General features: G+C 42.8%; 1 protein-coding gene across 1 annotated transcript; it reads left to right on the top strand.

Moving 5' to 3' along the window:
- The first annotated feature begins 33,390 nt into the window (after positions 1–33,390).
- On the top strand, positions 33,391–64,118 carry TNFSF10 (TNF superfamily member 10). The gene is made up of 5 exons (XM_075861622.1): positions 33,391–33,539; positions 48,419–48,568; positions 48,663–48,708; positions 55,005–55,118; positions 60,643–64,118. Exons 1-5 carry the CDS (start codon positions 33,420–33,422, stop codon positions 61,050–61,052), a joined length of 840 nt encoding a protein of 279 aa, XP_075717737.1. The 5' UTR covers positions 33,391–33,419; the 3' UTR covers positions 61,053–64,118.
- The last annotated feature ends 7,971 nt before the right edge of the window (positions 64,119–72,089 follow it).

The following is a 72,089-nucleotide window of genomic DNA, read 5'->3' as shown; positions in this document are numbered from 1 at the left end:
CGTTTTCTCTGACGTATGGGGTGAATGGAACCCATGAACGGAATCTGAATGCTAATGTATTCAGACCCTTAGATAACTAAAGGTGAAAGTCAACAAATTCAGAATTTGTTATTGTTAGGCCAGATTCACACGAGAGTTGCGAACCTCGGACGTGAAAAACTGCAATTTTTCACATTTGAGGTGCATCCGTGCTTTTCCCTGCGGGACGCGTTATCACGCATCCCCCATAGACTAGAGTCTATGGAGGGATGCGTGAAGTGCCAAAAAAAAAGGACATGTCCTATTTTTTAACGGACCCTTCACACGGTCTGTTGAAACAACGGCCGTGTGAACGGCCCCATTGAATGACATAGGTCCATGTGGCGGCCATTGTTTTAACGTCCGTCACACGGACGTAATCAACGTTCTGGTGAATAATGCCTTAAGAACATTTCTTTTCATGGGATTTAGTGTGATATTGCCTTAAAAAACATAATACATTTGCATACTAGAAGCTAATTTGTCCTTGTCGTGTAAGGTAAGTCTTTAAAGGGATATTCCCATCATATAAAGTTATGGCATATTGGTTGGTTATGCCATAACATTCAGATCGTTGGGTGTCTTGCTTCTCGGACCTGCGCCAATCCTGAGAACAAAGGGGAAGTTTGACCGAGGGAAAAAACCTTCAAATGTATGATACAAAATAGCATAACAATCTGCATTTTAGGGAAATCATTTGGTCCATCCCTGATAAATAATGCTCTTCTGAAAAGGCCTACTATCCTGAACTGGTTCTTTCCTGTCATCCCATCTATTCCTCCCAAAATCTAACTAGTTACCACTGCCAGGTCATCCTATTAGGTCCATTTGCCCACAAAGCGGATTTTATTGGCTACAGAGTGGCCTGAAATCTCTTGCAAAATCCGTATTTTGCCACAGATTTCAATACGAAAAAATTTGGGACAGATAGGACATGCTGTGGATTTAGGTGTGGATTTTCAGTACACAAGAAATACAGAACTAATCCATAGATAATTCGCTGCCTAGGCACACACCCGAACACTCATCCTTATGAAATTGGTCTTCATGTTTGCAGCATCAATAAATGCTCATGAATAATGTACACAGAAAATTGTTTTCATTTTTCCACAATCCTATCTGAACACCCTCCAAGATGCAAACTTCACTATATGTTTTATTTCATGTTTTGTTGATTTTTCTTTTGTCACATTTTCCCAATGAACAAAATGCATCTACAAGAATTTTTATATCTGAATCAAAATGCAGGACATCATAGAAAGTTGCAGCCTGTCCTGAATTCAACCTCCAGGCACCATTTTGCCTCATATGGAGTCATTCCAGACTGTATTTTCCATACTGTAATCAAAATATTACTTCCTGCTGTCTAACACATATTGATCAAAAAAAAATTCTAGTTACAGCAAATATATACTGTTGTTATATCTACAGCACTGGTAGCAGATAAACTTTATATTTTACTCTGGTCATGGCAAGATTTTTGCAGCTGTAGATTTGCTGTAATTTGGCTAATACTACAAAATTGTCTTTGGCGACCTCAAAATGCACAGATTGAATTGTAACTGTTTCAGTAGGAACGTGGCTTATGGCTTGTAGCCACATGTGATTCCTGCACTTTTCAAAGCTCATGAATTGCTACTATAATAAGGAAATGAAACCATCGAAAACTGTCTAGATAAAATTTAGATGCGGTAGTGATCCATACAAGTTATATTCACTGGTGTTCGACTTTACACCTGCTTACAATATCTAGAGAGTTAACCTTTGGTAGGTGATAGCTGATTTCTTTTTCCAGGAACACGATCAGCTAGTAACTTTCATTTCACTCTTTGACTTCTGGAATCTCTACATATTATCAGAGTTTCATTTTCTTGTAAGTCAATAAACAGAAAAACACAGGCCGAATGCCAGGAAAACGTGCCAGAATTTATTCCTGCTTGTTATTTATTTACATTGTAGGTAACACACAACTAGTGCATTCTAAAACAATTTAAAGGGTTGTCCTGTAAAATGTACTAATAGAACATATTGAGGTAATAAATCAGATCCCTTCTATCAGCCACGCGTGGCTCTCTACTCTGGAGAACTGTTGATATCGTGATCAGTGGATTGGCACAGTGTAATGCTTCATTTTCAATGGAGAATAAGCATACTGACTGAGCATACCATAAATAATCATGCAAACATTATTATATAGCGCAAAAAAATGGGGTATGAGTCATTCTTTATTTTATTCAAACTGTACAGTTGGGTGACTCGAATAATTGTGGCACCATATACCCTGGCTCGAGGCATGCCTGTCAATTGCCCACAGAATGAGCCAGTGGTGCTTTCTCTCCAAAAAAGTTGGTCTACAGTAAAGAACAAGCTTTACGGGCACCAGTAAATTACATTGATTGCACTAAGCATAATAGTATTTATAATAATATTGCTCTAATGTTAGTTAGTTAGTTAGTTAGTTAGTTAGTTAGTTAGTTAGCTAGAGCTTGATCACTGTTTGACAGCTATAATACTGTCATATCTTTTTTGTTCGAGTATTTGTCAGTTTACTCAGACCATATTGATCTTGTAATACCGATGCTGTGTACCTTTGTGAAGAGGTGGCATACTATTGGAGGGTTTTCAGAACATGGATAAAGTGCACATACATTTCAGGGTTGAGCTGACATAAGAGTTATTAAAAAAAAAAACAACTGTATTTCACATTGTTGCCTGTGGTCCCTAGAAAAGGTAATCAAGTGATTTTTTTTTTGGTCACATGTGCCCATGTAATGTCCGTGGCTGCGGGCCGTCAGCTCCAATCCTCCCCTGACAGTCGCAGCCACGAGTCGGAAAGCGCTGGCCCCAGCCTCCTCCTCAGGAGACGCCAGCACTCGCTTCCACTCACCTCAGCCGGATCCCGTAGGGTGCGCGCGCACGCACGCTTGTGCCCGCTCTTAAAGGGGCAGCGCGCGTACCGGACTTTTGATGAACTTCGACCCGTGAGTACCCTGGACTATAAGAGGGGTCCAGCCCCCTGTTTCTATGCCTGAGCGTTGTTGATGTTTCTTAAGTTTGTCTATGTGATGGCCTCCTAGTGTTTCCTGTTCCTGTTCCTGCTTTCCATACTATCCTGGTCGAGCACTGTGCTGTGCCAATGTTGTGTCGTGCTGTATCCACGTCTGACCTGCTTCACCTCGCCTGACGTCTACCTGCTGCCTAGTCCTAGCCACGCCTGCCTTGCTGCTGTCCGAGCTGACACAGGTACCCTGCGCCCTGTTCGCCAGCTGCCTTGCCGCCAAGGCGGTACGGCACAGTCGGTCCACAGACTCTTCGTGACAGCCCAATTTACTTTGAAGTTGGATTTGGAGGTAGAACCCTATAGTCAATCATGTCTTCAGAAGGTTCAAAGCAGCAAAAGAGGAGTGTGCTAAAGTTGTGTCAGACATGGATCTGTCCTTTTTATGTCAGGGTATGTGAAGGGTTGTATGTGGCTTGTATGCATTTTTAGCTCTTGAGACTGGCATCAGAAATGCCAGTACAGGAATATATGCATAGCAACTGCTACAGGGCCCAGTGACTGACTAAAGTACAGGAAAGTTGTAACTTTTTTAGGAAAAAATTTCTGGCTTTCTGCTATCTAGCTCCTCTATGTTTATTCTCAGGGGCGTAACTAGGAAAGACTGGGCCCCTACGCAAACTCTTGACCGGGCCCCCCAGGTGCCACAAGCAGCCCCCCTTATAGATAGTGCCCCCTGTATAATGTGCCATACAGCCCCCCTGTAGACAGTGCTATATAGCCCCGCCTATAGACAGTGTCACACCCCATTTGTAGATAGCACCCCCACCTCCCTCTTGTATATAGTGCCATACAGCCCCCTGTAGATATCGCCATAAAGCCCCCCTGTATATAGCGCTATACTGCTCCCACTATATATAGTGCCACACAACCCCCCTTAGTAGATGGTGCAGCACAGCCCCCCCCCCTTTGTAGATGGTGCCGCACACAGACCCCTTATAGATTGCGCCACACTCAGCCCCCTGTAGATAGAGCCCCAGCCCTCCCCTTGGAAATAGTGCTACACAGCTCCCCCTTGTGTATAGTGCCACACAGCTCCCCCTTGTGTATAGTGCCACACAGCCCCCCCTTGAGTATAGTGCCACACATCTCCCCCTTGCTTATAGTGCCACACAGCCCCCCCCTTGTGTATAGTGCCACAAGGCAATGGCGCATCCGAGAAAGTTGTATCAGCCAGGGAGATGCCAATCAAACATGGAAAGGTGGGTTTGGAGGCAGGACTATGTGACTCTTCAGGATAGCGGCACCGCCCCATGACCCTTTAATGAGTAATTAGCATACAGTGTGCGCCGTTTTAAAAGTGGATTTTAAAGCTTTTGCTGCATCTGAAAAAAACATACAAGGGAATGTTTCGGAAATATTGTCAGGTCATATATTACCGCATATATAAAAAAATTGGATAGCACTCCTGGTAGAGATGTTGAGGTGCTGTGAGGGTTCGGGTTTGGCAAACTCACAATAGTCATTCAGCAAATAACCCAAGCACTCAAACGTATGAATGAATAAGATTCGTACAAGAATTAAACTAATCTTATTCATTCATACGTTTGAGTGCTTGGGTAATTTGCTGAATGTATTACCGCATGGTGGCAGTTCAAGCGGTTAAAACTACCAGAGAGGTTCCCATGAAATATACAATGAATTAAGAACAATTCCATCTGCCCTGCAAGTTTGTTATTATAAATATATTCTATATAATTACAGCTCCAGAACCCAGCTCTAACATATATATACTGTACCACAACCAAGCTCAGTACATAATTCCAGCTCCAGAACCAAGCTCATACATACAGCACCACAACCAAGCTCAGTACATATATACAGCACCAGAACAAAGCTCAGTACATAAATACAGCACTAGAACCAAGCTCAGTACATAAATACAGTGCTAGAACCAAGCCCATACATATATACAGCACCAGAACAAACCTCAGTTCATAAATACAGCACCAGAACAAACCTCAGTACATAATTACAGTACCAGGACCAACCTCAGTACATAAATACAGCACTAGAACCAAGCTCAGTACATATATACAATACCAGAACCAAGCCCAGTACATATATACATCCCCAGAACCAAGCTCATTAAATATATACATCACCAATACCAATCTCATACGTATATACAGCACCAGAACAAGCTCAGTACTTAAGTACAGCATCAGAACCAAGCTAAGCACATATATACAACACCAGAACAAATACAGCTCAATTTAGTGCAACCCCTGCCGTATAGGTTTGTACGGTGTAAAACTACAGCTCCCAGCATGGCCTGAACAATAATAAGGATATGCTGGGAGATGCTGTTTCACAAAAAAAAAATCATACCACCCATCATCTCGCTGCAGATCATACAGTGACTACAGTGCTGATTAGAGGCAGAATAAACATTTACATTAAGTGACTCACCGGTGACGTCTCAGATTCTAGTTCTTTTCTTCTCCCTCTGGTCCAGACCTCTATAATGGGTTTCTCCTGGCCGTGACCCATTTCTGAAATTTTCCACTCAGATGTCTTAACCTTTCACTTTTAAAACATTTCTGCACCTATAAACGAAGCTAAACTTCTCAACACCGCTAAATATAATAAAGCGCCATACACTGCACCTCTAATTATAATAGCGCCATACTCTGTGTCCCTGATTATAATAGTACCATACACTATGTCCCACACACACACACACACACACACACACACACACACACCGTGCCCCCTGTAGATAGTGCCCCCATAGCCCCCTGTAGATAGTGACCCCATAGAGCCTCTGTAGATAGTGCTCTACATAGAAGCCCCTGTAGATAGTGTCCCACATACAGCCCTCTGTAGATAGTGCCCACATATGGACTGCAAGGCAATAGTGCTAACCACTGAGCCACCGTGCTGCTCTACATATAGCTTCCCCTATAGATAGTGCTCCACGTATAGCCCACCTCGGTAGATAGTGTCTCACATATAGCTCCCCCTGTATATAGTGTCCCACATATAGCCCACCCCTGTAGACCGTGCCCTAAATATTGCCCCCCTGTAGCTAGTGCCCCACAGGTAACCCACCCCTGTATATAGTGTCCCACATATAGCCCACCCCTATAGAAAGTGTCCTAAAAATAGCTCCCCTATAGATAGTGCTCTACATATAGCCCACCCCTGTATATAGTGTCTAACAATAGCTCCCCCTGTATATAGTGCCCCACATATAGACCCCCCTGTATATAGTATCCCACATCCCCACATATTAACCCCCTGTAGATAGTGGCCCACATATAAACCCCACCCCCCCCCCCCCGGATATAGTGCCCACATCCCCACATATAGACACCCCTGTAGATAGTGGCCCACATATAGACCCCCCTGTATATAGTGGCCCACATCCCCACATATTAACCCCCTGTAGATAGTGGCCCACATATAAACCCCACCACCCCCCCCCCCCCGGATATAGTGCCCACATCCCCACATATAGACACCCCTGTAGATAGTGGCCCACATATAGACCCCCCTGTATATAGTGGCCCACATCCCCACATATAGACCCCCCTGTATACAGTGGCCCACATCCCCACATTTAAACTTGACATACTCACATGATCCCGTTCCCGCGCCGTCTCATGGCAATGCAGATCTGCTCTTTTCTGAGCAGGTCTGCTGGAGCTGAACGACGTGTCGTTCAAAGGCACTGATTGGCAGGGCAGAATGACTTGCCCCGTCAATCAGCACCATGAAAGCCACTGATTGGCAGGGGTAAGTAATTTTGCCCCGCCAATCAGCGTCATTGTAAGGCAGGAACATGCCCGGTCATTCAGCGCTATTGCATGTATTTGTACCTGCGTGCTATAGACGCAGGCACAATTACTGCAAGACGGGGTGGCTATCGCTAGCACCGGGGCCCCCTCCGGTGCTAGCGACGCCTACGGGCATGAGAGGGCCTTTGTCGCCTGGCCCATACATGTTAGTCATGGCGGTGCGGGCCCCGTAGTAGCCATAATGGCTGCCAGCGGCGCCACCGGGCATATGGGGGGGGGTGTCGGCTGGCGGCACGGGCCACCTCAAGCCACGGGCCCCGTAGCATCCGCCACGGCTGCTACCGCGGTAGTTACGCCACGGCTGCTACCGCGGTAGTTACGCCACTGTTTATTCTCATTTGTTGAGAATACCCCATTTACCAAGGTGGTGAGTCTGACTATGGGGTCCAATGAATTCTAGTTACACCCCTGGTGCTGTGCCATGCATGAATCATTGTAGATGCATCACTCACTCTTTTTATACATTCACCACCTAATGCGCTCATTACCTTATTATCACTTTCCATGTGCTAACTAGTCCTGAATGCATTATATGTACATACTAGGAAATAAATGTTATGCATCCAGGAGTGTTACTTACCCTTAGAACATGTGCCATGCAAATAAGTAAATCCTGTGTTGTGCCACAAAATGCATTTCTATATAAATGTGCCTTTCATGGCAGCATCACCGCTGAGGAGAGTGATTGGCAGCAGCAGCAGCAGCACATGAATAGTGATGTACACGTAACCACTGCAGGACCTTTCGGGAAAAGAGAGGCAGAGAATGGGATCTCAGCGCTAGAGTGAGTGGGCACTTAAGGGGGTGAGAATCTGCTAGTTTATGTTCTGCTACCAATTTTAAAAAGATTTTTTTTAAAATGTGCATCACCTGAAGGGCGGATTTACACGAGCGTGTGCATTTTGCGCGTGCAAAAAACGCGGCGTTTTTTTGCGCGCAAAAGGCACTTAACAGCTGTGTGTGTCAGCTGCGTATGATGCGTGGCTGCGTGCTTTTCGCGCAGCCTCCATCATTATGACACTGTTTGTATGTTTGTAAACAGAAAAGCATGTGGTGCTTTTCTGTTTACATTCATAGTTGTACTGCTGTTGCGCGAATCACGCGCGTCCCACGGAAGTGCTTCCATGTGGTGCGCGTGATTTTCACGCACCCATTGACTTCAATGGGTGTGTGATGCGCGAAAAACGCAGAAATATAGGACATGTCATGAGTTTTACGCAGCGGACTCACGCTGCGCAAAACTCAGGTACTGTCTGCACTGCCCCATAGACTAACGTGAAAAGCACGCGCGTTGCACGGACGTATTACATGTTCGTGTAAATTCGCCCTAAGTATTATTCTCCTGACCTTAAGGGTATGTTCATACTTGGCGGATTAGCTGCCGATTCTCCGCAATAGATTTCCTTGCAGATAATCCGTAGAACTATTACAGTAGCAGTAAAGTAGATGAGATTTGAACAAATCTCATCCACACACTGCAGAAAAAATCAGCTGAGAAAACGTTCATAAATTGACCTGCGGTAAATTTTTTAAATGTGCAGCATCTCAATTTATGCTGCGAAATCGCTGCACTTTTGTTGCGGGTTTTACCCATTAAATTCAATGGGAGGTAAAACCTGCAACAAATAGCAAATGTTGCAATTTTATGACGGAAAAGCTGGGACACCACCACAAAAATCGCAAATCAGAAAAAAAAACCAACCTTTTTTGTTTAAATGTAATTTAAAAAAAGTTTATGCTATCCCCTCTGGTGTTGTCATAGCAACAGCTCTTTGTACCCCTGGCTGTTATTCATGACGCCCGTCCTACTGGGATGACGTTTCATCTTATGTGAATGCTGCAGCCAATCACAGGTTGTAGTGATCACACAGGCTGCAGTATCATCACAGGAGGCTGGGCTGCACGGAGAACACAGGAACGCGTCACTATGGGAATGCCAGTGAAGGTAAGTATTGCCTTTTTTTCAAACTATGTTTTCCGCAGCGGAGTTCCCGCAAGAAAATCTGCACCACAATTTGATGCGGTTTTTCGACTTAATTTCCCAGCGGGTTCTAGGTCGGATACACTGCATACTTTTACGCAGCGTATCTGACCTGTTTGAATATCCTCTTATTAGTAAGCAGAGTTTCTACTTAACTGGTTGCCGACACAGGACGAAAATACTCGTCCTGAGCGGCGGGTACTTGGTGCATTAGGACGAGTATTCTCGTCCTGTGTGACAGCCAGAGTCCGTGCGCCACGATGAGCGGGGCAACGGCTGTAATACACAGCCGCAGCCCTGCTCTAACGGCGGAGAGAAGAGAAACCTCTGCTCTCCGCCATTAACCCCTTGAATACCACGATCAAAGCTGATCACGGCATTCAAAGCTAACTTGAGAAGGGGGTCTCCTCTTTGATCGCGTCACAGGAAATCCCTGTGACGCGATCATTGGCTATATCTGGTATGGGCAGACAGCCTAGGGTCCATTGAAGGACCCCAGGGCTGTCTGACCATATTCCCTGTTGTTAGGGCATACTGAGGTGTGGTTAGTTGTTAGGTATGCCCTAACCACTGCCTGTGTACTATCAGTACACAGGCTAATGTACTGGCATATAGATATATGGCAGTACATTTAAGTTCAAAAATAAAAATAAAAAATCCCTCTATGTGATTAAAAAAAAGTTACATTAATAATAAAAAAAAGTGATGTTAAATTAAAAAAACTATTGTAAAAAAATTACACAGAAATACACATTTTTTACAATAAATAAACTTTTCCAAATATAAGTTCCAAAACATGAAATAATATACACATATTTGGTATCGCCACGTCCATAACTTCCTGGAAAATAAATGTATAATGTTATTTATGATGATTGGTGTATGGTATTAAAAAAAAAAAAAAAAAGACAACTGCAGCGGAACTGCTTTTATTTCTACATTTTGCCCAAATAAATGTTTTTATAAATTAAACGATAATGTGAATGTACCAAAACAACATAAAGTACAACTCGTCCCGCAAAAAACAAAGTCTCAAACAGCTACGTCGAGCAAAAAATTACAAAGTTATGAGCGCCGGGATGCAAAGAGGGAAATATAAAAAAAATTGTTCCGTCCTCAAGGCCCAAATTGGCCGTGTCCTTAAGACGTTAAAGTGCTGGAACTTCCTCATTGGTATGTATTCCTTCTTCAGTCATTATTTTCTTATGAAGTAAAACAGTAGTTGTTCTTCTTATTCCATGTGTCATAGCCTTGATAATGTAGATTTGTTCTGTGGTTTCTATTGCAATGTACAGAAAACAGCCCCACACAAAATCAGTGGCACAAATAAAGACATGTAAGCTGTGAGGACAGGAGAATAACTGCATCTAGTGAGTAAAGCAGTATTGTTTAATTGGGTAATATTGTCAACTTTAAAATCTTTACCACATTTTTTCCAAATGATTAATGCCCAGAAAACCCCTCCTTCAGACACCCAAAATTTCATTTGAATCGCACCAAAAAAAATTGTCATTTTATACACGTTTTTGTCTTTTATGACGTTTCTGAAGTCCTATAGAGAAGCCTATGGGGAAAACACCTGAAAAAAACGCTATACCGAGAGCAAGCTGCATTTGGAAAAAAAATGCCACTAACCACAAAATTGCCTCAAAAACACTACAAATCAAAACACAGTTGTATATAGTGCATTTCATATTTTACTATAGACTATAATGCAACATCTGGCTGCACAAAGAAATGCAGCAAAAAAAACTGCACGAAAAATGCAGAAAAACTCTGTGTGTGAATCTAGCCTAGGAGCTTCAAAAATCTGAATAAGCCAATAGAAAAACAAATTTGTGACATAGAAGTGGATTTAAAACAGAGGAGAGATATCAGTATATCCTTTTCTTCCATTTTGGATCGACTTCTACTGTATGTTTGGCTACAAAAAAACTGCCTCAAAACCTGCATGTGTAATTCCAGCCTTAAAAAAATACTACATAAAATCCTTCAGGAGACAATCATGTTCTTTTTTTTGGTCTACAATTTTGAAGACTACAGTATGTATTTATTTATTAAAAATTATATTTCTTTTTGATTCTCTACAAAAATATCCAAAAAGCATAGCTTCCCTTTAAACCCTTTCAATGGGTTATCCAGGATTTTTAAATATCTTTACTAGGGCATGGAGTTCTGTAAAATTGTAAACTATCAGGTACTCACCCCTGAAATGTCCCCCGCTCCAGCTCACAACTAACTGAAATGCTCCGCCGCACTGGTTCCAAAAACTCCTGCAGGTGTCGTGCCGTTCATTGGTCACGTGACGATGCAACCAATCACTGGGCTCAGAAGTGATGCTGTCTTGTACGGCACTTGATAGCTGAGGCCTGTGATAGGCAACAGTGGCACGTGACTGATGAATGGCATGTGAGCGCAGCAAAATATTCTAACACCAGAGTGTTAAAAAATAGAATACACCGTGTTCCAAATTATTATGTACATTGGATTTAAGTGTCATAAACATTTAATTATTAGTTTTTCAATTAAACTCATGGATAGTATTGTGTCTTAGGGATCTTTGGATCATTGTAATCAATCTCAGTCACCTGTGATAATTAGTTTGCCAGGTGTGCCCAATCAAAGGAAAACTACTTAAGAAAGACGTTCCACATTATTAAGCAGGCCACAGGTTTCAAGCAATATGGGAAAGAAAAAGGATCTCTCTGCTGCCGAAAAGCATGAAATAATGCAATACCTTGGACAAGGTATGAAAACATTGGATATTTCAAGAAAACTTACGCGTGATCATCGTACTGTGAAAAGATTTGTGGCTGATTCAGAGCACAGACGGGTTCGTTCAGATAAAGGCATAATGAGGAAGGTTTCTGCCAGACAAATTAATAGGATTAGGAGAGCAGCTGCTAAAATGCCATTGCAAAGCAGCAAACAGGTATTTGAAGCCGCTGGTGCCTCTAGAGTCCCGCGAACCTCAAGGTGTAGGATCCTCCAGATGTTTGCAAGTGTACATAAAGCTATTATTCGACCACCCCTAAACAATGCTCACAAGCAGAAACGGTTGCAGTGGGCTCAGAAATACATGAAGACTAATTTTCAAACCGTGTTATTTACTGATGAGTGCCGTGCAACCCTGGATGGTCCAGATGGATGGAGTAGTGGATGGTTGGTAAATGGTCACCATGTCCCAACAAGGCTGCGACGTCATGTTTTGGGCTGGAATCATGGGGAGAGAGCTGGTAGTCCCTTTTAGGGTCACTGACGGTGTGAAAATGACCTCTGCAAGGTACGTAGAGTTTATGACTGACCACTTTCTTCCGTGGTACAAAAAGAAGAACCGTGCCTTCTGTAGCAAAATTATCTTCATGCATGACAATGCACCATCTCATGCTGCAAAGAATACCTCTGTGTCATTGGCTGCTATGGGCATAAAAGGAGAGAAACTCATGGTGTGGCCCCCATGTTCCCCTGACCTCAACCCTATTGAGAACCTTTGGAGCATCCTCAAGCAAAATATCTATGAGGCTGGGAGGCAGTTCACATCAAAACAGAAGCTCTGGGAGGCTATTCTGACATCCTGCAAAGTTATTCAAGCAGAAACTGTCCAAATACTCACAAATTCAATGGATGCAAGAATTGTGAAGGTGATATCAAAGAAGGGGTCCTATGTTGACATGTAAATTGGCCTGTTAAGTTTTTTTTTTATTAAAAGAGCTTTTGATTTCTGTAAATATGACCTCCTGATGCTGCAAATTCAACAAATTATCATTTTAGTTCTCTTTACAACCTTTAAAATGTTTTGATCTCTGTTGTGCATAATAATTTGAAACAGTGCATTTTGAGTTTTTTACTTCTAAAAAAAAATCTGTTATCATTAGGAGATTTGTTCAATAAAATTTGCATTATACTCCAACGGTTGATGGCTTGAAGATTATACTGACTGTCATTTGCATAGACTATTTAGGAAAATCAGCGAAAAATAATATTTGCATAATAATTTGGAATGCGGTGTAGAATGTAGGCTTCTGTGAAGCCTACATTCACAGAAGATCTGTGGTTAGTTCTCCAAGATGTTTGGAACAACCTCCCTGCCGAGGTCCTTCAAAAACGGTGTGCAAGTGTACCTAGAGAAATTGATGCTGTTTTAAAGGCAAAGGGTGGTCACACCAAATATTGATTTGATTTAGATTTCTCTTCTTGTAATTCACTTTGTATTTTGTTAATTGATAAAACAATCTATTAACACTTCTATTTTTGAAAGCATTCTTACTTTGCAGCATGTTTCCGCAACTTACTAAAAGTTTTGCAGTAGTGTACATGGTAAAAATATTCTATAATTTCGTGGTTTGTAATTGGCAGTGAGGGATAAGATTGGAAAAATGGAGGGAAAATATATCTTATCAGAAAAACTGTAGAAAAAGGTGATAACAAAAGGGTTTCTTTTTACTGTAACAAGAATAAAAATCTGAGTCCTTCTTTTCTGCTCACACCCTTTACTGTCCAACCTGTATATCTTTGTAACTGTAAAGATAAAGGTTGCCCTATTGGTTGCTTTGACGGGTGTGGGGGGGTGTTTGTGTAGTGCACTCTGATTGATATGGCCAACTGGCTAGGTCGTGTGCAACAGGTTTTTAATCAAAACTTCATAATGTGAGGGACACCGCATTTATCTATCCAATATGTGTTTACAGTAAAAGAGTTGGTTTAAGGTAGTCCACTTGCGGTGTGGAACTGACCCGCAAGATATATCCTATACTCTATATCGTTCTGCTCTTACCTTGCTTTTTCTTGGCAGCATGGGCGATGTGTCCGTGGCTTCCACTGCGCCTGCGTATTCGTTCTGATGCGGTCGATGATGGTTCCGGGCTGTCAGCTGACGGCCGGGAGTCACATGGACAGGCGTCACGAATTCAGGGGGCGCTGTGATTGGTTAGTTCGGACAGCGCCGCCAAGTACGAGGGGTGGAGTTTGGTGCTTATAGCAACTCAGTGCCCGAAATGAAGTATGCCGCTGACATCGACGCGAGCATCCTTCCGTGATGCACAGCAGAATACCTGCTGCTGAATATTTATCGCTGGTAATTAGGCCAGAGTGACCAAGATACAGACCCCTGAGGATGAGTATTTGAAACGCGTAGGGTCGTTTTTGTATGTGGGATTGTTGCATAGGGGACAGTAGCATTGTAGTGGACCCAGCACTAGGAGACTCCGGTGTTTGATCACAGACCCTGGTGTGTTCTTGGGGCTCGTACTATTGTTGTGCCCAGTTTAAATGCTGATTCCGGTGAATATTTATACAAACACTGAGATATACTTATCTAAATTACTCAGTGTTTATTGTTTAATACATTTTTTAATATACACGGTGGGGCTTTTTTCACAGTGGTGTGTTACCCCTGTTTTTAGCGAGTTACTATAATAAAAGGTATATTTTACTCAATTGTCACTTAAATAATTTTCTATATTGTGGAAGCACAATTATATACATAATTTAATACAGTGAATTTAACTGTAAAGATAAAGACAAGGAAAAATTACACACCTAAAACTCACAAGCAGAACTTGGAGTTTAAACAAACTTAGACTATATTTGACATGAAAGTTTGATACAATAAATGTAAGTAAATGCAGCTTAACCTACAAAAATATTTTATAAAGCCAGGTAAAAATCTAATCCGACGACTTTTTACACCCTTAAAAAAATGTCAAAAGTGTGGGGTCGTCTTATATGCCGGATATTGTCTACATTAGGGATGCACGTTGCAGCCGCACAGCTCAGTATAGTAACACATGAATGTATGGGAGCGCGGCTGCGGCTGTGTAATTCAGCCACAGCCCCGCTCCTGAGTCATGATAAGTTCGCGGGGTCAGGATGATGCAATGCGGCCAGCGCTGCACTAATGAGCGGCGGCACTGGAGACAGAACATGGCGGGCGCGCTACAAAACACCCCCATGTTCTGTCTTCAGTGCCTGAACTGCCGCTCATTAGTGCAGCGCCGGCCGCATTACCTCATGCTGATCCCGCGCGCACTTCCTGTCAGGAGCGGGGCAATGGCTGTATTACACAGCCGCAGCCCCGCTCTATAACGGCGGAGATCAGAGAAACCGCTCATCTCCGCCGTTATTCCCCTGAATGCTGCGATCACAGCTGACTGCAGCATTCAGGGGAAAGTGAGAAGGGGGGATGCCCCTGGATCGCGTCACAGGGAATTCCTGTGACGCGATCGAGGGCCATACCATATATGGGCAGACAGCCCAGGGTCTATTGACGGACCCCAGGGCTGTCTTACCATATTTCATGTTGTTAGGACATACCCAAGTATGTCCTAACAACTGCCTGTGTATTATCCGTCCACAGGTTAATGTACTGGCACATATCTGATATATGTCAGTACATTAAAGTTTAAAAATAAAGTAAAAACAAAGTATTGTTAAATTAAAATACACCTTCACCTTTTTTACAATAAACATTAAAATAAGTCTCAATACATAAAATACACACATTCAGTAATGGCGCGGACAACAATGTTTTTGCATAATTTATGATGTGTACGCTGTAAAAAAATGAAATAAACACGGCTTTCATTCACTTATTAATGTGAGGCGCGAGGTGCGATGAATTTACCCTCCATGTTCCTCACATTAATAGTAATTAACCTCATCATGTACCTCGCACATTAACCCAATATGACTGAGAAACATGATGGGATTAATTACTATTAATGTGAGGCGCGTTCAAAATTCATCACACGTCGCGCCTCACATCAGAAAACGGAAGAATTTTTTTTTTATTACTGTTGGCAAAAGTATCGAAATTGGTATCGAAATCGCAATACTAAACGAAGTATCGGTATCGAAGTCCAAATTCTGGTATCGTGACATCCCTAGTCTACATATTGTCTACACACAGGTTGTGTGTTACCTTGTGAGCCTGCAGTCCGGTACACAGGCTCCCGGGATGCACGGAATCCGCCACGGATCTGAGGGAAGCCGGTATTAGCCGCCAGGGAACATCTCTGTAAGATCCTCTGGCCCGCCCTTTCCTCTCATTCCCTGCCTCTCAGATCTCGCGCGATGAAGCAGCCTATCTGCGCATGCGCGAGTTCAAAGAGACAGAGAGTCCTGGGTCCTGCCGCCGATGGCCATAGTGAAGCACTTCTGCACGAAATGGTGAGTATATCTTAAATTCTATATTTTAAGGGTAAAAGTTGGGGGTCGTCTTATACGCCCAGTCGTCTTATACGCCGACATATACGGTAGTATAATAATGTGTTTATTAGGTTTATTGTTATTGTGAAAGATGGCTGCCACCAAAGGATAAGTCTGCCCTTACACACTAGATTAATGTTGCCAGATCCCGCTGACAATCTAATGCGGCTTTCAAACTGTACCCTGGCAGTAAACATCAGGGAATCGAGGGTCATTTTTGTTGGATTTCAACATGCTCGATTCTTTGTTCTGCTCGGAGATAATGCCTCCAGTTTTTCTCTTCACTAGTTTTTATATGAGCGAGCCATTTATGTTATTAGTTATTAATTATGTAAATTTGTTAATTTCCTAATTTTAATAATCATTTTTAGGGAATCGCAAAAAAGAGCTTTGTGCACCTCAGAACATTTTCAGTACATAAACCTCGATTTTAAATTACTGGCCATACCCCATAACGACAACCAAAGTGCTCACGCTCAATTGTCTTCTCCACCTCAGCTCCCCTCTTGGTATATTTGGACAAATACAAGTCTATTCAGGAAATTTAAAATTTCTCTCTCAGCTGTCACGACTGTGGGGTATGTGGACACACTAGGCCGCTCCGCCATTGCGGAGTAACAGTTGACCAAACTACAGTCAATGATAGTCTGTGGCACAAAAGTACCTGTATGAATGTTCTGACGGACACGAGATGTAGCAGATGCTTTGGCACTAATGATACATGGCACAGATGACACTTGGCGTGGCAGATGAGGCTTGGAGTGGCAGAGAGGATGAAAACGACTCCAACACTAGACTTCGCTCAGGAACGAACACAGTTACTGGATACAGGATAAGGGAAAACTGGGAAAATGAAACAACTAAGGGTCCTTTGCTAAATGAACATGGGAAAACACAAAAATGCTCGGGCACAAGAAGAAGGGCAGGATAGACTTAAATAGGTCAGTAAGAACAGGGATAGATTAGGGAAGAATATAGCAGTGTGCACGCTAGCCCTTTAAGAGGCCACCAGAGCACGCGCTCGCATCCTACGGGAGAAAGGCACAGAGGAAAGCTGTACATGCCGGCGTCCCCGGGAAGGAGGAGCGGGACGCCGGCAAGAAGGTAATCGATGCTGGCAGCCGCTAGAGAAAGCCAGATAGCGGTGAACGACTGCCGCCAGTGCTACATTAGCTCTTATTCGGAGAGGCTCATCTTCATTCTTGGCCCTCCATAACGCTTCATAAGAGTTTTGTTTTGGGCTAAAAATTCAACACAAAAGTTAATGCTTAGTTTTAGCTGATTTTTCAAGATAAATGGACCCCGAGACAGGGCATTAACCACATCAATTTACTGCAGCAATACATACATCCAGAACATACAACATCCAAATATTTTTTAGGGAAGTTCCAGAATAAAGCCATCCTAAAACTGTCCTGGGAATCAGGTTGTCAAGGTGGTATGTGGGAAATAACCAATAGATCAAGATCTACTGGTAGATCAGTGGCAGGTCCTGAGTAGATCTGTAATGATGGGGGTAAGGAAACAGACAAGTGAGCCCTAATCTACCCGCCACTCAGCCCGTGCCTACTTGCACCGACCTGCCCTAGGCGACGGGGTACAACTGGGCGACGGTCCCTACGCTCAATAAGTGCACGACAGACAAACAGACAAGGGTACACAGAAGCAAGGGAAAAGGGGCAGTTGCCCACGGCAACACCGTGAGCAACAAGAGTGGTGAACGAGCCGAGTCAAACCAGGAGTGTACGAGGTACCAAACACAGAGCAGGAGAGTAGTGAACAAGCCGAGTCAAACCAGGAGTGTACGAGGTACCAAATGCAGAGCAGGGGAGTAGTCAGTAAGCCAGGGTCAATATGAAGCAGGGTCAAATGGAACAAGAAGCTGCAGCAGGGCCAGGAAACAAAACGAGAAGAATCACAAGCAAGGAGGAACAGGAAAGGCAGGTATAAATAGACAGAGGGCGGGAGCTAGCTCCGTCTGGCCAGGCTGTGATAGGCTCTCCCACTCCTAAGCCTGCCATCCTGAGTGGTGGAAGATGGAGTCAGTCTCACAGACATAGAAGCAGGTGCAGACTGATTACCTATGGGTGTGGATACAGAAGCTGTGCCTGGCAGATCCTTAACAGTACCCCCCCTTTTATGAGGGGCCACCGGACCCTTTCTAGATGGACCTGGTTTATTGGGGAAACGAAGGTGGAACCTCCTGACCAATACCCCAGCGTGAACATCCCTGGCGGGTACCCAAGTCCTCTCCTCAGGCCCGTATCCTCTCCAATGGACCAGGTACTGGAGGGAGCCTTGGACCATCTTGCTGTCCACAATCTTGGCCACCTCGAATTCTACCCCCTCAGGGGTGAGAACGGGGACAGGAGGTTTCCTCGAGGGAGCCAAGGACGGGGAGCAGCGTTTAAGGAGGGAGGCATGAAACACGTCGTGTACTCGAAAAGATGGGGGCAACTCCAGTCGGAAGGAGACAGGATTGAGGACTTCAATGACCTTGTACGGCCCTATAAACTGGGGAGCAAACTTCTTGGACGGGACTTTAAGGCGCAAGTTCTTTGACGATAGCCACACCAGATCCCCGACCATAAACAAGGGGTTAGCAGAACGTCTTCTATCTGCCTGAGTTTTTTGTATGCTCTGGGATGCCTCTAGGTTCTTCAGAACCTGGGCCCAGACTGTGCACAGTTCCCGATGAACGACCTCTACCTCGGGATTGTTGGAACTACCAGGTGAAACGGAGGAGGACCGTGGATTAAACCCAAAATTACAGAAAAAGGGGGAGACCCCTGACGAGTTACTGACCCGGTTATTAAGGGAAAATTCGGCGAGGGGAATGAATGAGACCCAATCATATTGACAGTCAGAGATAAAACACCTTAAATATTGTTCTAGAGACTGATTAGTCCTCTCCGTTTGGCCATTAGTTTCAGGATGGAAGGCAGAGGAGAAGGACAGATCAATCTCCAACTTTTTACAGAAGGCTCTCCAAAACAAAGAAACAAATTGTACCCCTCTGTCAGAAACTATATTGACAGGGACCCCATGGAGACGCAGGATGTGTTTAACAAACAAGGTAGCTAACGTCTTAGCATTGGGTAGTTTTTTGAGGGGCACAAAGTGGTACATCTTACTGAAGCGGTCTACTACAACCCACACCACCGACTTGCCTTGAGATGGAGGCAAATCGGTGATAAAATCCATGGAGATATGGGTCCAAGGTCTCTGGGGAATGGGCAAAGAACGTAGTAAGCCCGCTGGTCGGGACCTGGGAGTCTTGGACCTAGCACAAACCTCACAAGCGGCGACGTAGGCCTTAACGTCTTTAGGCAACCCAGGCCACCAATAGTTTCTGGCAATGAGGTGCTTGGTACCCAGGATGCCTGGATGACCAGATAGTGCGGAGTCATGATTTTCCCTAAGTACCCTTAGCCGGAATTGCAGGGGAACAAACAGCTTGTTCTCAGGAAGGTTCCCGGGAGCTGAACCTTGATCAGCCGCCATTTCGTAGACTAAATCAGAATCAATAGAGGAAATGATTATACCTGAAGGCAAAATACAAGCAGGATCTTCCTCCGAAGGAGGGCTGGCCATGAAGCTACGCGACAGTGCGTCAGCCTTAATATTTTTAGACCCAGCCCTATAGGTGACCAAAAAGTTGAATCTGGTAAAAAATAACGCCCATCGAGCTTGTCTCGGGTTAAGCCTCCGGGCAGACTCTAGGAAAACCAGATTCTTGTGGTCGGTAAGGACCGTTACCTGGTGCCCAGCCCCCTCCAGGAAGTGGCGCCACTCTTCAAATGCCCATTTAATGTCTAAGAGTTCGCGGTTGCCAATATCATAGTTACTCTCAGTGGGCGAAAACTTCCTGGAGAAGTAGGCACAGGGACGGAGATGGGTGAGGGACCTGGTACCCTGGGACAAGACAGCCCCCACTCCCACCTCGGACACGTCAACCTCCACGATAAATGGCTCCATTTGGTTGGGCTGAACCAACACCGGGGCCGAGATAAAGCACTTCTTAAGGACCTCAAAAGCCTGGACAGCCTCAGGAGGCCAGCGGAGGAGATCAGCACCCTTGCGAGTGAGGTCCGTAAGAGGCTTAGCGATGACCGAGAAGTTAGCAATAAATCTCCTGTAATAATTAGCGAACCTCAAGAAGCACTGTAACGCCTTCAGGGAGGCAGGTTGGACCCATTCCGCCACAGCCTGGACCTTAGCCGGGTCCATGCGGAATTCATGAGGAGTGAGGATTTGACCCAAAAATGGTATCTCCTGCACCCCAAACACACATTTTTCGGTCTTCGCAAACAGTTTGTTTTCCCGAAGGACCTGGAGCACCTTCCTGACATGCTCAATGTGGGAGGACCAGTCCTTGGAAAACACAAGTATGTCATCAAGGTACACTACAAGAAATACCCCCAGGTAATCTCTTAAAATCTCATTTATGAAATTCTGGAAGACCGCGGGAGCATTACACAACCCAAAGGGCATGACGAGGTATTCGAAATGACCTTCGGGCATGTTAAACGCAGTCTTCCACTCATCCCCCTCTTTGATGCGGATAAGGTTATACGCCCCCCGTAGATCAAACTTAGAGAACCATTGGGCCCCCTGAACCTGATTAAAGAGATCAGGAATCAAAGGAAGGGGATACTGGTTCCTTACAGTGACCTTATTCAAGTTACGGTAGTCAATGCATGGCCTAAGACCACCATCCTTCTTCCCTACGAAGAAGAAGCCAGCACCTACCGGAGAAGTAGAGGGGCGAATGTAACCCTTGGCCAGGCATTCCTGTATATACTCTCTCATGGCTTTACGTTCGGGACAAGAGAGATTAAATATCCTACCCTTAGGGAGCTTAGCTCCTGGTACCAAATCAATAGCGCAATCGTATTCTCTATGAGGAGGTAACACTTCGGAGGCTTCCTTAGAGAAAACATCAGCGAAGTCCTGAACAAACTCAGGTAGCGTGTTCACCTCCTCAGGGGAAAAATAGAATTAACAGAAAAACATGACGTCAAGCATTCATTACCCCATTTGGTAAGATCCCCAGTATTCCAGTCAAACGTGGGATTATGCAACTGCAACCAGGGAAGGCCTAAAACCAAATCGGACGATAATCCCTGCATCAACAGTACAGAGCACTGCTCCAAATGCATGGAGCCAACAAGGAGTTCAAAAACAGGGGTATGCAGTGTAAAATAACCATTAGCAAGAGGAGTGGAGTCGATACCCACTACCGGGACAGGTTTAGGCAAATCAATCAAAGGCCTAGCTAGAGACATAGCAAATTCCACAGACATGATATTAGCAGACGACCCTGAATCCACGAAGGCACTGCCGGTAGCAGACCTACCACCAAAAGAGACCTGAAAGGGAAGCAAGATTTTATTACGTTTCATATTTACGAGAAATACCTGTGCGCCCAAGTAACCTCCCCGATGATCACTTAGGCGCGGAAGTTTTCCGGCTGCTTATTCTTACGCCTAGGACAGGTGTCCACTTGATGCTTGTCATCCCCACAATAGAAGCAGAGACCATTCTTCCTGCGGAACTCTCTACGTTGTTGGGGGGACACGGAGGCCCCGAGTTGCATAGGTACCTCCGAGTCTTCCGTGGAAGAATGAAGCAACGGAACCTCGGGAGGCATCATGGGGGAGTCAGAGGAGAAAACACAAAAACTTTCATGTTGTCGTTCCCTGAGACGTCGGTCAAGTCGTACCGCTAAAGCCATAACCTGGTCTAGGGAGTCAGAAGAGGGATAGCTAACTAGCAGGTCTTTCAGGGCGTTCGACAGACCCAACCTAAACTGGCACCTTAAGGCAGGGTCATTCCACCGAGAAGCTATGCACCACTTCCTAAAGTCAGAGCAATACTCCTCAACAGGTCTCTTACCCGATGTAAGGTCACCAGCTGACTCTCGGCAAAGGCAGTCCTGTCAGTCTCGTCATAAATGAGTCCGAGAGCAGAAAAGAAAAGGTCAACGGAGGAAAGTTCAGGGGCGTCAGGAGCCAAGGAGAAGGCCCATTCTTGGGGCCCTTCCTGGAGCCGGGACATAATTATACCCACCCGCTGGCTCTCAGAACCTGAGGAGTGGGGCTTTAAACAAAAATAGAGCCTACAACTCTCCCGAAAGGAGAGAAAAGTCTTCCGGTCCCCTGAGAACTGGTCAGGCAACTTGAGGTGGGGTTCAAGAGGTGAGGTGAAGGGCACTACCATGGTGGCATCAGGCTGGTTGACCCTCTGAGCCAGGCCTGGACCTGTAGGGAGAGACCCTGCATTTGCTGAACCAGGGTCTCAAGGGGGTCCATAGTAGTGTGAGGGACCAGGGTAGAGTAGGTATATAGGCTTGTGATTATGTAATGATGGGGGTAAGGAAACAGAAAAGTGAGCCTTAATCTACCCGCCTCTCAGTCCCTGCCTACTTGCAACGACCCGCCCTAGGCGACGGGGTACAACTGGGCGACGGTCCCTACGCTCAATAAGTGCACGACAGACAAACAGACAAGGGTACACAGAAGCAAGGGAAAAGGGGCAGTTGCCCACGGCAACACCGTGAGCAACAAGAGTGGTGAACGAGCCGAGTCAAACCAGGAGTGTACAAGGTACCAAACGCAGAGCAGGAGAGTAGTGAACAAGCCGAGTCAAACCAGGAGTGTACGAGGTACCAAACACAGAGCAGGAGAGTAGTCAGTAAGCCAGGGTCAATATGAAGCAGGGTCAAATGGTACAAGAAGCTGCAGCAGGGCCAAGATAAAACAAAACGAGAAGAATCACAAGCAAGGAGGAACAGGAAAGGCAGGTATAAATAGACAGAGGGCGGGAGCTAGCTCCGTCTGGCCAGGCTGTGATAGGCTCTCCCACTCCTAAGCCTGCCATCCTGAGTGGTGGAAGATGGAGTCAGTCTCACAGACATAGAAGCAGGTGCAGACTGATTACCTATGGGCGTGGATACAGAAGCTGTGCCTGGCAGATCCTTAACAAGATCACTGATGTTTCAGTCCATATTCCTAAACTCAAAAGGTCATCACAGCGGAGTGCAGCATGGAGTTTTGAACTAAAGCACAGGTATTGTTTATTACCAATAGTTCACTGAGGGAGTGATAAAATATATAGAAATTGTTCTTATTCCACCCCTTGCTGACACATCCTTCCCTCCTCTGCTCTGATGGAATATATCCTAAAACAAGACTATGCTGCAAATATACTTTTCTACAGTTTGTAGGAAACAATTGCAAGCAAAGGATGAGGCCACAGGTATCTGGATTTGATGCACTGATGTATCTACTTTTTTGGGGGGATTATTTGGTATTGCCTATATTGTCTGTTGTCTTGGTAACTATAGTCCGCCATTTTTCCAACCTCCCCTACCTCAATTGTGTATTTACTAACTGAAGCAAAATTCTCATTTGTGTCACATGTAGATTTTGTTGTGGATTTCCCCCTTTGCATTGAAAAGGTTAAATCTGTAGTGAAAATCGGCACCAAAAATTCACAAAATTCACAGTATGTCCTGAATTCTGGGCAGCTTTTTTCTGCTACATCTGGATGGGGTTTTGAAAATTCCATCCACATGCATTGTACTGTAAGCTGGCACAGATTTTTGGTGCGGAATCCTCACCGAAAACCTGTGATGTCTGAACATACCCTTGCAATGTCAGATTGGAGTATACAGTACATGATAAATTATATATATATATATATATATATATATATATATATATATATATATATATATACATACAGTATATATATATTGATCAATTAAAATCTTCACCAAGTTTGCAGTCCACTATAACGCAATTTAGTTGTTTTTTAAAAATGTGTTGCATAACTTGTGAAAACCACAGATTCTCTCGTGTGATGTGCATAAAATGCTTGGCTATGGAAAGAAAAAAGAAAATCCAGCCGATTTAGCAGTTTTAAATTTCACTTCCTCCTTATAATACTAAACAAGATGCCCAGACCATAACTTCCAAACTTTGGAAATTCAGCATACTATACACTCTCATTCTATATTAGTCTTTGCCCACCGGAAACTTCCAAAACCTGAGCTGATTATGCATAGATACATTTGTACAACCATTGAGACAATAATGGAATACATAAAATAACAAGACAACACTTAGATATAACAAAACAACACAGATTTTGTTCTTCTCTGCTTTGCCCTGAATGTCTATTTAGGGCTGCCATTGTACTTGTAATAGCAGGTAAATCTATTAAAATTTACCTATAGTTGCAGAAAACTTTTGACATGCCTTAATCACGTCAGAGGTTTTGATTGGTGGAATGTGGGTCAAAGACCCCACCAATCGCTAAAACAAAGGAGCAGAAGCGCTCACCTGAGAGCTTTAGCTTTGATTGGCTTTACTTGGAGAGAAGTTATAGACAAGAGTATATGAGCCCATACACCACTCTTCTTGCAGACAAAGCACTTCTGCACCTTATTTTCAGTGATCAATGGGGGTCTCAGGAACCAGACCCTACCAATCAAAACTTCTGACAATTCACTATGACGCATTTTCAAATGACCGCTACCCTTTAAATGCTAGTAAATCTTATCTTTGCATGATGCAGTCACTAGAGACCCATACTGAATGTTGGAAAGCGCTGTGCCGCTTCGTATCTGATCTGGTTTCCTCAACTTTCTTCAGAGCAGTGTTCTATAGAAAGGCTATGAGTCTGTAAACTGCTTGCTCGGCTTTCTGAAGAGCCGATAGGAAACGAAGTGGCACAGCACTCACCCAACCTGCACTACCCCACAGTTACTTGTGGGGTAGTGCAGGGGTCAATATTGGACTACTAAGCTATAATTTTCAATATATTTATTAATGACATTGTACTTTTTTTGTATCCTGCATACATAGAAGCTGTATCGTTCTCTCTCAGCCGACGTCAGTTCAGCTCAACTAACGGCTCAGCTGAGAGCAGGTCCTACTTGTCTCTGACACACAGGATCCAGCTAGTATCGATCAAATCTAAGTTCATAACTTAGAGACACACAGTACACCCTCTCAGCCGAGCCGTCAATTTAGCTAAACTGACAGAATCGGCTGAGAGAGAATGATACATGCTTCTATGCACATTGATTTAATTAAAAAAATATATATATATTTTCAAAGATGTACATAGCCTTTAACGTATTCCTTTTTTAGAGCAAACAATAGAGTAAAATCTTATTTTGTTGCCTATGCTAAAATATTAGGGTATGTTCACACGCTGAGCCAAAAACGTCTGAAAATACGGAGCTGTTTTCAAGGGAAAACAGCACCTGATTTTCAGACGTTTTTTGAGCAACTCACGTTTTTCGCGGCATTTTTCGCTGCGTTTTGCGCGGCGTTTTTGCGCCGTTTTTTCGGCCGTTTTTGGAGCTGTTTTCAATAGAGTCTATGAGAAAACGGCTCCAAAAACATCCCAAGAAGTGTCCTGCACTTCTTTTGACGAGGCTGTAATTTTACGCGTCGTCTTCTGACAGCTGTCAAACGACGACGCGTAAATTACAGGTCGTCGGCACAGTACGTCGGCAAACCCATTCAAATGAATGGGCAGATGTTTGCCGACGTATTGGAGCCGTATTTTCACACGTAAAACGAGGCATAATACGCCTCGTTTACGTCTTAAAATAGGTCGTGTGAACCCAGCCTAATGTTGCACCCATAGAAAGAAAATAGTAAAAACGCCCCATAAAAAACGCCTCATAAAAAACGCCCCATAAAAAGAAGTGCATGTCACTTCTTGTGCCGTTTTCTGAGCCGTTTTTCATTGTGGCAATAGAAAAACAGCTCCAAAAACGGCTCCAAAAAACACATAAAAAAACCTTTGATGCTTTAAAAACAGCTGAAAATCAGAGGCTGTTTTCCGTTGAAAATAGCTCCATATTTTACAGCCGGTTTTACTTTAGCGTGTTAACATACCCTTACAGGTAATGCTTCAAGGTGAGAATACTTAAATAAATATATATAATATGATGGAGCATGCCACATTTTTCTGTGAGATTCCGCACATTAAAAACTTTAGTATGAAATCTGAATTATATGGAGTTACAGTAGACGGCTCTTGCACCTCGATGGAAGCCCTATTATGCCTCTGTACTAATCAACCGTAATACGGCAGATACTTACAGTGGATATAAAAAGTCTACACACACCTGTTAAAATTTGTCATGTCAAAAAATCAGTCCAAGATTAATAATTTCAGAACTTTTTCCATCTTTAATGTGACCCATAATCTGTACAATTCCATTGTAAACAAACTGAAATCTTTTAGAGTGGACAAATAAATATAAAGAACAAAAATAATGTGGTTGCATTAATATTCACACCCTTAAACTAATACTTTGTTGAATTACCCTTTGTCTTTATGTCAGCATTCAGTCTTTTTGGGTATAATTCTATCAGCGTGGCACATCCTGACTTGACAATTGTTGCCCACTCTTCCTTGCAAAAGCGCTCCAAATCTGTCAGATTGCGAGGGCATCTCCTGTGTACAGCCCTCTTCATGTCACCCCACAGGTTTTCAATGGGATTCAGGTCTGGGCTCTGGCTGGGCCATTCCAAAACTTTGATCTTCTGGTGAAGCCATTCTTTTGTTGATTTGGAGGTATGCTTGGGGTCGTGCTGAAAGGTGAAATTCCTCTTCATCTTCAGCTTTTTAGCTGAGGCCTGCAGGTTTTGTGCCAATATTGACTGATATTTGAAACTGTTCATATTTCCCTCCACCTTGACTAAAGCCCCAGTTCCAGCTGCAGAAAAACAGACCCAAAGCATAATGCTGCCTCCACCATGCTTCACTGTGGGTATGGTATCCTTTTGGTGATGTGCAGTGTTGGCTTTGCACCAAACATACCTTTTGGAATTATGTCCAAAAAGTTCAACCCTGATCTCATCAAACCATAACACGTTTTCCCACATGCTTTTGGCAGACTTGATGTAGGTCTTTGCAAAACATAGCCGGTCTTGGATGTTCTATGTTAGAAAATGCTTCCGTCTTGACACCCTACCCCACATCCCAGACATATGAAGAATACGGGAGATTGTTGTCACATGCACTACACAACCAGTACCTGCCAGAAAGTCCTGCAGCTCCTTTAATGTTGCTGTAGGCCTGTTGGTAGCCTCCCGAACCAATTTTTGTCTTGTCTTTTCATCATGTTTTGAAGGACCTCCAGTTCTTGGTAATGTCACTGTTGTGCCAACTGTAATACACTTCTTGATGACCGTCTTTACTGTGTGCCATGGTATATCTAATGTCTAGGAAATTCTTTGGTACCCTTCTTCTGACTGATGCCTTTCAACAATCATATCCCTTTGATGTTGTCATGTCTGCGGCTGCGGGCTGTCAGCTCCGTTCATCCCCTGACAGCCGCAGCCACGAGTCAACAAGCGCTGGCCCCAGCCTCCTCCTCAGGAGAAGCCAGCGCTCGCCTCTACTCCCCAATGCCGGGTCCCGTAGGGCCTTTAAGAGTGGGCATGAGCGCGCGCACCGGACCTCGTTCCTGACCTTTGACCTGTGAGTACTCTGGACTATAAGAGGGGTCCAGCCCCCTAGTTCTATGCCTAAGCTTTGTTGTTGTATCCCTAGTCTGTTTTGCAAATGGCCCCCTAGTGTTTCCTGCTCCCAGTGGTTTCCTGTTCCTCTTCCTGTTTCCTGAATCTAGTGTTGTGCTTGCTGTAGCCGTGCTGTGCCATATTCCACGCCTGACCTGCCTCTCCACACCTGACGTCCACCTGCTGCCAAGTTCCTGCCTAGCCTGCCTCGCTACTGTCCGAGCTGCCACAGGTACCCTATACGAACTATAGACTTTGACCTGCGTCCTATTGGCCAGCTGCCATACCGCCAAGACGGTACGGCCCAGTTGGTCCACGAACCCTTCGCTACAGTAAGCTCAGGCCATGGACCCCGCTGGTCAATCCAAGACCATGACGACGTCACAAGAGATGCGGGCGGATTTGCTGGATCTCCAGTCTCGACAGGACCAACTCCTCCAAGCTTTGAACGCTCTCGTTCGTCAGCAGGAAGCAAGAGCAGCCGTTCCTCCTATTATACCTCCTGGCAGTGTTGATCCTCAGACTACACCTCCTGGCAGTGTCGACCCGCGTTTTTCTTTGCCACTTCCGGACCGCTATGATGGAGACGCAGGTTCCTGTTGTGGATTTTTGAACCAGTGCCAGATTCATTTCAGCCTGTGTTCCAGGACATTTTCATCTGACGGCGCCAGGGTTGCATTCATCATTTCTCTCCTCACCGGAAAGGCTCTTGCATGGGCGAACCCTATCTGGGAGAGACAAGGACCTGAGACCCGTGACTTCCAAGCCTTTCTCCAGACCTTTCGCATGGTATTTGAGGAGCCTGGACGGGCCTCATCTGCAGCGGCTGCCTTGATTAAACTACGCAAAGGAGACACCTCTGTGAGTGAGTACGCCATACACTTCCGCACCCTGGCGGGAGAACTGTTGTGGAACAATGAGGCTCTGGTAGCGGCATTCTGAAATGGACTGTCCCCTAAGATTAAGGACAAACTTGCCGCTCGAGACCTGCCATCTACCATGGATGACCTCATCCTTCTGTCCGCCCGGATTGACATACGGATCCGAGAACACCTACAAGAGGTTCGTCGGGAGGGAGACCCTCCTAGTCTGGTACCTACTTTGCAGCAACCCCTGCTGTCCTCAGATGTCGATCCTCCTAAGGAATCTGTGATGATGGACCGGGGTAAGCTATCCACCCAGGAGAAACAACACAGACGCACTTCGGGACTTTGTCTCTATTGCAGCCTCGGTGGCCATTTTGTGCGCCTGTGTCCCCTAAAGCCCCAAAGCCTAGGGTTGCTAGGAGTGACAACCCTGGGTAAAAAAGGACTTTCATCCAAATTGTCCATACCAGCGACCATAGTGTCCAGCAAGAGAATGCATCAGGTCTCTGCATATCTGGACTTTGGATCCGTGGCTAATTTCATCCATAGAGACCTGGTGGACCTTCTTCAGTTGCCTACCACCCCTATGGAGAGCCCATTGACAATTGCTTCTGTAGATGGTCTACCCCTGCCTAACCCAGTTGTCGCTGTGACCAAACCACTGAGGTTCCAAGTAGGGGCCCTCCACTCCGAACTGCTGTCGTTCTATGTCCTACCCAGAGCCATTGATCGTGTGTTGCTAGGCCTGCCTTGGCTCCGATTGCATGCCCCAGTCCAGGACTGGAACTCTGGAGAGGTTCTCCAGTAGGGCCCCGAGTGTCAGAATGATTGCTTGGGACTGATTCGTTTGGCTCAGCCTCCTCTGCCTCAGTCACTGGCAGGATTGCCGAGTCATTTTGCTTCATTTGCGGACGTCTTCAGCAAGAAAGAGGCGGAGACACTCCCACCACATCGGGCGTATGACTGTCCTATCGAGCTGGTTTCTGGTGCTTCCCTTCCCCGTGGCAGGGTATATACTCTCTCACTGCCAGAGACTCTGTCTATGTCCGCCTATGTTAGAGAGAACATGGAGCGGGGCTTCATACGCAAGTCTTCCTCACCGGCAGGAGCCGGGTTCTTCTTCTTCAAAAAGAAGGATGGTTCTCTTCGTCCCTGTATAGACTACCGGGATCTCAACCAGATCACGGTGAAAAATAAGTATCCATTGCCATTGATCTCAGAATTATTTGACCGTATACGTGGTGCCAAGTTATTTTCCAAGTTAGACCTGCGGTGGGCTTACAACCTAATCCGGATTCGCCAGGGTGACGAATGGAAGACGGCATTTAACACCCGGGACGGACACTATGAATATCTAGTAATGCCCTTCGGCCTGTGTAATGCTCCAGCGGTCTTCCAGGAGTTTGAGAATGATATTTTCCGTGACCTCCTTTATGTTTGTGTGGTAGTCTATCTTGATGACATCTTAATTTTTTCTCCAGATCCTATGACGCATCGGAAACATGTGCGTCAAGTCTTGCTGCAATTAAGGGAGAATCAACTGTACGCCAAATTGGAGAAGTGCGTATTTGAGAGTGATGCTCTACCCTTCCTGGGCTACATCCTTTCGAATAGAGGCCTCAAGATGGATCCTGAAAAGGTAAAGTCCATCCTGGAATGGCTACGTCCTCAAGGCTTGAGGGCCATACAGCGCTTTCTGGAATTCGCCAATTTTTACAGACAGTTCATCCCAAACTTCTCTTCACTAACATCTCCTATCTCTAACCTCACCAAGAAGGGCATGAACGCCAAGGTGTGGACTCCTGAGGCAGAGTCCGCATTCAATACCCTGAAGAGTGCCTTCACGTCAGCCTCTATCCTCCATCATCCAGACATTTCCCTACAGTTCTCGTTGGAGGTGGACGCGTCCTCTGTCGGTGCTGGTGCACTCCTGTTCCAGAGAGGTTACAAGGGCAAGTCTAGGGTATGTAGATATTTCTCTAAGCTCTTTTTTTCAGCAGAACGCAACTACTCGATTGGGGATCGAGAGTTACTGCCCATCAAATTGGCCCTGGAGGAGTGGAGACATCTACTAGAGGGCGCAGCTCACCCCATCCTGATTTTTACGGACCACAAGAACCTCACCTACCTCCAACGGCTGAATCCTCGTTAGGCCAGGTGATCACTGTTCTTTGCCAGGTTCCAGTTTGAGCTCCATTATCGCCCGGCTGACAAGAATGTGAGAGCCGACGCCTTATCCAGGTCTTTCGAGACGGAGGACACTATGGCGATGCCCCAGAACATTATCGACCCGTCCTGTATTGTTTCAGTCAATCCACTGCAAGTTGGGGACATCCCTCCAGGGAGAACTTTTGTGCGCATGGCTGACCGAAGTAGAGTCCTCCGCTGGGGACATGCCTCAAGACTGGCAGGTCACGCGGGGATCTGTAAGACCCGGGATTTGATTGCCCGTCATTTCTGGTGGCCCACGCTGCCCAAAGATGTTATGGACTTTGTTTCCTCCTGCTCTTTGTGTGCAACTAACAAGGTCGCTCACTCCAGACCCGCTGTTCTGCTCCAGCCATTGCCTGTGCCCGATGCTCCCTGGCAGCATATAGCGATGGACTTTATTACAGACCTGCCTCTTTCTGCCGGATGCAGCACTGTCTGGGTGGTCGTGGATCGATTTTCAAAGATGGCTCACTTTGTTCCTCTGACCGGTCTTCCGTCTGCTCCTCAACTGGCCAAACTGTTTATCCCGCAAGTCTTCCACCTGCACGGCTTGCCGCAGCATATTGTGTCTGATCGGGGGGTTCAGTTCACCTCGAGGTTCTGGAGAGCCCTCTACGGACTTCTAGGTTTGAAATTGGACTTTTCCTCGGCCTACCATCCTCAGTTCAATGGACAGGTCGAGAGGATCAATCAAATCTTGGAGAACTACCTGCGTCACTTCGTCTCTAGGCAACATGATGACTGGGTACAGTTGCTCCCGTGGGCTGAATTCTCCTACAACAATCATACCAGCGAGTCCACAAGGAACACTCTGTTCTTCATAGTCCTTGGCCAACACCCACGAATACCTCTCCCGGTTCCTGATTCATCCAAGGTACCAGCTGCTGATGCGGCCTTTAAGGACTTTCTACAAATTTGGCGGCAAACTCGATCCTCCATCCTGCTGGCAGTGGATCGTATGAAATGGAGGGCGGACACAAGGAGAAGAGAACCACCTCAGTTTATTCCTGGCACAAAGGTCTGGCTGTCCTCCAGGAACATTCGACTAAGAGTACCGTCATGCAAGTTTGCTCCCAGGTTCCTCGGACCATTCGAGATCCTAAAACAAATCAACCCTGTCGCCTATAAACTTCGGCTGCCTCCTACCCTCAAGATTCCCAACTCCTTCCACGTATTCCTCCTGAAGCCAGTGGTCCTGAACCGCTACACCAAGACTCCTAGCCCTGTGGTTGTCGCCAGCGGCCCTTCAGACACCTTTGAGGTTCAAGAGATCCTGGACACCAAAAGAGTGAGAGGAAAGACCTTTTATTTGGTGGATTGGAAGGGATTTGGTCCTGAAGAGAGATCTTGGGAGCCAGAAGAGAACCTTAATGCTCCTGCTCTTCTGAAAAAATTTCTCTATCGCTCTGGTCCCAAGAAGAGGGGGCGTAAGAGGGGGGATACTGTCATGTCCGTGGCTGCGGGCTGTCACCTCCGTTCGTCCCCTGACAGCCGCAGCCACGAGTCGGCAAGCGCTGGCCCCAGGAGAAGCCAGCGCTCGCGTCTACTCACCAATGCCAGGTCCCGTAGGGCGCGCGCGCTCGTGCCCTCTCTTAAAGAGGCAGCGCGCGCACCGGACCTCATTCCTGACCTTTGACCTGTGAGTACTCTGGACTATAAGAGGGGTCCAGCCCCCTAGTTCTATGCCTGAGCTTTGTTGTTGTATCCCTAGTCTGTCTTGCAAATGGCCCCCTAGTATTTCCTGCTCCCAGTGGTTTCCTGTTCCTGTATCCTGAATCTAGAGTCGTGCTTGCTGTAGCCGTGCTGTGCCATATTCCACGCCTGACCTGCCTCTCCACACCTGATGTCCACCTGCTCCCAAGTTCCTGCCTAGCCTGCCTCGCTACTGTCCGAGCTGCCACAGGTACCCTATACGAACTATAGACTTTGACCTGCGTCCTGTTGGCCAGCTGCCATACCGCCAAGATGGCACGGCCCAGTGGGTCCACGAACCCTTCGCGACAGATGTGTTGTGAACTCTTTAAGGACCATGGCTTTTGCTGTCACATACGACAAAGAAAATGTCAGGAAAAACCTAATAGAACAGCTGAACTTTATATGGGGTTACTCAGAATCACTTTAAATAATGGCAGCTGCGTATTGACTACTATTTAACATGAGTTTAAATGTAATTGGCTAATTCTGAACACAACCACATCCCCAATTATAAGAGGGTATTCACACTTATGCAACCACATTATTGTAGTTTTGTTATTTCTATTTTTCCCCTCTAAATTATTTCAATTTCTTTCTCAATATAAGTGTACAGATTATGGGTCACATTAAAGGTGGAAAAAGTTCTGGAATGATTCATCTTGGACTGATTTTTGACATGACAAAAACCTGGCATTTTAACAGGGGTGTGTAGACTTTTTAGATCTACTTTATATTGGAAGATTCAAATGTTTTTTTTCCTCCTAGAATGAGAGCAATTTGCAACTACCTCATAGGGGTTGTGTTGCCTTCCTCTGGATCAACAATAAAACCAGCAATAAAAAACATTCTAAACTTGAAACCAACATTTGAAAAACAAGCTGTATAAGACCCAAATATTGTGAAGATTGCAGGTGAAATGAAATGAAAGCAATATTGGCCGTTCATTGTAACGCTCCTCCCTCTCTGCACTTATACACAACAAGGCACAGTACATTTCTTCACTCAGGCAACAACCCTCCTACCATCAACATGTTATCTACTCCAGGACCCCACTACCTGCCTCTGGTTGGACTTGTCCTTTTCCTAGTGTTGCTTCAGTCTGTATTTTTTGCATTCACATATGTATACTTCACAAATGAAATCAAACAGGTATGCTGAATTTTCTTCGCCTTCTGAAGCTTTCCAGACTGAAGCTTTCTAACAGCTGGGAGTGACTGCCTATATACAGTTGTACACGTATATACTCGATATACATATATATTCCATTCTCTCCTGTCTACTGTTAACTTACGCCGCTTGTGCGGGAGGGGAAATAAATTCTGTTAATGTACTTTTTGCATGGTTCTGATTTCTCTGTTGTTACCGTTTAGATCCTTTGTGATATCTATACTGACTTTATATAGCCTTTTCCTCTGCAGCTGCAGGATATGCTAGAGTTAACAAACTATACACTGGCTGAAGTCCAGAAAGCACTTGTTTTTCCAGTATGTGTATCTGGAAATGTTCCAGTATGTGTTTCGATCTGTATTCTTGGTATAAAGCTTACTATCTTTTCTTATTCGCCATGCATGAAATATGTTTAATAATTACAAAAATGCTGAATTTGTCATTTATCTCTTCAGGACTGCCCTGTATCTGCGTAGTGATAATTCTCTAAAGGAAGATACTGCTTAGGTTAACCAGCAGTCCTATGCAAAGCCACAGATAACACATTAGGACAGATTGCGACTGGACGTTGATGGAAAATTAGGCAAAATTTGGTGCCTTTCTAGCACATAATGTCATATCGAGTTTAAGACCTATTTATAAAGCAAATGTGCCAAAGATATTTGTGCCTCACTAGACACCTTAAAAGTGTTTAGAAAAATAGGCATGGCTTAAAATGCCAAAGTGTGCCAAAATTGCGCCAAAATATAACAGTAAAAAACTTAAGCCAACCAAGAGATGGTATGAGAAAGAGAAAAGTTTCTAACAAGTTAGCAAGATGCGCCAAATTTATCATACAGCATGCACCACTGTGATAAATTTGGCGCATCCTCTGACTCCTTTGTTTAAATTTACACTGTCCTAATCTTTGACCGCATTAATAAATCTTACCCATTTTGGCTGCACAATGAGTTGTGCCAACTGACAATCTCAACTCTGCTGTATATGACAAATTCATCTTAACTATATCTGTAATGTAGCTCATCTAATCTTCCTATCCCATGCAGAACTACACTTTTATTATGTTACAGTGATGCTCAGTTGTGGTTGTTTTGGTCTTTGCATAAAAAGCATAGTGTGCAACCACATCCACTAAGAACATTTATGAGGTTGTGACCATATAACTGAGCAGTTATAATTTTGTGATAATTTTTTGTCCCTGGGCTGGGATTTGAGGAATTATGGCTGCAGGGTTGAGCTGTGTTTGTTTACACGCACATCGGTGCAGCAGAGTTGAATGTGCACAGCTTGTTGTTAGAGGCTACAGTAGGGATGTGTGTGCAAACAAACACAACCATGTAACCCGGTGTAAATTACAAACTGACATAATGCTTAGCTATATTTCCTTTACTTCTCAACATTGGGGAAAAAGCATACATGCTTTACATCCTCTTTTTTTTTTTTTTAGAAATGTGCCATGACCACGGCCACATAATGGGGGGGGGGGGTATACACAAATCTGAAAAAAGGGTCATTTCTATGTAATTTTGGGGGTGTTACCAGTTGGAAACGGGGCAAGGCTTAAAATGTCCCGCGATTCTGGATTCAAAGGTAAGGGGAATGTATGTGCATGCATCATAACTTATAGAAATAAAGGGAATAGTATAAGTGGAGTAATATAATGCACAATGACAGTGATTTCATGTAGTGCATACAGGGTTGGACCTGGGTTCCTTGGGCCCACCAGAGGAAATAATCTGAGGGCCCACCCTCCATCTATATGGAACATGTACATACCCACTTTTAATTTGATCATAGTCCTGGTTGTTATCTTTGTACACACGGAACATTTCTTCAATAAGTTCTAATAGGTAATTTGTGATCATTCCAAAAGAAATAGACCCTAGGGACATTGGCTCCAAAGTCACCTACAAATGGGGTTGTCTTCTGCTGGACCGCTAGGGCCTATTATTGTTTCAGAGCCTGGGCCCACCGGAGGATTCTCTGGTTCTCTAGTGGGCCAGTCCAACCCTGAGTGCATATGATATTCAGTATGTACCAATGTGTTGTGTGCTGGGTTGGATTATAAGAAAGGAAAAAGGAGCAAATGCCCAGGAGCCTCCACCATACTCCTCAGGATGATTCGCAGAGGGCTAACTACTAGTCTCTGATATTTGGCTAGAGAATTCAAGGACCTGAGCACTGTAATATAGGCACTGTGAAGCACTATTATTTAGACAGTGTATGGCGGTATTATAAGGGCACTCTATTGCAGTACTATTTTGATATTACATAGTTCTTTTTCTTTCACCCTGGGTTTCCTCATCTAGTTCCTCTTTCCAAAAAGACTTTGATCCAGCCCTTGCTATGGGGCTGAATATTACCCATTAGGCTCTGTTTACATCTGTGACGGAGCCTACGTCGCAGATTCCATCAGATTTGACAGGAAGAATTGTGCTGCATGCAGAGCTATTCTTCACATCAAAATTACATACACCACAACGGAACCTGATGGACACAACTATCAATCAATGGGGTTCATCGATTGCTGGTGGACGCATAACTGTGTGGTGGTTTCTGCTAAAGGCGTAAACCACAACGCAAATGTGAACAGAACCTTAAAGGATTAGCGGAAACCACAACGCAGATGTGAACAGAGCCTTAAAGGATTATTCCCATCTTATAAAGTGATGGCATATCGCTAGCATATGCCATCAATTTATGATTGGTGGGGTCCGACCCCTATGACCACTGCTGATTCTGGGAATGAAGGGAACATAGCACGGCTGTTAGCGCTTCCTCCACGTCTAAGCTTTCCCTGTGCAGCGTCACTACCAGCCACCAGGCTGTACTGGGAACTGAATCCGGTCCCATTTACTTGAAAGTTCCTTGCACAGTGGGGGGCAGCACTGTGCAGGGAAAAACAGTGAACACGACCAATTTAGCACTGTGACCCCTTCATTCTCAGGATTGGTGGGGGTCCTAGAGGGACAACCACTGATCATAAAGTGATGGCATATCCTAGCAATATTCCATTACTTTATAAGATGAAATTCCTTATAAGGGACAATCAAAACAGATACATTTTAGTTTAGTTTTCTTCCGCTTAGAAATCCATGTAAATGTCGTCTTATATGAAGGTTACAAACCACTAACTGCCAGCAAAATGATAAAAAGTATACAAGGCAATGTTCTTGGACGCTGATAGTGTTTACAAGCAGATTGCAAGTTAGCTAGAAAAACAATCCATGTGGACTGCATGTTACCTTGATCATAGTTCACACCAGTAGTATGACCTGATTATAGCATAAAGGGCAATAAAGTACAACATTTACATACTTTCTGTGTGTGCCAAGGTCTATAAGGAACAAATAGACAATAATCGTTCTGAGAATTGCGCCACTTGCCACCAAAACAGAAAGACAACGTGCATGTTAAGGGATTTTCTTTTACAGAAATGTTCGTTGATCAGTTTCTACAGAAAACCTTACGTGTGGTATCACACTAAGGCCTCATTTACACGAGCGTATTATACGCGCGTGCGACGCGCGTGCTTTTCACGCGTGTCGTACGCACCTATAATAGTCTATGGGGCTGTTTAGACGATGCGTGAATTTTGCGCAGCGTGAGTGCGTTGCGTAAAACTCACGACATGTTCTATATTCTTGCGTTTTTCACGCAACACGCACCCATTGACTTCAATGGGTGCGTGAAAACAACGCATGCCACACTGACGGTCCTGCGTTGCATGCGCGAAAATCACGCAAGAGCTGTCAAAAGGATGAATGTAAACAGAAAAGCACCACATGCTTTTCTGGTTACAAACATCCAAACGGAGTGTCAAATTAGAGATGAGCGCACCGAACTTCACCGGGTTCGGCCGAACTCGTTTTAACCGAACCCGGCAAAAAATGTTCGGGTACGCGACGTCAGGAGACAGTCACTGCCCACGGTGCTGAAAGACTTAAACTGTTTCAGCACCATGGACAGTGACTTTCGATCACAATATACATATACGTGTAAAAAAAAAAAGAAGTTCTGACTTACCGATAACTCCCGGCTTCTTCCTCCAGTCCGACCTCCCGGGATGACAATTCAGGCCAAGTGACAGCTGCAGCCAATCACAGGCCAAGCACAGGCTGCAGCCAATCACAGGCTGCAGCGGTCTCATGGCCTGCCGCGTCATCCTGGGAGGTGGGGCCGGATGACAAGAGAGGGACGCGTCACCAAGGCAACGGCCGGGAGACCGGACTGGAGGAAGTAGGCAGTTCATGGTAAGTGTGAACGTCTTTTTTTATTCACAGGTTGGTGTAGATTGTGATCGGCATTCACTGTCGAGGGTGCTGAAAGAGTTACTGCCGATCAGTTAGCTCTTTCAGCACCTTGGACAGTGACGGCCGTCGACTACCTCATCTCTATGATGGCGGCTGCGCGAAAATCACGCAGCCGCGCATCATACACGGATGACACACGGAGCTGTCAATTGCCTTTTGCGCACGCAAAACGCAGCGTTTTTTTGCGTGCGCAAAACGCACACGCTCGTGTAAATGAGGCCTAAAACTGCAACTGAAAACTACAGCATGGTCTGAAGACCAGGTTCACAAACTGCAGTTTTGGTGCAGTATTTTTCATTTTTAACATAAAATCAGGGGTTGAGTCACAAATGAAGAATTGTACTTGAAAGCTTGTACTTCTTATTTTTGGATTTATTCCTGTTTTTTTTTGCTATAAATAGCAGCATCAAAGTGTGAGCATCTAAAACCAGCATAGGGCTTATCCAGACGAACGTATATGTAGTCCGTGTGACGGCCATAGTTTTACGTCCGTCAGACGGCTGCCTGTATTTCCATGGAGCTGTTCACACGACCGTTGTTTTAACGGACTGTGTGAAGGGCCCATGAAAACATAGGACATGTCCTGTGTCCGTTTTTACGGATCCCTCAATAGACTCAAGTCTATGAGGCATCTGTGAAAACGGGTCCCACACGAGTGTGACTCGGACGTGAAAAACTTCAGTTTTTCACGTCCGAATTTACACTCGTTCGTCTGAATAAAGCCTTAAAGTAAATGTCCAACCACATAATATATGTTTTTAGCAGTTGGAGCTCAGTTTTTCTGTTAAATGATCAAATGCCAGCTGCCTACAGTCTACATTAAGGGGAGGGCTGTAGTTTACTGCATACGACTAACACATTGAGCCCAATCATTGAACTGTATTCCCTCACTAGTGCTGGCCACAGGCAGCTGGAATCTAAAATAGGGCAGATTTATAATATTATAATAATAATACCAGATTTTTGGCTTACATACCTGGAAAATAATGGCCTTCGTCCAAAATGTGTCAGAAAAAGTGTTTGGGGGTGGTGCAAGCGAGAAGATTTATGAAGATTTTTCACCACTTTTCTTCTTAGGTTTGACCTGGCACTGTTTTTAGTCACCACCCTGTTGATAAGACTGGCTCATGCTGCACAAGGGAGATGCTGCATGGAGGAAATGTGGGTGAAGAGTATTGGGAGTTCTGTATCAGAAAAACAAAGCACTGGCAGCTATGAGATTTCATAATATGAGATATATCAGAAAAATTCATCTGCACAAAATCTTGGACTTTAAAGTGCTATTGTGCTAAAAGGTGAAGATTCACTTTATGGCCTTATTCACATATAGTTGATGCCACATTCACATAGTGCAGTTTGGGGCAGCATCTGAAACATTAAGGGCAGATTCAGACGAACGTTGCGTTTTTGCGCGCGCAAACAACGCAGCGTTTTGCGCGCGCAAACAACGCAGCGTTTTGCGCGCGCAAAAACCATTTGACAGCTGCGTGTGTTTATCCGTGTATGATGCGCGGCTGCGTGATTTTCGCGCAGCCGCCATCATAGAGATGAGGCTAGTCGACGCCCGTCACTGTCCAAGGTGCTGAAAGAGCTAACTGATCGGCAGTAACTCTTTCAGCACCCTCGACAGTGAATGCCGAACACAATATACAGCAACCTGTTAAAAAAAAAGAAAAAGTTCGTACTTACCGAGAACTTCCCGGCCGTTGCCTTGGTGACGCGTCCTTGGTGATGCGTCCTTGGTGACACGCCTCTCTTGACATCGGGCCCCACCTCCCTGGATGACGCGGCAGTCCATGTGACCGCTGCAGCCTGTGCTTGGCCTGTGATTGGCTGGAGCTGTCACTTGGACTGAATTGTCATCCCGGGAGGTCAGACTGGAGGAAGAAGCCGGGAGTTATCGGTAAGTCAGAACTTCGTTTTTTTTTACAGGTTCATGTTTATTGGGATCGGTAGTCACTGTCCATGGTGCTGAAACAGTTTAACTCTTTCAGCACCCTGGACAGTGACTATCTCCTGACGTCGCGTACCGGAAATTTTTTTGCCGGGTTCGGCCAAAACTGGTTCGGCCGAACCCGGTGAAGTTCGGTTCGATTGTCCGGGTTCGCTCATCTCAAAGACACTCCATTTGGATGTTTGGAAACAGAAAAGCACGTGGTGCTTTTCTGGTTACATTCATCCTTTTGACAGCTGGTGCGCTGTTTCAGTAGGTTCGCACGGAAGTGCTTCCGTGCGACCTGCGTGGTTTTCACGCACACATTGACTTCAATGGGTGCGTGATGCGCGAAATACGCGGAGATATTGAACATGTCGCGCTTTTTGCGCAGCTGACAAACGCTGCACAAAAAGCACGGACTGTCTGTACTGCCCCATAGACTTGTATTGGTCTGTGCGTGGCGCGTGAAAACCACGCGGCCCGCACGGACCGAATACACGTTCGTGTGAAACCCCCCTAAGGCTGAGTTCACATGGGGCGGATACGCTGCGTAAATGCACACAGCGTATCCGCCCGTATCCTGTGCGCCGCCGGGAATTCTGGGTGAAAAAACAATCCATACAGTTTTTCGTCCCGGAATGTCCGCTGCGGAAAACTGCAGCACTTAGACATTTCATCCCAGGAGACCGCTGCAGCTTGTGATTCGCTGCAACGGCAATCATATGGGATAAAGCGTCATCCCAGCAGGCCGGTCCTCTGACGTCATCCTGGCCGGCCTCCTGGGATGATGTTTCATCCCATGCGTCCGCCGCTAGAGACTGTGATTGGCTGCAGCGGTCACATGGGATGGAACGTCATCACAGGAGGCCGGCCTGGAGTATATGATTATTATTTTTTCGGAGTTGTGTTTTATGCGGCAAAATCGCTGAAAACCCACTACAAAAAAAAAAACGCAACATTGAGTTCAATTGGGCAAACCCGCAACAAATAAGCAGCGTTTAGGCAAATACAAATGCGGAATAAAATTCTGTACCGCAGGTTAATTTCTGAGCATTTTTTCCACTCAGTATTTACGCAGAGTGTACATGAGATTTGTTTTATCTCATCCACTTTGCTACTACTGTATTTGCTGCAGAATTTTCAGTTGCAAGGAATACAGTTGTGGAAAAACTGCGGTATTTACGCAACACGTGAACTGACCCTAAAACTGCACTCTGGACCTGGCTGAAGCGATGGTGGTGCAATACTGTTGTGCCAAAGATCATAGCAAAAATAAGTCTTGCAATGTTGTCGTTTTTCCCATTAGCGTCAATGAAAAAAGTAGTGGCAAAACCAGAACAAACATGCAACCAATAGTGCATGCAACCATTAAAATACATGTTAAAAAAACATACAAATACACACACATATATATATATATATATATATATATATATATATATGTATATAGCGATAAAAAAAAAAGTGGACTGCAGCTCTGTGTGAACTCGCCCTTAGTAATCTTTTTTAGATGTTATTTGTATAAGTCTCTCTGTCTAGGAAAGGAAATACAGTATAGAGGAGAATGCAGAAGTTTGATTTTATTGCTCTCCACTTCCGTCCTATTTATTAGATCTTCATGGTTGTATCATCTTTGAAGCTTTTCACACTAATTTCCCTTACCAGTAAGTATAATCCTGCTGATCTGAAACTGAAACGTAATTTTTTGTTTTCGTCCATGCACTTTGTTTAACTTTGGGAGTGTCTGAATCTCATCCTGCTTCATTTTTCCTGTTTCTCATCCTGTTTCATTATGTGCGATCTGCAAGTGAGATAAACTTTTAGGGCACGGCCAGACGTGGTGGAGTTTTTCCGCTGCAAATGTTGGTGCAGATTTGGGGCAATTACGCAACTAATCTGCACCAACATTTCCATATTTGACAGGTAATTCAGATGTTGCAGAAAACACAGCGGACTTGCTACAGATTTCAGTTTTTGCATTGCAAAGGCTGAAATCCGCACTGAAATTCCGCTTCTTCTCCGCAACAGTCAGTGCATGCTGCGGAGGGAAGATTCCGCGCCGCAGCCTATGGTCCGCAGCAGAGTTCTCAGCAACATCTGAACTAACTTGTCGAAAAATGTATTGAAACAACTCTAAAAAACGTCCGCTGGAGAATTCCGCTGCGGACTGTCCGCAGCGGAATTCCACAGCAATTCCGCCACGTCTGGACGTGCCCTTATGGAACATATAATATGGTGAGCGCTACATCACATATGACTCACCACTACTGCAGACATTTCTATCTGGTTTTTAGCAATAAAGCCCCAAGGTCGGAAGTTATTTTTTTCCCCTTATACAAGTTATCATTTAATTGTAATTCACTACGTAGCCCAAGCCAAAATGAATTTTCAGTGTGCATTCGGCAACTAAAATATATAAGAAAGCACAATTTAATGCAAGTGAATGGAGTTTTACTAAACTTTATGCACATGGGGTAGACGTCATCACAGATTTGATGGCTTTTTGAGGATTATCAAATCTGCAGCATGCCCTATATGTCGCAAATTTCTTCAAGATCTTGGATTCCCAGCCATTTCTGCAGCATAAAATCTCAGCCACACAAAGCAGAAAAAATAAGCCAAAAAAAAGTTCAGACATTTATTTGCGGTTCGGTTTTTTAAGCCACAGCATCTCAGTTTATGCTGCAGAATCGCTGCTCTTCCGTTGCATGTTTCCCCATTGAATTCAAAAACCCGCATCAAAGAGCTATGTGTTCCGACTTTTGCGGCAGAAACATTCCTATTCTGCCGCAAAAATAGCAAGTGAAAAAAAAAAAAAGTATTTTCTGATTTGAAATGAATAAAAATGCTCAAACTTACCCTCTGTCGTAGTCCTAGTGATGCAATTCTCTGTTCTGAGTGGACCCCAGCCTCTTCATCCCATGCAACTGCTGCAGCCAATCAAAGGCTGCAGCGTCACATGGACTATAGCGTCATCCCAGGAGGCCAGGCTAAGCTCAGAAGAGTGGAACGCATCCCCATGACTACAGCCACGGTAAGTCCAAACTTTATTTTTTCCTTGCAGGATTTCCGCAGCGGACATCCCGCCCAAAAAAAACTGCACGATTTGGTGTGTTTTCTTGGGCGGAATTCCCTGCGGCCACCAGGGCGTATACGCTCTGTAGCTTTGTGCAGTGTTCCTACCCTAAAGGGAGCCTGCACCTTTTGAAGGTATTTATTATTATGACAGCAAATTGTATAACTAACAGAATAGTGAAAAATATCAAAGTTTCCCTTCCCTGCCCCGTAGGAGCAGCTATGCTGCGCTCATTGCATTATAATGTGCTGATGGGCATTTGTGACAGGCCGTGTCAGCATTCTATGGTCAGATTGTTACAGATACTTGTCATTGTATTTACCAGAATATTTTACTAACCAAAGGGATATAGACAATAGTTTTCAGCAAGGTACATGCACAGGTAGTATTAATAATGCCGCCAGTAGCACACCTCAAAAACTGTGATGAAAATAACGTGTAAGTACATGATTTGCTGCAATCGTGGTTGGGATCTTATAAAAGACACATTTTCCTACAACTGTGTCTATGGAAAACTGTTTTCCAGTATGGCATGTAAATAATGTTCAATGTGTAAGTTTTCCTAATTTAACTCGATGGGAGAAACTGGAAAAACGCAAAAAACAACATTAAAAGTGGAATGAATCGCAGAGATCATCATATGTTATATTTTATGTAATTCACTACTCTTAGGGATTATCCTGCTTTGGCTCTTAGGCCTTATTCACACGAACGTGTTGAAACAACGGCCGTCACACCGACCTATATAGTTCAATGTGTCCGTTCACACGGCCACTGTTTCATGTGTGAATGGTCCGTGAGAAAATAGGACATGTCCTATTTTTTCACACTTCACAAATCCCTCCATAGACTCTAGTATATGGAGGATGCGTGATATTGCGCCCCACATTACGTCTGAGATGTGCAACGCCCTTGAATCCGTGTAAATTCGGCCTTAAGTGGTGGATCCCCCTTTATGACATCTATATGGCCCAGTAGGACATGGGTTACTTTTTTGAATAAAACAATGTATCATGGTATTTTAAATTGTTTTTTTAATAGTTTTTTTTTTCTTTTTGAGATACAGCTTCTATGTACCCTGGATACATGAAAGCTGTATCTTGCGCTGAAACCCAAATCCGTCAAGTCAGCGGGACTGACGGCTTCAGTGGCAGCGGGTCAGGCAAGATCCAGATCATAAAAAAAAAAAGTGTTCAAAGGTTTACATAGCCTTTAAGGCTGGATTCACATGGGACAGAAATGCTTCAGATTACGGTCCCAGCCATGTGGATGAGATTTGAACAAAACTCATCCACATGCTGCTGAACATTTTCCAAACGGAAATCAGAGGATGCTGCAGATTTTCAAATCCATTGGATGATCATTCTGTTCTGGATGTTCACTCCGGATTTCACAATTTTCAATGTTCACTGCGGAAATGTTGTAAAGGGTGAAAAGAGCTTTAGTGATGATGCTGTAAATAAATCCTAGGGTATAGGAGCTAAATATAGTATAATTCATGTTGAGTGGAAATCCACTTTTAATAGAATTTTTTATTTTTTTTTCAAAAGTAAAAACTGTGTATTAGGGGGGATTCACACGAGCGTGATTTGGCAGCGTGTAGGGCGCGTGGTTTTCGCGCGGCACGCAATGCCCTATAGAAGTCTATGGGGCAGTACACACAGTCCGTGTATTTTGCGCAGCGTTTGTAAAAAAACCCGAAGTTCTAACTTACCGATTACTCCTGTCTCCTTCCTGCAGTCCGACCTCCCGGGATGACACTTCAGTTCAAGTGACAGCTCCAGCCAATCACAGGCCAAGCACAGGCTGCAGCCAATCACAGGCTGCAGCGGTCACTTGGACTGCCGCGTCATCCAGGGAGGTGGGGCCCGATGTCAAGAGAGGCGCGTCACCAAGGACGCGTCACCAAGGACGCGTCACCAAGGCAACGGCCGGGAAGTTCTCGGTAAGTAGGAACTTTATCTTTTTTTTTTACAGGTTTTTCGCTGTTGTGTTCGGCATTCACTGTCGAGGGTGCTGAAAGATTTAGCTCTTTCAGCACCTTGGACAGTGACGGGCGTCGACAAGCCTCATCTCTATGATGCCGGCTGCGCGAAAATCACGCAGCCGCGCATCAGACACGCATGACACACGCAGCTGTCAAATGGTTTTTGCACTCGCAAAACGCCGCGTTGTTTGCGCGCGCAAAAACGCAACGCTCGTGTGAATCTGCCCTTAAAGCTACAGAAAAAGCCCTGAAGTCACTGTCATTCAACCATACAAGGAAATTGGCCAAAGTAAATACAAAATACTTTTCATTTCAAAGAGTATGGAAATTCCATTTAAAGGTCCTATACAGGAAAAATATTGATTAGAAAAAGTAAAAAAAGATTACCTGTAAGATACTTTTGTCCTAGTGGCTTGATAGATACGGACAAGGAAATGTCACCTCTAGGCTGGGCTCCCACACAGCGCAAGCACTGTGGAAATTCCGCAACGTTATTCTGTGCAGAAATTCTGCAGCATTTAGAGGAGCAGCAAAGTTAAAGAGATTTTGCTAATCTCAGCCACACGCTGCAGAAAAAAAAAATACAGAGAAGTTGTGCGGAAAGTGAAATTTTCAAATCCGCAGCATGTCAATTTATGCTGCACATTCTGTGCGGAGATGCTGCGTGTTTGGCCTTAGGTTTTTTGAGATTGCGCTGCAGATTTTCTGTTGCAAAAATTCTGCAGCATATCCTGCCTGTGGGAACATACCCTAAGGCCTGGGTTCCCACAGTGCAGATTTGCTGTAGATCTTGCATGTGTTTTTTTTTAAGCCAAAACTAGAAACGGAACCTAAACAGAAGAAATATATAAAGAAAGGTCTTATAGATCTGTTCTCCTGGATCCAATTCTGGTTATAGCTTACAAAATGCAGGCAAAATCTGCAACAAATCTACACAATGGGAACCCAGCACTAAAGGTATGTGCTCACAGGGCAAATTAGCTGCAGAAATTCCGACCAGAAATTCTGCAGCATTTTCGTAAGGGAAATTGACGTGCAGATTAAGAATCAAGTCAATTTCCGCACTTCTCTTCTGCATGTTAATTACACAGCGTGTGAATGTCATTTGTTAAAATCTTCTCCACTTTGCCGCTTTTGCAACACGCTACAGAATTTCTGCACAGAAAATTTGGTTGGAAAATCCGCATCTAACAGTAAATAAAAGCTTCAGCACTAAATCGGTAACAGCAGGAAACAGAATTTTGGGTTGATTTCTACCAAAAAGATTATCTACCAGTTGACCAGTTTTCCATCCAATCTACAGTAGTTTGATGATGCACATGATATTTGCATGATAAAAGTTGTCTTAGCTGGGACCTTGGAATCCTTGATCACAGTAGACATTAGGGGACTCTTCTCAATCTTCTCGTACTTCTTATGCATGCAGTATAATGTCCATAGCCAACACATGGGTTTAAATCATGTATTCTAGAGAATATATGCATGTATGTTTATAAATAAAATAGATTTGTTTGTATGTGGTATTTCTTTGTGTGTCTCAAACCTAGATGATGATAGATAGATAGATAGATAGATAGATAGATAGATAGATAGATAGATAGATAGATAGATAGATAGATAGATAGATAGATAGATAGATAGATAGATGATAGATAGATAGATAGATAGATAGATAGATAGATAGATAGATAGATAGATAGATAGATAGATAGATAGATAGATAGATAGATATGGTACATTTGGCATTTACTAGCAGTACCAATATTCCTGGATTCCTGGTCATTACTTTAGGACACAAAGCACCAGGAATATTACAATTTGCAAATGATTGTTTATTTCTGAAGATAAGGGACAAAGAGAGCTTGCAGATACCTAAAATCCCAAGATAAAAAAGCATCTAGTGATCTGAGCAATAGGAGAGAATGATGTGCTGATATTCCCTATTGTATACAAGCACATACATAGATGTCTGTTTGCCAAGTATTAATCATATATTATTATTTGGAGTTATATACACATAATGTAAGAATATTTATTATATCAATAATCAGTAAATTTATATTTTGGTGAACTGTAAATCTGGATATTTTACCATGTCCTTTTTTGTCTTTTGGCATCTAGCATAGTATCAATTACTGGAAGTAACAAGTCAGCAAATGCGATTTCTGACAAAATTATCGGCTTTCCCCTATTTATTTCCGTACAAGTCTTCACAGCTCTGATTAAATGTCTAGCCTTGAAGTTTTCTTTTATGATTCATTCCCTATCATGTTTATTTAAAGTTTATTCCCAGAGCTCTGAAGAGCTATAAAAAAAAAAGCTGATCAGTGTGTGTGCAATAAAACTGCTACATTAAAAATCCCATTGTCTTACCCTCCTGGTCATGCAGTTGTGGTCCAGACTACAGCTACAGTGATAGGGAAAGAAAGGAGAAGTTAGTTAGTTACTTCCTCCCTCACTGATGTCCCAGAATTCCTTCTTTTCAACTTGTTATAAGGCTATAAATTAGAACTTTGGATGAAAGAGAACAAAAGCCCCCTGAGAGCTAATATGGCTGACAATAGCGGATCTCAGAGAGTTACTCCCCCGTCAGGAAAACTGCAGAAAGTGAAGGGTCTATTTTAGGCAGAAGGTACTTATTAAATGTGTACTGACCCGAAACAATATATGCAAGAAGCCACAGAGGACAAAAATAAATTATATTAATATGAATAATAGTAGTAATAATATCATCTCCGTCACTATAAATGATCCCTGTAGATTTAGATATCATTGACATATTCTGCAGGACTTTACAATAAATATATTAATTGACATCAGTCGCCTTACCCAGTGAAGCTTGCAATTTGATTTTGCCGTAAAGACGTCCACATACAGCGTTACTCCATTCTTCTAGCCAATTTTCCCACCAGAAACTGATTTGCCTGGAAGAACCTAATAGAAGTCTGATGATAAAAGACAGAATTCATCCAGATGTTTCCCTGGTTGGATTCCATGTCCAGTTAGAAAGGTGACTCAGCAAAATGTTATTTTGGAAATTCCTACCAGATTGTAAAAGTAGCTGTGAGTGCAGACTGGATATGCTGTGCAGACTGTATATGCCGTATGCTGTTATCAGCCCTGTGGGGCACCAGTGTACCTTTCAAGGGGCCGAGAGATAAACCCTGTCAAGTGAAAGCACAGATTCTCAATTTTGCACTGGGATTGGATAGGGGAGGGGGGGGGGGGGTCCGCTGCCTCCCCCTTCTACTTCCAGACATGCAGCACTGTAGAAATTGTTTAACATAATCTCACTCTCTGGGGGAATGTGTGGGCACTGGCGTTGTAGGCATCTGTATGTATGGGCTGTTGATAGTATATATGGGCTGCCAAGATGGCAGAGTGTGTTGGTGTGATCACTTGCACTGGGGCGGGGTCTTTTTTTTCCCTATTAAACATTGCATTTTGAATTAGCTGACATCTTTATTAATAATACTACAATATTGTAACTTCCATTATACATACAACCAGAGAAGTAAATATTCTTCAATAGGTTGTTTTCTCTTCTAGATGAATGAAAACTACATAAGAAACAATATTGCCTGTTTGGTGGGAGATGACCTGAGTGATATGTTTCAAACAGCAAATATCAATAATGTTGATGAAAAGAATGAACCGTGTAGAGAAGTGAGGAGACAAGTCCAGAATGTCATCAGAATGGTAAATTATTCTGGAATTATTATGTATTAGTATTTATACAAGTTGTCATGATGACCTTTTTTTCAATGTTGACTTTTTGGAACTTTCCTTATAGATTTTGTCGAAAAATTATGGACAAGAAATAACATCATTGATTAAAGGTATGTTTTTACCATTCAATATATTATTTTTTTACTCCAGTTACTATTTGTGTATGTTTAGAAGTTTGTATACTATAGTAAGGTTGCGTTCATATCAGCGTCACCCTTCTGTTCATGAGTTCCGTTCGACCTTTCCGTCAGAGGAACCGATGAACGGAAAGCCAAACGGAAACCACAGCTTCCGTTGCATTACCATTGATTTCAATGGTAATGCTTCCGATGCAGTTGGTTTCCGTTTCTTTCCGTTCTGTAAGGTTTCAGTTCTTTTTGTGGAAACAATAGCGTAGTAAACTACGCTACGCTATTGTTTCCGCGCAAAAATATCCTGGAAACCTTATGGAACGGAAACAAACGGAAACCAACTGCTCCGGAAGCATTACCATTGAAATCAATGGTAATGCAAACGGAAGCTATAGTTTCCGTTTGGCTTTCCGTTCATTGGTTCCTCCGACAGAAAGCCTGATGCTGATGTGAACAGGCCCTAAGATAGGCATTTCCATAGTGATCAAGTTTTTTTTCAATAAAAGTTATCATTAGTGTGCACTGGCAAACTGATCATTTAATTTGATCGTGTAAGCTGAAATAATTCCTTCTTCTAGTGAGTCTATTGTCATTAATACTACGTCATCTCATGGCTATATGGGAGCATTATTTCTAAGGCCCTCTTCACACAAATAATTCCACCACATGTTGGATATTCAGTAGTTCTGACCAGAATCACAAACAGTGATTCCCGGACATGTTGGAACACCATGCACACGATGGTATTTTCATTTATCCCGAAATACATATACAGTGAAGGAAATAAGTATTTCATCCCTTGCTGATTTTGTAAGTTTGCCCACTGTCAAAGACATGAACAGTCTAGAATTTTTAGGCTAGGTTACTTTTACCAGTGAGAGATAGATTATATAAAAAAAAAAAAAAAGAAAATCACAGTCAAAATTATATATATTTATTTGCATTGTGCACAGAGAAATAAGTGTTTGATCCCCTACCAACCATTAAGAGTTCAGCCTCCTCCAGACCAGTTACACGCTCCAAATCAACTTGGTGCCTGCATTAAAGACAGCTGTCTTACATGGTCACCTGTATAAAAGACTCCTGTCCACAGACTCAATTAATCAGTCTGACTCTAACCTCTACAACATGGGCAAGACCAAAGAGCTTTCTAAGGATGTCAGGGACAAGATCATAGACCTGCACAAGGCTGGAATGGGCTACAAAACCATAAGTAAGGCGCTGGGTGAGAAGGAGGTAACTGTTGGTGCAATAGTAAGAAAATGGAAGTCATACAAAATGACTGTCAATCGACATCGATCTGGGGCTCCATGCAAAATCTCACCTCGTGGGGTATCCTTGATCCTGAGGAAGGTGAGAGCTCAGCCGAAAACTACACGGGGGGAACTTGTTAATGATCTCAAGGCAGCTGGGACCACAGTCACCAAGAAAACCATTGGTAACACATTACGCCGTAATGGATTAAAATCCTGCAGTGCCCGCAAGGTCCCCCTGCTCAAGAAGGCACATGTACAGGCCCATCTGAATTTTGCAAATGAACATCTGGATGATTCTGAGAGTGATTTGGAGAAGGTGCTGTGGTCAGATAAGACTAAAATTGAGCTCTTTGGCATTAACTCAACTCGCCGTGTTTGGAGGAAGAGAAATGCTGCCTATGACCCAAAGAACACCGTCCCCACTGTCAAGCATGGAGGTGGAAACATTATATTTTGGGGGTGTTTCTCTGCTAAGGGCACAGGACTACTTCACCGCATCAATGGGAGAATGGATGGAGCCATGTACCGTCAAATCCTGAGTGACAACCTCCTTCCCTCCACCAGGACATTAAAAATGGCTCGTGGCTGGGTCTTCCAGCACGACAATGACCCGAAACATACAGCCAAGGCAACAAAGGAGTGGCTCAAAAAGAAGCACATTAAGGTCATGGAGTGGCCTATCCAGTCTCCAGACCTTAATCCCATCGAAAACTTATGGAGGGATCTGAAGATCCGAGTTGCCAAGCGACAGCCTCGAAATCTTAATGATTTACAGATGATCTGCAAAGAGGAGTGGGCCAAAATTCCATCTAACATGTGTGCAAACCTCATCATCAACTACTAAAAACGTCTGACTGCTGTGCTTCCCAACAAGGGTTTTGCCACCGAAGTATTAAGTCTTGTTTGCCAAAGGGATCAAATACTTATTTCTCTGTGCACAATGCAAATAAATATATATAATTTTGATAATGTGATTTTCTCACTGGTAAAATTAACCTAGCCTAAAAATTCTAGACTGCTCATGTCTTTGACAGTGGGCAAACTTACAAAATCAGCAAGGAATCAAATACTTATTTCCTTCACTGTATATATGGAAAGGTATCTGTAAATACGGTCCGTATTGCATCCGTATTCTCTCCGTACATACGGATCCGTAAAAAAGAGGGAGAATGCAAATGATGTCAACAGCATGTTGCATAGCAACGCTTCTGTAAATACAAATGGTATACGGATACACATCGTTAGTCGTCCGTATTTGTGGAAGCTCCCATAGACCAGGTTCTATCATTTTTTTAGCACGGACACCCATCAGTAAAAATACTGAAAGGTGTCAGTGGCCAATAGAAATGAATGGGTCAGTAATTACGGTCAGTAATTACTGATGAAAAATACTGTCGTGTGCATGGAGCCTTACTAAAAGATCAGAATCCACACACACCAGCAGGGAGTTGCCTCACTGGCAATAGATGTACATTAGACGTCTTCCCCTTTATGGCTGCTTTGTTGTCTCAGACAGCATATTAGTCATTTAGGAGCAGGGAAACAAGATTTAGTCACTTCAACCTTTACATTGTCAGACTGTTAGCCATATATGTGCAAATTACAACCGTATATTGTTTTTCCCTGTACAATATTCCTACTGCTGTAACAAGTTTGAGACATAAACAAAATCAGTGTCATACTTATCATAGGTCGAAGTCCGAAACGTCACTGTTTGCACAATGCTTTTAACTATACACTTGACATATAAAGTTTGTGCTTACTTAAAATGCATTTCTGTGATCGATCTCTTCTATTAGTTTTATGTTTGCTTAGGTTGGTGCCTACTAATGTCAGATAACCTTTCATTCGTTTTTCAGGTATATATAGCTTTATGGGGTAGAGAGTGGAAAAAAACCAGCAATTCCACTATTGTTTTTTACGGCATTCAACGTGCGGTCTAAATGACATGTTTATTTTGCAGTTCAATATGATTAATGAACAACAAATTTATGTAGTTTTACTACTTTTAAAATCCTTTTTTTTGTGTCGTCATATTCGGAGACAGTCATTGCTTTATATTTTTCCGTCATTGGAGCTGTGTGAGGGCTTGTTTTTTGCAGGGTGAGTTCATGTATTCATAGGTACGATTAAGGGGTACGTCTGGATTTCTGATCCCTTTTTATTCCAATTTTTTTTTAGGTGGAACAAAAAGCAACAATTTTGAATTTTTTTTGTTACTAAGTCCACTGTACAGATTAAATAACGAGATACATTTATAGTTCGGGTCGTTATGATGTGGCGATAATAATTATGTGTACTTTTTTTGTTTTCTTGTTTTCTTTTTGAAATAATAAAGCCTTTTTTATGTGGAAAATATTTTTTTATGGTTCGTTCTTTTTTTTTTTCTTTATTTTGAAACATTTTATTTAAACCTTTTTTTTTCCACTAGGGGACTAGACTTAGCGATTAGGTGATTGCTCATATAATACACTACAATAGTTCTGTATTGTAGTGCATTATTCCTGCATCATTTTAGGCCCTTCCAAGGGGTTCAATCAAAACGTATTTAGTTCATTATTTAATTAAAATTCCTCCAACATGTCTAGAACGTCGTTTTATGCATTGATAGTATAAGTTGACTGATATCATGATAAGCAGCGCCCATAGGGCATGCGTACATTCAATGCCTTCGCAGACTAAAATGCAAAATAAGGGTTCAGCATCACCCAAGTTGTAGCATATACTTGGACTTTTATTCGCCAATATGTAAGCTATGTTTTACACTTCAACTTGGAACCTTTATTCCTTCATACACAAGCTTCCTCCACAAGTAGAATAGGATTTCAAATATACTTCCCATTCAAAATATGAAATTAAAATGACGCTTAAAAGTTCTACAATTATTTCACTAAACTTTCTGTATTAATTCTTCACGATGTTCAAGAGTTGCTTACAATCACTCAATAGGAACCCTTATTATTTACTTCTGTCCTGGTCATGTGATGGCCACAGCTTTAATAACGGCAATCGGTCCTGTACCTGTCCATCTCATGACCAGGACAGCGAACAAAACAAATAAATAACCTGAAGCAGAGATCTTAAAAACCATGCTGAATTTATACAGAAAGTTAGACATCATTAAATGAATAACCTTTATTTGCTAAAACCATAATACCCCTTTTAATCACTCTTCTGAATTGCAAGTAAATTAGGCGGAGCGTATCATCATTACTCCTACTTTTATGCCTCCCTTGTAAATTATTAGTGATATAGGAGTGAATCACTGATATAGATGAATCACATTGGTATCATGTTTATACATGTACAACATGATGCATTGCCAGTTTTATATCTGTCTGACCCCTTAAAAATGATAATCTTCCTGAATTAAATGGTATCTGCCAAATGTGCGATGTACTGTATATGGTTGCAGCTTGAATGTACCCCAATGTCTGCCATGTAGAAAAGTGTTAGACCTGTGAGAGTATGTTCACACGCACTGAGCAAAAACGTCTGAAAATACGGAGCTGTTTTCAGGCAAAAACAGCTCCTGATTTTCAGACGTTTTTTTTTTAACACCTCGCGTTTTTGGCTGCATTTTTTACGGCCGTTTTTGGGGCTGTTTTTCAATGGAGTCAATGAAAAACGCCTCCAGAAACGTCCCAAGAAGTGTCCTGCACTTCTTTTGACGAGCCGTCATTTTACGTGCCGTATTTTGACAGTGATGCGTAAAATAAAGGCTCGTGGGAACAGAACATCGTAATTCCCTTTGAAAGCAATGGACAGATGTTTTTAGGCGTATTAGGGGCGTTTTTTCAGGCGTAATTCGAGGCGTAAAACGCCCGAATTACGTCTGAATCCACTGCGTGTGAACATACCCTTAGATTTCAGCATGCCTGATCCTTTGTTTCCCTCTTAGGGTATGGTCACACGTACACGTCCGATACGCCTGAAATTACGGAGCTGTTTTCAGGAGAAAACAGCTCCTGAATTTCAGACGTAATGGCATGTGCAGGCATTTTTCGCAGCGTCCATTACGGACGTAATTGGAGCTGTTTTTCTATGGAGTCAATGGAAAACGGCTCCAATTACGTCCCAAAAAGTGACATGCAATTCTTTGACACGGGCGTCTTTTTTACGCGCCGGCTTTTCACAGCGGCGTGTAAAAAAAATGACCGTCGGCACAGTACATCGTAAAACCCATTCAAATGAATGGGCAGATGTTTGCCGACGCTTTGGAGCCGTATTTTCGGACGTAATTCGAGGTTAAAACGGCCGAATTACGTCGGCAAATAGGGTGTGTGAACCCAGCCTTAAAATCAACTTGCACTTTTCGCCAATTCCAGCATGCATGTTCATGTGGGAGTTAAGAACGATAGCTGTTGGTCGAGGACTCGCCTATCTCATGTGTATGGTCAGCGTTACCTTATTGCCATTTATAAAATGGTTTTCAATATGCGACCATGTTGATCATACATTAGAAGTGATTACAAACTAAGGCCTTATTCACACGGACGTGTCAGTTTTGCGTGCGCAAAAGTTCCGTGTGGCATCAGCATATGGTGCGTGGCTGCGTGATTTTCGCGCAGCCGGCATCATTATGACGCTCTGTTTTTATGTTTACAAACAGAAAAGCATGAGGTGCTTTTCTGTTTTCATTCATTTATTTTACTACTGTAATGCGCATCACACGCGGCACCTGGAAATGCTTCCGTGTGCCGAGCGCGATTTGCACGCACCCATTGACTTAAATGGGTGCGTGCTGCGTGAAACACGGGCAAGTATAGGACATGTCGTGAGTTTTACGCAGCGCACATACGCTGCGTGAAATTCACTGACAGTCTGAACGACCCCATTCACTAACATAGGTCCGTGCGACGCGCGTGAAAATCACGCGCGTATCACGGACGTATAACACGTTCGTGTGAATAAGACCTAAAGAAGGCATATCACTACCTGTTTGGTACACGTAACATATATGGTACATGCAACATATACAGCTATATATCAATGTGTTCTTTTTTATTTTGTATCCAGAAAAGGTTTCAGATGTTCTCCCAGTCTCTGTTGCTGAGAAACAAGTCTACACTGGCCCAATGATTGCTGCCCATGTCACAGGAAATAATAAGGTAGCCATGACTACTGCAAAAGGTACAATATAACGTTTAATGATACTTTATCAACACTGCAGTTTTGATGGTTTTTGTATGTGGGTGGGGTAAAAAAAAGAAAACAGATCTAAAGCAGTAAATACAGAATGACGTGTTCTCTAACTGTGATTTAAAGGCTATACAAATGTTTTCTAAAAATTCTTGCTATCAGTTGTCTTGATTTAAATACACTATATCCTAAAGTTTTGTGCATACAGCTCATATGCAGACCTATATTTCTCCATCGTTACAGTATACAGATAAACTGTGTGTGTGAGTGCGTGTGCGTGCGTGCGGTCTGATCCTGGGGTCGTCATACTCCTTCCATCTGTCCTCCTAATGTTGATGGGCTAGCAAGAACAGGGCACAGAGGAAGTGAAGTAACGCATGACTGCAGGATTAAGCTGGGTTCACATGACCTATTTTCAGACGTAAACGAGGCGTATTATGCCTCGTTTTACGTCTGAAAATAGGGCTCCAATACGTCGGCAAACATCTGCCCATTCATTTGAATGGGTTTGCCGGAGTACTGTGCCGACGACCTGTCATTTACGCGTTGTCGTTTGACAGCTGTCAAACGAAGACGCGTAAAATGACTGCCTCGGCAAAGAAGTGCAGGACACTTCTTTGCAACGTAATTTGAGCCGTTCTTCATTGAAGTCAATGAAGAGCAGCTCAAGATTTATGAGCGTCAAAGACGCCTCGCATAATGCGAGGAGGAGCTTTTACGTCTGAAACGATGCAGCTGTTTTCTCCTGAAAACAGTCTGTCTTTTCAGACGTAAAAGGTAGCTAGCCTTAGGGTATGTTCACACGGCAGCGTCCACAACGGCCGAAATTACGGGGCTGTTTCCAGGTGAAAACAGCCCCGTCATTTCAGCCGTAACGGCATGTGCAGGCGCTTGAACGCAGCATCCATTCCGGAGGTAACTGGAGCTGGTTTTCCATGGAGTCCATGGGAAACGGCTCCATTTACGTCTGAAGAAGTGACAAGACACTTCTTTTGCTCGGGCGTCTATTTACGCGCCGTCTTTTGACAGCGACGCGTAAATATATGCCTCGTGTGAACAGACAAACGTCAGCCCATTGCTTTCAATGGGCAGATGTTTGCCAACGCTATCGAGGCGTCTGTATCGTTCGCTGAGTCCTGTACCCGTCAAGTCTGCGGGACTGATGTGTTCAGTAACAGTGGGTTCTGTCATGCAGGATCCACCTGTTGTCCATCACATCTAAGTTTATAACTTAGATGTGATGGATAACAGATGGATCCTGCATGTCAGAGACACGCAGAACCAACTGTTAGGGTATGTGCACACGACCTCTTTTCAGACGTAATGGAGACGTTTTACGCCTCGAATTACGCCTGAAAAGTCTGCTCCAATACGTCGGCAAACATCTGCCCATTGCTTGCAATGGGTCTTATGATGTTCTGTGCAGACGAGCTGTCATTTTACGCGTCGCTGTCAAAATACGGCGCGGAAAATGACGGCTCGTCAAAAGAAGTGCAGGACACTTCTTGGGACGTTTTTGGAGCCGTTTTCTCATAGACTCTATTGAAAACAGCTCCAAAAACGGCCGTAAAAAACACCGCCAAAAATGCGAGTTGCTCAAAAAACTTCTAAAAATCAGGACCTGTTTTCCCTTAAAAACAGCTCCGTATTTTCAGACGTATTTTGTTAATCGTGTGAACATACCCTTACTGAACTCGACAGGTCCGCGGGACTGACGGATTCAGGGTTTTGCGAAATATACAACTACTCTGAATACAGGTTACAAAGCAGAAGTATCTCAAAAAGTAAAACATTTTTTTTATTAAAAGTTCCACCCGCAGAAAACAGCTGATTTTACTGAGGGAAGCCATAGCCATTCGGATGAGTGGCCGTCCTTGTAATACAAGGATGGCTTGAGTCTGCCAAAACGGAAGCCACAAATTCAGAGCGGCTCTTTATTCTGGCTCATAGAGTGGGGTCCCAAACAGGGGACCACCCTCTGAAGTCCATATAATAGGGCAAATAGAACTATTAGGGCATATGGACAGGGGCTGCCTTCTTGAGACAATCCCTTTCAAGAAATCTGAATGCAGATTTAGATTAAGCATAAATATACATTTACTGTAGCTAATATATAACACAGATACTCAAAAGAAATGTAAGAAATTTTACAAGCATATCATAACTGGTTGGTGTAATTGAAGATAAGCCGGTTTCACAGGGTTGAGATGACCTAAATATTCCTAAGAAGTGAAATAAATCTAAGTAAATTCTTCTCCTCATGACTCATTGCATTTAAACAGGATAAATGAATCCAGATATTCTGCCTCACTTTTTTGCTACTGATTTGAGATAATTTAGATCTCACTACTTTTTAAATGGGAAATCCAGTTAAAATATGAGCTTCTAATATGTCCTAGATACATTTGGGGAGATCAAATTTGTGGAGGACCAATAATTTCCAGAGTAAAAGGGAAATACCGCTAAATGTTGCAAGCAATAACTTTACATAGTATAGAATATATATATATATATATATATATATATATATATATATATATATATATATATATATTTATATATACCTCAGGACCCACTATATCGATACATTCTGGTCAAACTACAAAGCATAATGCATTTTAGTTTTTTTGAGTTATGACTATACCTTACTGTTCCATTAATAATGTCATGACATTTGAATGTGCGGCATGTCATTTGTTCTAGTGTTAAATGTTTGATCTCATCACAGACAACCCTTTTAATTTAAGAGCTGCCACAGTGATCAGCAGATCAGGGTCTGGATCCTGAGAACCATGGCAAAGGGCTATTTTCCTTGGGATAGCTGCTGTTAGCTACTAATTTTTTCTGCAGCGGCCACTACCGGAGAAATGTAGCATTACATGCGATCCATTCAAATGAATGGCCATCCATGTAATACAAAAATGGATTGGATCTGCTTGTGTTTTCTGTTGGGGGTTCCCGAGCAGGAGAATATGGACAGCGGTTTTAATAATGATAGAGAGCATGATGCTGATTTGTTGACTTCATTACAGAGTGTTGACTTAAAAATATGTGATATTTGTTTTATGTGAAGAGAACTATATAAAACAACTATGGTCCAAATATCAGTAAATGTTACACAGCACGATGTTCCAAGTATGATATAGTAAAGACCGGTTTAGATTTATTAGTATAACACAGGTAGATCTCACACTAACAAGTATATGCTACAAGATGTTTCACTGTCCCTTTGTACCCAAAGAAGAAAATAGGGTTCTTTATTTTTCTCATATTCAATATCTCCTACTGAAAAAATATGGTTTTCATTAAAATGTCTTATATATGTAATACCTTTTTATCGCTAAAATAAGACAAAGGTGGTGACAATTAGCAAACTTTTAAAGACTAGATATGTTACACTGTTTTCTAAATAAATTTTATAGTTTATAGGTAAGAAATTTGAAAGCTTATTGACTTCTTTATGAAGGTTCATACTATTAAGTGCAGACAGCACGTTCCTTATGTAAAATGGCATAAATCCATGTGACACATTAATTTCTGAGTTCACTGTGGAAAAGCCTGTCATGAATTTAGACTCTCTTAAACTTGAATTTACCCTTTGTATGATACTGAGTATTTCTGATTGAAAATGTGATAGCTGTATCAACATGTTTAATAGAGTAATGTATGGCCAGCTCACTGTATTCTGCTGGCCATGCATTCTAGTAAATGCATGGTTTCTAGAAAACTTATAAAACTACAATATGTAGGTAACTGGTATACTTTTCAAAAATAGTCCCTTACAGTACTGTGCAAAAGTTTTAGTCAGTTGTGGAAAAATGCTGCAAAGTAAGAATGCTTTCAAAAATAGAAGGGTTAATATTTTTTTTTTATCAATTAACAAAGTATAAAGTGAGTGAACAGAAGAGAAATCTAAATCAAATCAATATTTGGTGTAACCACACTTTACCTTTAAAACAGCATCAATTATTCTAGGTACATTTGCACAAAGTCATGGATTTTGTAGGATTATAGTCAGGTGTATGATTAACCAATCATACCAAATACGTGATAATATTCATTATTTTCATATGTAGGTTGAAACACAATTATTAACTGTAACAGAAACAGCTGCGTAGGAGGCTTAAAACTGGGTGAGTAACAGCCAAACTCTGCTACAAAGGGGAGGTTGTGGAAGACCGTTTAATGTCACACATCCATCATGGCAAGACTGGGCACAGCAACAAGACACAAGGTAGTTATACTGCATCAGCAAGATCTCTCCCAGGCAAAGATTTCAAAGCAGACTGGGGTTTCAAGATGTGCTGTACAAGCTCTTTTTAAGAAGTACAAAAAAACGGGTAACGCTGAGGACTGTAGACGCAGTAGTCAGCAAGGAAACTTAGTCTTAGTGCAACAGATCAAAGACACATAATGCTTACTTCCCTTTGAAATCGGAAGATGTCCAGCATTGCCATCAGCTCAGAACTGGCAAAACCAGTGGGACCCAGGTAAACCTTTATACCGTTTGGAGAAGTCTGGCCACAAGTGGTCTTCATGGAAGAATTGCGGTTAAAAAGCCATACCTTCGGTGTGGAAACAAGCTCAAGTGACTCAACTATGCATAAAAACATAGGAACTGGGGTGCAGAAAAATGGCAGCAGGTGCTCTGGCCGATGAGTAAAAATTGAAAAAATTTGGCTGTAACACAAGGCAGTTTGTTCATCGAAGGGTTGGAGAGCAGTAAAATAATGAGTGTCTGCAGGCAGCAGTGAAGAATGTTGGAGGTTTATTGCAAGTATGGGGCTGCTTTTCAGCAAATGGAGTTGGTGATTTGGTCAGGATTAATGGTGTCCTAAATGCTGAGAAATACAGGCAGATAATTATCCATCATGCAATACCATCAGGGCGGCGTCTGATTGGCTCCAAATTTATTCTGGACAATTTATTCAGGACAACGACCCCAAACACATAGCCAATGTCATTAAGAACTATCTTCAACGTAAAGAAGAACAACAAGACCTGGAAGTGATGATATGGCCCCCAGAGAGCCCTGATTTCAACATCATAGAGTCTGTCTGGGATTACATGAAAAGACAGAAGGATTCGGGGAAGCCTACATCCACAGAAGATCTGTAGTTAGTTCTCAAGATGTTTGGAGCAACCTACCTGCCGAGTTCCTTCAAAAATTGTGTGCAAGTGTACCTAGAAGAATTGATGCTGTTTTTAAGTCAAAGGGTGGTCGCACCAAATATTGATTTGATTTAGATTTATTCATTCACTTTATATTTTGTTAATTGCTGAAACAAAACTATTAACACTTCTATTTTTAAAAGCATTTTTACTTTGCAGCATTTTTCCTAACTGCCTATACCTTTTGCACAGTACTGTATGTTATACAAAAAACATATTTGTCAGGATTGCTTTTCAATGCCTACAGTAATGATTCAATCGTTGTTGTTTTTTTTACATTTCTGCATCAATGTTTTACATATATTTAAAGCTCTAACAAATATGTTCCATTTTCCCTCAACAGTTTTTTCAAATGGGCACTACTATGGTCATAAAATAACTGAATGGTCTAATAATACTCTGTCAGATATGAACAGCATCAAAGTACAGAATGGAGAACTGGTCATTGCAAAAAGTGGCTTTTATTATATCTATGCCCAGACGTATTTTCGTCACCAGGATGCAGAAGGGAAAGTAAAACAACTAGTGCAACACATTTATAAAATGACAAGTTACCGAGATCCCATAGCACTAATGAAAAATGTAAAGACTACTTGTTGGTCAAAAAGTGCAGAATATGGGCTTCATTCCATTTATCAAGGCGGGGTGTTCAAACTAAATGAAAATGATCGGTTATTTGTCACCGTAAGTCATAAAAATATGCTTGATATGGATGAAAAGGCAACATTTTTTGGTGCATTCCTAGTATTCTGAATGAATAATGAAGAAACTAAAAATCTGCAGAAGTATCTATAGAATTAAGCATCAAGTTTAAAAGTGTGCAGTTCAATACCTTGCGTGTCTTGTATCTCACTAGCATGTTGCGTCCAAGAGTTCTAAACAACAGGCATATATAAAAGCACAAATACACTAGGGTGAGATTTAGGGTATGTGCACACAATAACTGCATTTACGTCTGAAAATACGGAGCTGTTTTCAGGAGAAAACAGCTCCTGAATTTCAGACGTAATTGCTCGTACTCACGTTTTGCGGGGCGTCCATTACGGACGTAATTCGGAGCTGCTCTTCATTGGATTCAATGAAAAACTGCTCCAATTACGTCCCAAGAAGTGTCCTGCGCTTCTTTGACTAGGCTGTTATTTTACGCGCCGTCTTTTGACAGCGACGCGTAAAATTACAGGTCGTCGGCACAGCACGTCGGCAAACCAATTGAAATGAATGGGGAGATCTTTGCCGACGTATTGGAGCCGTGTTTTCAGGCGTAATTCGAGGCGAAAAATGCCTCCATTACGCCTGAAAATAGGTCGTGTGAACCCAGCCTTATTTAGACTGCGCCAGTCTTAATAATAATCAAGCTGAAGTAAGATGACACTGATTGAAATCTACGTCAGCCATACGTCTGCTATAATTTACGCCAGTTTGTGGCTTAAATTCTAGAAAAGGCATTGGGCCGTGGTGGTCTTGCCCCTTTCCACTAAGCTACGCCCACTTTTTTAAAGTGGTAAGAGCAGTGGAAATTACCCAAAAGTCTTGATTTTTGTGACTTTCGGGCCGCTTGCAACAGTTGTATGCCAGAAAACTGTTGTAGACACGTTGTTAAATTCTCCCTTAGGACTGTGTTCAATAATAAACCTGATGTTTTAGACTCTAGGAAGCAACTTGAGAAAACTTGCACCATTCATATTCGATGCATTGATTTCATGCCAAATGTAATTAATGGAACACTTAACATAGAACAAATTGTCTTGTAGAAGTATTGCAGAGAACACAGGTATACATTTCCTTCTGATTCCTTCTATCTTTGGCTAGAAGGTGGCTGAGGCGGCAGTGCTTAGCGTTCCTCGTCTCCTATTGCAGCCAGTGCAGTGGAGGAGGTTCCTGCTGCAGTCAGTTGTCTTACAGCTAGAGACAGGATTGTGAGAAGGAGGGAGAAGGGCATGGCTGATCTCCTGGGACAATATGTTTTCTCAGTTTTGATTGTAATATGAGACCAGGTGGACTAAAAGGAAAAGGGAAAAAATTCCTAGCAATTATTTTTATATTTTCTATGTTTAGTGTTCCTTTAATATGCTTAGGAACTGCACCAAATAACACATCATTGCTCATATTATATTATACTACCAATATATGCTTAATTCTTTTTGAAAGGTCATTGATTGGTAACTGAATTTATTGGAATTTATCCAAAATATTAATTACACTACAATATTGCATTTCCATGCATTTTGTCTTAACATTGTAGCATCTAAGAAGACACAGCAGACTTATAAAATGTAGCCATAGTGTCAGTATCACTCATTCAATAAGAACAGCACAATTATTGGGGGCAACAGGACAACCCACTAACTTTTAAGGCTGCCCTGGACATAACTGTTCAATGTACATGCAGCATGCTTTGACCGACAATATTGTAAATGTCACATTACAGCCATGTTGCTTGGTAGAATAAACTGAAAACGAGTGAATGTGACCTATAAAGCAACAGTACGTGTTCAACAGGAAGACAGAAAACATTAGTTTACTTGGACCTGCTTCTTACCATGTAACACATAGGATAGACTACACCCCTTGCCGATCCGTATTATAAAGGACAGCATATACTGTATAGTGTGGTCTTGGTGCGCAGGAGCTAAATTTTAAACTCTATGTACACCTTTGAAGATAAATTTTTTATTAAAACAATGTTTTATCTGATTCTAAACAACTTAAAATGTTTGTACTTTTTAAGATACAGCTTCTACATATCCTTTATACAAAGAAGCTGTATCGTTTTGTCAAAGCCGTGGCCGTCAGTACAGCTGAGCTGACAGCTTGGCTGTACTGTTGATTTATTAGAAAAAACAATTCTCCTTAAAAGGTGTACATAGCTTTTAATTGCTGTCCAATGATAACGGGGAGGAGGACTAGTTCATAGGTTCTACTTATGGGGAGAAATGGGAACAAGTTGGGGGTGTACAAAAAATAGGCAACACCTTTATTGATAACTATGTGGTTACTGTTAAATTAAACATCTTGACCACATAAGAATTTGTGAGACGCTAGAGAGAGCTGGGCTTTAAGGTCTCATCCATATTTGAGTATTGTAGCTCCGTACGACCTTCAAGTTGTTGGAGTCTGAAGGAGAAAAAATCCTGGCCGTTTTACAACGGTATTAATTGATGCTTCTCCATAACACAGTGCCATATGGAGGCACCATATGGCGGCACATGGAGTGTCTATGGCGCAGGGACTACGTGTGCCTCCATACAGGCTCCTTGTATATGGTTCTGCCTTGTGCATTGAGCCTAACTACAAACTGCACTCTAATGTTTCTATAGAAATGACTATAAACTGCTTATATTAAGCACAAACAATATTAGAGGACATAACATCAATGTAGATAATGTATCATATTGTACAGTTTTCTAAAATTCACAACTTTGCATAATAAATGTCTAAATCTTTGATCAAAATTTTTGTTCAGGCCATTATGCTGTCTGAGGCATTTAGAAGGAATCCTTTTTGATATCTGATTGAAATATTCACCTCTATTAATATGACATATAAAACAATATGACATTAGTAGGCCTACCAATAAGGGAACAACCACTAAAGTGAAAATCAATATTAATAATCAATACATTTTGACATTCTTGTGGAGCCATAAACTCTTCTTCTTATTCTAAGGAACCGAGACTGTAATCTCAAAAGTCTATATAATTTTAAATGTATGCAAAATTATACACACAGCTCTATGGACTTAATTTTTTTTAATTACACATTATAGCATTATACTTTATTGCACAATATTATCATGCATTTTGTGATCATCTGCTCACTACCATTTTTAGTAAATGCATTTTTTTGTATGTTCAATTATTTTTTTTTTACATAAATAAAAGCATCGAAACAATACATTTGTCTTTCTTTTACAATGAAATTTAAAGTAATTTGTATGCCTGTATCAAAATGCTACAAACACTTGAAGGTGATTCGCGAACTGAAAGTGGCAGAAAATTTCTACTGTGTGTATCGCAGCATAATCTGCATATGCTACATGCACATTCTGCTGCAGATTTCATTGATTTTACTTTCAGATTTTGCATGTATTTTTTTTTTTTTAACCAAATCCAGAATCGCATCCAGCAGAGCAGACCTGTAAGGCCTTGCATTATATATTCTGTTTAGGTTTTGTTCCTCGTTTTGGCTTAAAAAATACATGCAAAATCCGCAGCAAATCGGCACTGTGCTAACAAGGCCTTAGGGCTCATTCACACGACCGTAATGGTTTTTACTGTCCGCAAATACAGATCCGTAGTTATCCGCAAGCAGGGGCATTACTAGAGTCTTAAAAGATCAGGGGCACAAGCCCCATGACATATATTTACACCCCCCAACGAAATAAATAAATTTTCACATACATATCGGAGTTAGCATATCTATAAGACTAAGGCTCCTATAGCTACACCTCTGGATAGAATTGGATGCTTTGTCTCAGCATACAGTATTATGCACGATAGGCTTAGATACATGGCCCCAGCAGACAGTATCATGCACCATAGGCTTGATCACACATGATAGACTTAGGGCTCATTCAGACGAGCGAGATTCTTGTCCATGTGCCGTGCATTGAAACAACGCACAGCACATGGCCCTATTGATTTCAATGGGGCTATTCACACATGCGTGAGTTTTCACACAGCGTGTGTCCGTTGCGTGAAACTCACTGCATGTCCTATATTGGTGTATTTCACGTACCTAGCCGCCCATTGAAGTTAATGTGTGCATGAAATCCACAGACAGCACACGGACGACATGTGGGCTGTCCGTGTTTCACACATCAATTACACTGAAAAAAAAAGGTGCTTGCAAGTGCTTGAAAAACACATGCCACACACAAAGCACACTGATGCAAAACGCAATTACGCACACGATTAAATTTACGCGCGTTTTTTACCCCACATGATGTTCCTTGTATATAGTGTCACAACCCCACTGTATGGTTCCACACAAAGTCCCCCCTTATAGACAGTGTCATGCAGTCCCCTGTAGGTAGTCCCACATACCGACCTTGTCTCAGCAGGCAGTGTCATACATGATAGGCTTAGATACATGGCCCAGCAGACCGTATCACACATAATAGACTTAGATGCAGCAGTAAGTGTCCTTGTACTAACATATGTTCACCCCCCAAAAAAAATCTGTGTGTATGTGTATATATATATATATCCCCATTTTTGATAACCAGCCAGACACAACATAGCAGCAGCAGGCTAGCATTACCAGGGTGGGAAAGGCCACAGTTTTTGGACTTTCCCAGCCTAATAATACCAGCCTGCGGTCGCCCCAGTACCCGACCATCACTACTGGATCTTACCCAGCTCTTCCCGCTACCCCAGGTGGCGGTGTGTACTGGGATAATAATGGGGGTTAGTGTTAGTCTCTGCATCGGCTAAAAGTAAGCCCGCCTTAGTCTTGGACGCTGTCAATCAGAAAAAATATTTTATTGAAATAAAAGAAAAAAAACACACAACCCTCATTAAACATTTTATTGAAAATAAAAAAAGCAGTCATCGAAGTAGACCTCGAATCCGACGTAGTCCAACAACCGAACCTGTAAAAAAAACACAAGTACACAAAAAAAATTAGTAACACAGGTGGTAGGCTTAGATACAGGGCCCATGTGTGATACTGTCTGTTAGACCATGTGTCTAAGTGTATCACAAGGCAGGCTTAGATACAGGACCCCAGCAGGCAGTAATGATGTTACACATACCCAGCTCTTCGGTGCAGTGGATGTCCCGACACCATCCAGCGTCGTGATGTCATGTGCGGCGCACAGTGTTGGGACGTCATGATGCAAGAAGACGTCAGGACTTCCACTGAGCTCGGGAAGGAGGGTAAGTATAGTGGTACTACTATAGTAACAGGGGCCCGTGTATTTTATGACATAGGCCCCAGTTACTACAGCAAATTTCTATAGACTCGGTGCGGGGGCCATGGCCCGGTCGCAATCCAGTCACGATTGCGACCGCTGCCACCCCTGTAGCGGCAGTCGCCCAGGGATCCAGGGCACCGGGCTAAAGACCCGGGGCTTGGGCCCCGGAGGTCCGGTACGAATGATGGCCCTGTCCGCAAGTCATCTGCATATATGGCACGCTGTCTGCAAATACGGTCCTTAGTGCAACTGTATTTACGGATCTGCAAAAAAAAACAGGGAGGCTACAAATGATGTCACCAACATGCTGCATAGCAACGCTTCCTCAATTATGGACAGCTACGTATCCACCTCGGTAGCCGTCGGAAATTGCGGAAGCGGCCATAGACTTCTATGGGGAATCCGTGCTGCACTTGCGGACAAGAATAAGACATGTTCTATATTTCGAAAATCATTTCTATGGCACGGACACACATCCGTAAAAATACGGAAAGGTGTCCATGGCCAATAGAAATGAATGGGTCCGCACCGATAATTACGGATGAAAAATACGGTTGTGTGCATGAGGCCTTACAAAGGCCATACATACACACGGCTGATTTGTTGAAGAAATTTCTGCAACTGTTCAATTCATCTAAATGGGGCCTTCAGAAAACCATGCACATTCTGCAGAAACAATCCCATGAAGATGAATAGAACTGATTTTCAGTTCTAGAAATATCAAAAACAGAAGAAATTCACAATTTAAAAATCTGTGGCATGCCAAATATGCATGCAGAATTTCCTGCCTGTGTATAGCGTTTTGTAAAACCCCATTCACCTGAATTGTACTATATTGTGGATTTTCTTTTGCGGAATTTACAGTAAAAACCTGCAAAAAATATGCCATATGTGAACATTTCCCGACATGCCGCTTTATATACTTGTATTTTTGATAAAATAACAATTCTGGAGCATCACTCATTAGACATTTTTTTGTGCCTTTCCTCTGTTATTCTTCCTCGAAATGCATGACTAAATTGACAACTGCACAAGAACTCTGCACTCAAGTTTGTGGTGAAGTAATAAGAAATTTTATTTTGCAATCCCATTATTAGAAACGTTTTCGGCCCATTCCTCTGGTGACACAGTTGTCAATTTATTCATACATTTCAAGGAGGAACGGTAGAGGAAGCTCCAGAAATGAAGCTCTAGAATTGTAATTTCATAAGAACAACAATCATTTACTAAAACAGACATGTCAGGAGAGCGGACCGGTCCTCTGTAAAACCTTTCAATGCTGCATTGGTACCTGTCATTGTAATCACTTTACTGTCCCTCTACTACAGGATTAAGGGTTACAAAAACCAAGCTGTAAGGTTGATAAACCTGTTCACCTACCAAATTCCTATTGACACCCTTATCTGGAATTTTGTTCTAGTTAAACTTACTGTTCTGGTTAAATTCTCAGTATGATCAAGGTAAAGGTTAAAAGAAATATGTTTAATAGTAAATGTAACAACCTCAGTGCACAGTATCACTAGTCAAATATAACATTTATGATATAAAGTAGAAAACTTTTTTAGGCCCTGTTCACACAGTTTTTTGGCGCGTTTTTTTGACACGGAAACAGCCTCCTAAATTACATCAATGGGAGGCAGAGAACGCGGTTTTCTCTGCGTTTTTTTTGTCCACAGCGCTCAATTTGCTGCAAAAAACTCACTAAAGTAATCTTGAGGCAGATTTTTCTGCCTGCAAAAAACTCAGTGTGATCATACCCTTAACACTACATTATCCCTGAGAGAATGTATGGTTGACCTTCTCATGGGGGGGGGGGGGCAAGGAAGTCAGCCATCAGTTTTGTTCCCCCCCGAACTCCTGACAGTGCTAGATAAGTGACGTAGAAACCAGTTTAAACATACTTATGTACATTTTCATTGTAGTGGTTTAACCAAGAAAAATAAGTTTTAATCCGACAGGCGCCATGATGACATGTGTCCACTGAGTGTACTTTAACCAGTAAACTGCCCTGTGCTTTCAGCAGTAAACCCTCCCACACCCCTCCCCTCTGAACTTGAGTGATGGCTTTAGAGGTCCCCTGGATAGCACGTCAGCTAAACATCACAGGGTGGTCTTAATAGTGTGGTTGAGGCCATCCGGCAATAATGAACATCTATTAATAATCCTACGATAATGTTTGGGTGTATATTCTAGGAGCTGTTCTAAAATAATTAATCTAAGATCTTTATTATGTACCAAATAAAAGTGTTTCGATACACAGATTCACTTTTGTGGCTAGGGCAGTTATTTGTCGGTGGCACATTTTTGGTCCACAATGTTGCATTTAGTTTCAGACATATTTATTATAAGAATGCTTAGAAAAGAACAGTTCTTTGCACCTTACTAGGCACTTTTCAAAGTGTCTGAAAAGGGACCTATCTTAGCAAAAAGATGCTTAAAGGGGTTGTCCACTACTGGACAACTGATGACCTATCCCCCGCATAGGTCATCAGTATATGATCGGCGAGTGTACGACACCTGGACCCCGCACCAATCAGCTGCTCCGGCACCGGAAGTTATTGAACAGTATGCAACATACGGAGCCGGAAGCAGTTGGCTCCGTACATTGCATAGCGGCCGTGCTGCGGAACTGCAGCTCTGCTCCTATTCACTTGAATAGAAGCAGAACTGCAGCTTGGCCGCTTTTCTAAGACCGGAGCCATCAGCTTCCAGCATGTACGGTGGATAGGTCATCAGTCGTCCGGTAGTGGACAACCCCTTTAAAATGTGCTGTTGTTTGCCAAAATTTTGCGAAACTTGTCGCCAAAAAATTGTTGGCAGCTAAGCCAACTAAGAGGTGCTAAAAGGAAGAGCAAAGTGTCTAACATGTTTAGCAAAATTTATTATACAGCATGAACCATTGGGATAAAATTCGCACATCTTCTGACTGTCTGGTCTTAATCTAAATCTTAGACAGCATTAGTAGATCTGCCCCTATACTGTATGTTTTAGGATCACGTTTATAATATTAAAACAGTGTTTGTTAATCCTCACCCGTGCATTTATAACGGTTTTTCCCACATATTGCAAATTACAACAACATTTTAATAGATATATGACAAATGAAGTGGAACAATTATTCAAGTCTTTCATTTCAGCGATTCACCTGTATTATTGAAATGAAAATGTTTCCTACCATGTTGCATTATACTACAGTACAACACATACATTTTTACATCTCTCATTGGAAGGTACCTACTATGTTAGGGAAAGTGAGCCGCTATGCAGATTTTATTTATTAAACCATCTCACGGGTTTTAGACCGCTAGGCGCCAACATGTTTCTATGTTTTTTTTCGCTCTCCGAAAAGTTATTCATGTTTGGTCTGGCACAAAACTTTTAATATCAAATCCTTTTTAATAATCAGCTAATGTTTGTCTAAAATACCTCTAATTTTAGAAGAAGCACAACTAAAAGTTGTGATGAAATTATGTTTATACTTAGAACCAACTGTACAGGTTTTTTATTGTTTTTTAATTTTGAATTTTTTTTTGCATTCTCTACTTTTCTCTCATTAGATCATTGTGTGTCATAGTTTTAGTTCTATTAGAAACCGCTATTAAGATTGGGCCTGGATAAAACCCTTATCAAAAAAAATGTTCAAGGAAATCCCTACAATTTTTTTCTAACTGTTTTATATTGCACATAGGGGACATTCTTTAGTATTTTGGGGAGATGACGAATAATAAACTCTAAGTTACTATTTATATAAACCCATTTAAAGTTGGTTTTAGTAGCTATATACTCCTGTCTGGTTCTTTAACCCCTTTCCGCCACTGCCATTTTTCGGATTTCCCCCAGCAATCAGCTGTAATCTCTGGGGAATTCTGTCAGTAAGTGTTTCATTAACCTGCAGCGCCACCACAGGGGAAATTGAGCATTACACAGTGCCCATTTATAAAAATGGGTTGTCTGTGTAATGGAGGATAGGTCCACCAGAGCGAGAGACACGCTTTGTAGCCACTGTTCCCTCTGGCCGAGAGAATGAGGATCTTGGACAATGGACCACCTCTATTAACTCCGAATTTCCTAACAGGGTATATAAAAGTAGTTTAAGTTAAAGTCCCTCTATAGGATAAAAAGGAAATATTAGAGTATAATGCAATATATGTACATTGTATAACAAACCCCATTTACAAACAAAATAGTATCACTATGCTGAACACATACATAAAGCCGCTATACCGCACACAAAAATACACTGCTTACACACATACGGATCAGGTATTACATTCAAAGCGACTGCAGATTTTTCTGCAGAAACGCTGCGAAAATGCTGTGATAAATCCGCAGCATTTCCATCACACAAGGCGTGCAGTTACAAGTCGTGTATTTGTCTTGCATTTCTGCAGCTCAATAATACACTGCGATTAACTAAGCCTATGGGAAAAATATTCCGCAATAAATTGAGAAATCCGAGTTGTTTTACCCCTAGGAAATGAAACAGTTTTCAATACAAGGCAAAGGCGCCACATGTGACTGCACCTTAGGGCATGTTTAGATATCGATTTGCAGCAGAATTCCGCTACATACGTGCCGCAGAGGAAATCCAAAGCAGATTTTTCTTTCTTTGGTTTCAATAATCTTTTTAGTTCACTTAGTGCAGACGTTGCAGAAAACAACAGTGCAGAAAATAGCTCGTGGTGAGGAATTTACACTTTGCAGAATGCTTAGTCAATTACGGAGAAGCAGCAGATTTTCACTGCGCATTTCAGCCTTTGCAATGCAAAGGCTGAAACCTGCGGGCAAGTGCACTGCAAAATCTGCCACGTCTAGATGAATTCTTACATATGCAAATTTTGGAGTAGATTCATTGCGTAATTGCCCCGAATATGCGACAAAATCCACACAGACTATTTCCGCCATATTTGAACATGTCCTTACAGTTAGCTAAAGGCTGCACTGCTGTCTATGAGAGGATTTTCTCTTGCTAAAGTCTTCACGGGCATAATATACGGGTATATAGATAAATATATATACACTCCTCAACATTGAAATTGCAACACCAAGAATCGAAAACTCTAAGGTTATGAAAATCGAGGAAGTAGCAGGTATCGCTAAGATATGCAAATGATCAAATTTTCAAGCACCTCGCTCCAATCTGTGGCATGTGGGAGGAGCATAAAAGCCAGATGGAAAGCAAAGTTTTTTTGCCACATAAAACCTCAAAAATCGGATCAAGTGGTGTGGGAGGATTATGCGATGCCTCCTGTTCGACGACATGTCAGTTATCGTCACTTGTCACAAATTGAGAGGGACAGAATCCTTGAACTGAGAGACTTTGGTTTATCACTCCTGCAGATCGCTATGCGCCTAGGCTGAGATATCAATTCAGCACTGATCAACAGTGCGTGTACCGGAGGTTTGGAAACAACAACGAACAGGAATGACAGCAAGAGGTGCGCGGAGGCGAGCATGAAGTGTACCATTCTGTACTGCAAGTGAAATTGGACGTCACATCCCAAGCCTAGGGTGGTAACCAGTGTTGACACAAACCATCAGAAGGTGTTTGACATCCAGCTACAGTTGTTCCATTGACCACACGCCACCGCTCCCAAAGGCTATCATGGTGCACTGCAAGATGGCAATGGAGGTCTATCTTCTTCAGCGATGAGTCACGCTTTTGTCTCGGATGCAATGATGGTCGGAGATTATAGTTACATAGTACGGCTGAAAAAAGACACATGTCCATCAAGTTCAACCAAGGGAAGGGAAAAGGGAAGGAAAAATTTCTACACATAGGAGCTAATATTTTTTTGTTCTAGGAAATTATCTAACCCTTTTTTAAAGCCATCTACTGTCCCTGCTGTGACCAGCTCCTGCGGTAGGCTATT

This window comes from Rhinoderma darwinii, chromosome 4 (assembly GCF_050947455.1).
Source record: "Rhinoderma darwinii isolate aRhiDar2 chromosome 4, aRhiDar2.hap1, whole genome shotgun sequence".
NCBI classification, from domain to species: Eukaryota; Metazoa; Chordata; class Amphibia; order Anura; family Rhinodermatidae; genus Rhinoderma; species Rhinoderma darwinii.
Note: the sequence above shows the minus strand (reverse complement) of the source record. Positions and strands in the feature narration are given on the sequence as shown.

Bases quoted from the DNA above. Each gene is read 5' to 3' on its own strand.
- TNFSF10 (XM_075861622.1), top strand. From the start codon at position 33,420: ATGTTATCTACTCCAGGACCCCACTACCTGCCTCTGGTTGGACTTGTC. The intron at 48,569-48,662 runs GTAAATTATTCT...CTTTCCTTATAG, and splicing joins TCCAGAATGTCATCAGAATG to ATTTTGTCGAAAAATTATGG. The intron at 48,709-55,004 runs GTATGTTTTTAC...TTTTGTATCCAG, and splicing joins AATAACATCATTGATTAAAG to AAAAGGTTTCAGATGTTCTC.